At 32.1% G+C, this 71,301-nt stretch overlaps 1 protein-coding gene across 2 annotated transcripts; it reads right to left on the bottom strand.

The window, feature by feature from the left end:
- Positions 1 to 34,035: 34,035 nt before the first annotated feature.
- On the bottom strand, positions 34,036 to 58,682 carry LOC127724436 (uncharacterized). 2 transcript variants are annotated; one of them, XM_052231400.1, is made up of 3 exons: positions 58,597 to 58,682; positions 44,292 to 44,335; positions 34,036 to 35,344 (listed from the first exon to the last, which is right to left on the bottom strand). In XM_052231400.1, the coding sequence occupies exons 1-3, from the start codon at positions 58,641 to 58,643 to the stop codon at positions 34,194 to 34,196; spliced, it is 1,242 nt and encodes a 413-aa protein (XP_052087360.1). In that variant the 5' UTR covers positions 58,644 to 58,682; the 3' UTR covers positions 34,036 to 34,193. The 2 variants fall into 2 exon arrangements, with proteins under 2 accessions (XP_052087360.1, XP_052087361.1); XM_052231401.1 differs by lacking the exon at positions 58,597 to 58,682 and adding an exon at positions 58,195 to 58,435.
- Between the last annotated feature and the right edge of the window lie 12,619 nt (positions 58,683 to 71,301).

Here is a 71,301-nt window from a genome sequence, read left to right as displayed (position 1 = left end):
GTAACAAACCTTTCTAAAATTGTCCGTTTATAAATTTTGAAATTATAATCTAAGGTTTCTGCTTTTAAAACTCTGTTTGTGTATTTAATTGTTAATATATAATTCTGTTCACCGCTTAAAAAGAAACTTTTTTGTATATATATATATATTTGTATAAAAAAAATTAAAGTTAAAAATGCTCTTAAAGTCCTTTAATTCACTACATTTTTCTCCCACCGGTTTCACATCTTTGTGAAAATCATGGATGATAATGTAACTAATGAAGTCAATGGTAACGTAACGTCACGATTATTAGTCCGTAACAATGCATAAAAGGGACGTAACCCTTACATAAGTAGCGTCTTATCTATTTAAGCTTGGTTTGTACTTTTTGATGAACATATTTTCATTTTTTTCGCATTTTTACAGTAAATTGGTCGTCACATTGGTAGAATGGGAAAACATACTATTTCGGTACTTTATTGGTAGCGACTAAATCCAGGTGTTCACTAACGTTAATCATCCTAGTTTCTGGATGTCTGATGTGTTAACGGTGAACTGTAAATCTCTGCCGTGATGTGTTTCCTGTTTGGCACCCATTACATTTAATTGCATAAATTAAATTTCCCGATGCGCATGTAAAAGGGTTTTTAATAGTTAAAGTCTCTCCCGATTTTAATTCATATGTGTATATCTTTATATATAACCAAAAAAAAAGTAACTATGCAAATGCAATTTCAGGTTTAGCGACTTTAACGACGTTAAACGAACGGCTCAACATAGACAACTGATAATATATTTTCAACTGACTAAGCTTTTACAACCTATTCAACATAGCCATCTAACTTATCGTATTGACAGATTGCACAATAGACAATCGACCTTTCTTCAACAAACACAACATCGACAGCCGACGTACCAACCAAAAAACAGTTCCGACATTACACAGGCTAATAACTAAGTAACACGGTAAATACGTTTTTGAGTAATCATCGTCAAAATATTCAAGAATAATATGGCATCTCTGTTCTTTTTTAGTTTTAATTTTCTTAGATGAATATTAATTGATTGTAGTATCATATTGAAAATAGTCTGTTATATTATTTATCATGATTTCTCGATTTCAGAAATAATATTTAAATGAAAACAATAAGCACGAGACAGAGCTGCAAGTTAGATCATGTGTGATGAAATGGTGATTGTGTCATCGAAGCAGTCCTTGTTATATCCTTGTAATTTTTATTTGGTTTTATCAGGTTTCATGTCATTAATCTATCAAGTGGATATACGTTCAGAATAGAATAGTTGATGCTGATATAGAAGATGCTTACATTGTCGTTGCAAAAGACTTCGCTTTCGTTCTCAAGCTTGTTAAATTGTACCAGTACATACGACTTTTATGTTATCTTTTTCCTGCAATGTAATGCTTGACCATTTACTATTCACTTGATACGATTTTTCAAAACATGGTTTGCGATGACTTCATATGAAACCTGTACCATTTCTGTGCTCCCGATCGCAACTTTCCAGATTACCAGCTTTTCACTTACAAAAACAATTATGAAGGATAATCATAATTTGGTACCCCAGTCACCCATTTCGTCTATATAAGATTCATCAGTGGTGAAACAAAATAGTTAGAATGCCCAAAATCAAATACGATATTGAATACATTAAAAGTAAATAAATCCCAAAAGTTGTGCTAAATAAGGCCATGTTTACTTATAATCTCGGATAAAACAAACTTACTGTGATACCACCGAGGTGGTTGTAAAAACTCATTTGATATACCAGGTTTATAATTTGTTGCACCAGACGCACGTTTTTGTCTAAATTACTTCGAATCAAAACAGTTGGAAGTACAAAATCAAATAGAAAGTTGAAGAGCAAAAAAAAAACTATTGAAATCGCACTGCGGTATTTCATGGACAATTACAAAGAAACATTCGAATTGAATGTCACTAAAATTTAGTTGAGATATGTCTTAATTAATTATCGACAATCCATACATCTGATCAAACAGGTAGTATATGGTCAATGGCGTCATAATCAATAGGGTTCATATGTCACTCCTAGACGAAATATTTACCAACATCGCCAAAAAAACATTAAACATTATTTCTTTCTTTGTAGCATGATATTGTTACGGTTTATTGGGTAAGCTATAGGTGTGTACGACTATACCCGGCTACTCAGTAAACACACACCTTTTCTTTAACGTTCGTCATTTACTGTTACCCAAACGGGTATACAAAGACATTTGATTACCATTACTTGTATTGTTGTTGTATGTATATATTGTTAGTGAGGTCTCTGGGAATAATGAGATAGAGTTCTTCTTCATAGCAACAATCTTGTTATAATGACTTCTGTTTGACTTAATTTCCTTCTATGATCTATTTGTAGCATAGAAAACCACATAAAGCTTTTGTCAAAACACTATATCACTGAATTCAAGCTCAAATTGCACTGGTAGTAACATATGCGTTATACAAGGAAAACTCCATATGGATAATCATAGTGACAAATATGACACTTTCTCAATTTTTACCAGTTCTTATTTGTTAATATCTACTCAAATAACAATATTCTTACCATTATGTCTTATTTTTATCAGAAATTTTTCCTAGATATAAATACAGTGGTCCAAACATAAAATATAATTGATAATTTTGTCCCCCCTTTTTTCTACATGTTGAAGAAGGAGAGTGATTTGGTAAAAATCATACTTTTGTGTATAAACATGGATCAACAAGAGCAATTTATGTATCTCCCAGCTAGGCAACTTGCTAAATTGGTTATAGAATGCATTTTAAGAGAGATTTTGGAATTCCTATATAAGTATACAGCAATTTCCTTTGAAATAAATGATACACTATGAAACCCAATAAAACATTAACACTCACCAGATAATTTGACCAAAAGAAATATTTATACTATAAACCAGTCATAATATACATGTTTCATTGGTTTCAGGCTTAGATAATGTAAAAATTTAAACTTCAGGTAAAATGATAACTGTGTGCATGTTAAATGACCAAAAAAGGCTGAAATACCTTATTGTAGCAATTTGAGGGGTGTAATTTGACACCAACATAATTATTACATAAAAAAAAATAATGTAAAATGATTACTAACAACAAATGTGACTAATTTTCATTGTAATGGCTATGATTTCTACAATTGAATTTCACATGCCTTTCAGTAATTGGTATAAAACCACTAATTCATAGCCCCATTGCTTTCTATGTTAAATTATGCAACTTCAAGCATTAATGGCTACTTTGTCTTAAGTTCAAACAAAGTGGCAGTTATTTCATGTTAAACCTATACCTTATCCTGACTTGTGCTGAAAAATTCAACATACCTTTAATAACATATTACAGCGTACTGGTTACCGGAAGTTGGATAGTACAAAAGCAGGTACTTCTGATCTGAACAACAGGGCAAATGTACCCTCCTTTTAAAATTTTTATATACTTTTTTATTATTCAAAAGAAACTTTCAACAAGGGTTCTACAGTGATCCCAAGTCCCTAAGCGTTCATTTGATACCAAAACTACCCAAATATTTCACTTATTGACAAAGATACAGCTATGCGTAAGTACTAATTTGTTTTGAATATGTACTATTTTCGTGTATGTACTTTCCGACATGGCCTAATTAGTGGTTCTATACCTTCACTGTTTGACAAGGAAGGGTCCCAATACTGAACGACGGTTCTCAACTTCTGTTTACTCTTATTTATGTCCCATCTTTATTACCTTTCTTTTTTATTTGTGTAAGGCCATTGTAACAAAGGCCAATACATTCTTAGAGAAAGCTTAGTTTAGTCCAGGTAGTCCACTCGCACTCGCCGCCATTTGCATCACCGACTATATTGACGTCAATGATCTCATCACCTGAGATCAGCATCCAGTCGGCATTACGTAAATTGACCCCATTCACCGTAGTGACACGAAACTTTAGTGTGACGGTTGTATAAAAACCAGTGCATATTGGTTTTCAAGATGACTGCGACCCGCTATCAGGGCGTTCACCTCAGATACCAAGAAAACAAAATTTGAATCTGCAAGTTATATGCATGTTAAGCTAATCCAGAAATATTATTAGTATGATGAGACTGGATACACCATAAAAAACTGTCCTAAAGTATGTAATAACCAATTTATTTGACATTCAAGTACCATGATTTTTTTTATGTAAATATGTTTTATTTCTATGTTATACGATGAAAATCAAATTTAAAATTGTCATTTTCAATATCTTAAAATGGGAATATCAAATATTTTATTATTCTTAAAAAGACCTATACCCGCTTGTCAAAGCACATTTTGCTTGTTTGAAACTGCTGTGGTGCTTTCAAGTAATAGTATGATTCCATGTTACCAATGAATAACGTTTTTTATAGACCATTTTATGATAAGACCTTTTACTTATTACCATATTATTTATACAGAAATATTCCGGCTGACACATCGACGTGATGTCAATGGAACACGTCTATTAAGTATTGTCCTGGTGACACACCGACGTCTCTGAATATGTTAATTTGGTATTGTCAAGATGAATCCCCGACGTGTCTATCTGACGGGTGTAATGTCTGTGCAAAAAGTTAAATAACAACAAGCACCGAACTCCGAGGAAAATTCAAAACGGAAAGTTCCAAATCAAACGGCAAAATCAAAAGCTCAAACACATCAAACGAATGGATAACAACTGTAACATTATTCAAAATTTGTGTTACCTATATTCAGTTACTTATTGCAATGTTATCGGTAACTCATCTAATGTCTGTGTGACGGATGGATGGTCTGTGGAATATGTTCATTTGGTATTGTCCGTGTAATTTTCCAGCGAGTCTTTGTGACGTTTATTTTGTACATTTTGTGGACGAATATTTACTAGCGTTGTTACCATTTTCTTCCTTTAGTAAGTTTACAAGAGTAAGTTAGCACTTAATACTAACACCAGAAATAAATTGAGTTTCGTGATTATTGTAATACCAGGAAAACAATATTTTACAATGTTTTAGACAATATAATGATAATGATAATGATTAGAAATAACTAGGAGAATGTGCAATTGAAACCAATTCAGAGATACCATATAACTCTATAGTGTCAATGTTACAGGCGACAATAAATTCTTGATCAATTACTATAGTAAAGTATAGAAAGTTTTATTTCATTATAGTGATTACAATAAGTCTTCTGAAGAAGTATTATTTTATGGTTACATTTATATCTCATGCCTTTTGTCATAGATATTATTGTTCATGTAATTCCTTCATGCATTCTGTAAAATTGAAAATGATGATTTGATTTCCATCTGCGATCCACATTTGGTCATTCAAATGACCGATAGCTGCTGGTTTGTCAAGTCCATTTCTCGAATTAATCAATGTTTTCGTGTACTTTAATTCTTTGTCAAGCATAAAGACACTTTGATGACAGAAGTCTGAAATCACAACATTACCAATTTGGTCAACAAACATCCCTTGACTTTGAAAATGCCTGGAAACGTAAAATCCATAAATACCATGGAAACATTTTATCAAAGTACATTTATCTGATTTTTTCTCCCAAAGCTCTATACGTTGCAAGCTGGATTTTATGTCAACGCTATATAAGACGCAGAGATGTGATTCAAAAATTTGTATTATACATGGTTGCTGATAAGTACTTTTAGAAAATGACGCTTGGTCAGTGACAATACCATCAGTGTTCATCCATATGACATAGTTTGTATAACCATACTTTACACTCCCGGAAGTGGTTAAAAGATGTATGACTATCAAATCATCTTCGGAAACGCAAAAACAATACGGCGATCTATCAGTTCTTCCTATATTTGCAAATTTTACTAGTCGTCTATCTGTAAGTAGTTTCATTATAAATGTGTTATACTCATTGAGAATCAAGACACATGCATCTTTTAAAACGACAAAATCACTAACACTATGTGCGTACACATTTTCGTCCAAGACATGGTTAATAATTTTACGCAATTGCCGGTCTGCAAGTATCCAAGCATCTTTCTCAAATATAGGAACTATTTTTCTTACAAGCGTTATATCCTGCTTTAGTTGGAAATTAATCGGATAAATATCTATAACTTCATCGGATGAGCTTTCGATTAAATCATCTTCCTCATCGCCTTCAGCATCAAACCATTCAGTCTCGGAATCTTCATGAAAATCTGTTTGTGTTGATTTATTAGAACATGGTGACAATGATATTGCGTCAGCGTCACGTTTTCCACTTGACCTTTGAATTAAATTTCCAATTGAAAACTCCATAGTTGGTGTAAAACTAGGTATTGGTTGATTTGTGATTTTATTACACTTTGAGGAGCATAACTTCATTTCAGACAAAATATTCATAATATGGCTAAGATTACATTAATGAAGCTTATTAACATCCAAATTATCTATTTCACTTTGTAATTTATTAACATTCATTTCTTGTTCGTGTAGTGTTATTTGATAGCTTTCGAATGTATTTTGTAATTCTGACAATAGATGTTCTTCCGTCAAGTCAATTGTTTGCTTCATAATGTCTACACTAGTTGTTATTTCACATTTTAAATGTTCCTCATCATGTACAAGTTTTTTCTTATTCTCCGAAAGCTTACCTCTCAGTGTAGTAAGTTGTTCAGCATATTTTCCATTCAACAACGGAACCTCCACTTCTTTTCGAATATCCTTCTCGACATCTTGCAATTGACTTATGTCGTGTTTTTGATGTAATTGTCCGATGCATTTGAAACACATGAAGTCCTTACAATCTTTGCAATATATCGTGTATTCTTCTGTTTTATGGAATCTGCACCGAAGTGGTTTCGAAAATTTATCAATCTCTTCCTTTTCTTCACGTTCTAACGTATCATCCGCCATTACGGAATGTGTAGTTTAATATGCATACATGTCAATAGATGTACACTAGACTACTGTATGGAAATATGTCATTATTGATTTTAATTGATTTAAATGTTTGAAACGAACTACAATGAACTGTATGTAAGATATAAATAACTCCTATTTTGTAATCAAACTGAAAGTAAATTAATTGACAAACGGGAGATCAGAATGAATATTCAATGATACATAATCAATCATTAACTATTACATTATTAGTTACATAGTCATTTAGTGACCGGGTACGGAATTTACCCTGGTCAGTATCAAACCTACTGACCAGGGTAAATTCCGTACCCGGTCACTAAATGACTATGTAACGAATTTACCCTATCGATTCACATGTTTGAAACGACAAACACCAAATGTTTAAGAAAACAATCGCCAAATAATGCACATATTTGAGACGACAAATGCCAAGTAATGCACATGTTTGAGACGATAAACACCAAATAATGCACATTTTTGAGACGACAAATGCCTAGTGATGCACATGTTTAAGACGACAAAAAACCAATGATGCACATAGTTTGTGACGACAAATGCCAAGTGATGCACATGTTTGAGACGACAAACACCAAATGATGCACATGTAAGAGACGACCGGCTTTATCTTTGTTAAATACTACAAATATAAATGTAAACAAAAAAATAATTCATCAATAACAACAATAACAACAACATGAACAACTGATATCACAGTTAATTTTGCAAACTAATGTTACGAAATATCATAAATGTCATTTTGAAACATTAAAATTGAAGTTTATTGTTCCTATGGTACATCCTGAAAAAGCGGACAAGATTGGTTTATTCTTAACATTTGAGATATTTGTATCGGTTTGCAATGAACTTGAAGGAAAGTCAGCAAAGAGATCAGAAATATTCAAACTCTGCAATTCCGAAACCGCTACTGAACGACAAGGTCCATTCCGACATTCTTCCATAATCGTCACCATTCTAGTACATTCTTTTACTGTTTCTTGTGGCTGCAAAGCAAGTAAACTTTAATTTTGTGGCGGCAATGCTAGAACAGCAGAATTTTTGGGGGCTAGACTTTTCCCCATTTCAATGACCCATTGCAGTTTTCTCTTCAGTGTCAGTTTTCTGATAAACAGTTAGAGACTGAACCGATTTATGTCCTGTCACTGCTATTATTTGAGATGGATTAAACAAACTTTTTGTCAATATTGTTGCTCAAGTCGCACGAATGGAATGGTTTGTGTAAATTTGTGAAAGATTAGCCCCCTCACTCAACTTCGTCATGCATTTTGCCAATGTTTTTTCTCCTAGTCGAGAGTTACAATCTAACACTGTATCGTCATCACTGAACGATTCCTTCGGTCTCTGCCATAAACTAGTGCATAAAGGATGAAGTTTGCTGATGTTCTTTTCATAAGATTTGACGGGACAATAGGGTTATCCAGGGAACTCGGGCATAACACCTGATGTTGATTCTCTATCATTACCTCTACGATTTTTAGTTAGTTCGTGTTCACATTTTGAGACAGATTTAAGTCCAGTCTTTGGATCATTTAAAACTTCAAAAGTGGATTTTTGCATTCCGTGCATATTTTCCTGTGATCTTCTACAAAAAATATAGTCTAATATCAAACTGCACTTTGTTCAAAAAAGCTTCTGGCGCGTCAAGGATCATGATAATAGATTCATAAAGTTTCTTACGATCAGGTTCATTAATAGCTGGATGGTTGACCACACTGCCTTTCCCTATCCGTTTCAACTCGGCAAGCGCGATCTTAAAACACTTATTAGCATCAGAATTTCCGTGTCCTTTATGATATCCATCTTGCGGTTGTTTGGAACACCATGAAGATGTCTGTTTAGAGTCTGTCTGATTTTTTCGAACAATGTTGCTTTGTAGTGTTCACCGTCTTGTTTACGTCCGTTCATGTAAAAATGTCCCAACACTTCATTCAGTTTTACTGCGTCAAATTCCTCAACATTTTTGTCTTGATCAGTTGCTTTCAAATATGCTTTAAGTGTTCGTGCTGCTTTTTTATTACTTTTTATCGTTTCTTTTGCATTAATCAGCATTTTTTTTTCAATCTCGTCTTCTGTTAGGGAAGCGAACCGTTTTGTCGCCATTTTGAGATTTTCTTTTGTAGGCAAAGAACTATAATTGTACCGTTGACAGGGTATTGCTAAAACATTGACCGGGTATAACAAATACATGGTCTTCACGTGGTGCTAATTAGGGACAGGGATTGGTTGATTTATTCATAGGTGGGGTAATATGTGATACAGGTTGTTTTATTTTTAGTTTGCTTTTATATCTCATGTTCACAAATTAGAACTATTTTGATTAATTTAAAGAAGGAAAAAGGAAACTATGTACAATTAATAGGGAAAAGAGAAAAAATACGTAAACAATAGCATAAAGGTGTATTAGAACCAAAACAGTTTATTTGTATCTACAAATTGAAACATTATTGAAAAAGTTGCATATACTTTTGATAGTTTACTTGGATTCAGAGATAATTTATTAAAAATAAAGGTAGGAAATGAAGTAAAACTTTGATAAATGTATGGTAGAAGTAAATAAATATTTTTTTAGGGAACTTGACATCCTCGTTGTACAAATACGCATGTGACGGCAAATACGTACGGTTACTTGACACTAATCACTTTCAATACCATATATCCTCAGAAGGAAAACATAAATCCATGAATGTACCGATTTTAAAGAAAATCTTTGGTATATAAGTTAATGGATAGAATTGTGATTTAAAGTTCAAGCCTTCCATATTATAGTTATGTCTAACATTTAATATAATATATCACAAAATGTACAACATATGCAACTAGGACAACACAAAACCATGGGTAAAAATAAACACAAACGCCATAAACAAGAAAAACATGATTTAAATATCAAGATTTGTATATCTATATACATGATATAGTAATGTTAAATGGTAGAATAAAATTATTGTACAAATAAAATCTTCGATCAGTGTATGTGATTATGACGTTTATTTAAATTCCTGCCCCCGACCCATTTCCCCGCCCAAAATTTACCTCTATTTGGTAACTGACGTCATAAAGGCGCGCATAATTGACGATTTTTTCCGGTGAAGGACATAACTCGAATGTGGTCTTAAGACTAACGGTTGTTGTCCATTCGTTTGATGTGTTTGAACTTTTGGTTTTGCCATTTGACTACGGACTTTCCGTTTTGAATTTTCCTTGGAGTTTGGTATTTTTGTTATTTTACTTTCTATTGAAACATAGTGATGGTCTCTGGAGAAGTACTTATACTTCATTTTTAACTTCTAACATGTTAGAGAGACAAACATTGACTCGCCTTTTAACATTAACGTTTAAAATTAGATGCGTTGTTCACTTTAGTTGATTTTATCCCTCTTTACATTGTTTTAGGTGTGCTTTTTTTTAATTTCAAGCCTAGGTGCAGAGTGCAAAATACAAGTTGAAGATACCAATGGGAAATTAAAACTCATTATATGAAATTAAATATATAAAGCACTATGGTGTGTTCTACCATCAGGTATAGATTTTCATAGCCGTAAATGCTCTTAAACTCTGCAATTTGATTTGGATTGCCAACAATTTTAATTAATGACTCATTGATGAGACTTATGCGGACGAAATGTGAAATTATAGAATTTAAGAAAACAAAAAAAGATGTAAACAATAAGTTCTAAATCGAAATAGAAAGTGAAAGGAATATACATATAAAAGGAAATACAGTTCGCTGCAAAACTTTAAATAGACAATTCAAGATTATGCTACATGAAATCTTCGAAAAGGGATTAAGTTCAACTACTTGTACATAGCATATTATTTTCCTAACTTGATTTACTGAATAGTAAGCAAAAAGTGTTACTCATTGATACTGAAAATATAATATCTAAAATAGAGGGAAACAATACCAATTTGACAATGTAAATTCATAGGTAAAAACCAACCCCAGATAATACCATAGCCAAGAGGAACACGCCGAAAGACGAGAAAGTTCGACAAAACACTACGTAGATAACTAAGTTTCTCCAAAAATAATCGGGGTAAGTGCTCCAAAGGGTAAAAACGGTCCTGTTTCACTAGTGGCAACCGTCGTGTTGTCCCAAGCACGTACAAAATTTGAGATAGGTCACATCTAGTCTAGCAGCATCCTTTCAAGTATTCTTTAAATATCGCATCCAATCTGTTTGTTGAATCCTCATCTTCAATATTTATTTTATTTAAATTCGTTTTAAAAAAAAATATCATTGTTAACCGAAATGTATTGATATTAATTCTTTATTTCTCATAAAAGTATTATTATAAGGATATAGAGAACATATCTAAACATAACTATTAAGTTCAACTATTATAAAGATATAGACGACTTTAACATGTTTAACAACGGTCAGTTTTCTTCTGATAAAAAGATTGCGGGTAGTAGAAGAAACAATTAAAAAAAATCTAGGTATTTGCTTTAAGTTTTAAAAAGACACTCTAATTCATTTTTGAATACAAAAATTAAACTGCCGACATAATCTGATTTTTTCAAAACAAAAGTAATAACAATTACAATAAATGCTGTTCTTTGTGGATTGTCTTTGATTGTGCGTCAATTTTCTAGAAAAATCCGGTGGGTAGTGACATCTGTTTCAATGTCCAGTATGTATGTGAATTCCGTTCATCTTTTTTATGTATAACCTTCATATTCTAATATGGTTTGAGATAGACGATTTCGTGTACATACACATTTAAATCAATGTTGCTTAAGGTTCCAATAACGCACTCATTATGATGGTTGCAATCATTCTGTGAAAATGATATGCTATTTAGAATCATACTTTATGAATGTCTCGAATAGAATGTTTTTCACTAAATATACATATTTTTACATTTGAAAATCTCTCGTGGATTGAACTTTTTACAATGTCAAAATTACGTCCTCATCTATGTTATATGTAGTGTAAAAGAAGTCTTTCCCTTAACAACAAAGCATGAATTTTACGATGATGATCGATAGGCAAGTGAGCTATTCTATTATGTCTTTAAAAATTAAACGTCTCCATATATGTGATTGGTCAAATGATTTTATTTCTATTTTATAAAGTTTTAGTTATGAAACCTCCTTTGATTATTCTGAATCATAAAACGTGTTACTGTTTCCGTCGATGGGTATGGCAAATTTATTTTGCATCTTTGGACTTGGTACCGTCACTTTATTAATAAACCTTGTCTCAACTGCCACATCACAACTCCTTACATACAGTAGTACTCACTCAAGTTAAGAAAATAACCATTTTGAAGACAATAATGTATTCTTGTAGATCGCGGATCATAGTTTTAAGATACAGATTGATTTATGTGTGTATTATGTATTTCAAGATATTAACATCAGAAAGTTTCAGTTTAAAATGAGTTGTCATTTTTTCAAATGATATAAATCGTTCTCTTAAAACTACAATTTATTGATTTTCATAAACAACAATATTATACAAAATAGAACATTTCTCTTTGATTAAAGATGTACAAATGGTAAATAGGTTATGTGAATATAAAGATCAGTGTAACAGGGATTTACTTATGTGATTGCTGTAATAATTAATTTTGCAGCTGTATAATACCCTGTCCGCAAAAATGTTTTTGTCACGTGTCGCTAGATTTAAAATTTAATATTGTAAATTGCGCCAACCAAAACTTTACAGAATTTGTACAGCAGGTACCAAAAATAAGAAACACATTATACATTGAGGGAAGAACTTTGAATATTTCAATACATCAACTTTTAACAATCTTAAAATCTAGAATCGTTATATCTCAACGTTGATGATATTTTATACATTGATCCTCACATATTTGGCAACATCACTAACCTGAAGAAACTGCATTTAAGTGCAACTTGATTGCGAAGTATAGGCACTGTTGTACTTAAATAAAATGGAATCATTGCAAGTTTTTGATTTAGAGCACGATATCATTAACTATATACATGAACATACATTTAATTTTTGCAAATTGCAAATAACAAGCTTGCTTCTCTACCAATCTGTTTTGTCGATTCTCTATATGAAGTTAAGGAATAAAGTTTATCTAACAATCATGGGCTTGTGGTTGTTCTATTTTGCATACACTTAAAGTATCACATTTAAATTATCATATAGAATTAAAGACCGTTTAAATATGTATTGTTTTATTAACATTTCACGGAATATTAACTATATTGTCGGTTCTATAAGTGAGGCGAGAGATACCAAAGGGACATTCAAACTCAAGTCGAAAATAAACTGACAACGCCTTGGCTATTGAAGAAAAAGAACAACAGACAAACAACTGTACACCCAACACAAAATAGAAACTAAATAACGAGCATCACGAACCCAAACAAAACTTTGGTGATCTCAAGTGCTCCAGAAGGATTCTAAACTACATATAGTAAGATTAGATTATTTCTCAACATGCCCTAACCAATCTGTCATCTATCATAACAGAACAGTTCAAAAACATACTGAAGTTAAAAACAACACTCAAATACAGTTGCTTGTTCCATTGTTGAGTATTCTGTAGTAGAGAATTGATAAGAAGTAGTGGATTCGTAAACGATAATCAACGAGCGACTTTAGTCGCAAGTTGATTTTCGTTTCCGAATCCACTACTTCTAATCAATTCTCTAGCTTAACCCATTTCTAGTAAAACGACTGTCTGTTTTACGTTGTGACAATGAATCAACGATATTTCATAAAAATAGTTTAATATTTTGTCTTTTTTATTCTATAATAGCTGGAAATGATTATATCCACACGGTTCGCATCTATAGTTAGACATTTGACAAGTTAACATAAGTTTAAGATAACTTAAATGGGGTGTTAGTTCCCCTTTTTAACACCAGATTTTATTTTTGTATATATATTTCACTTAATGTTTAATCATTACAAATTATTTAAATTGAATAGATTTTGGTATAATTAATATATTAAAAAAGACATATATTAATATACAGAATTTATTTATCTTGTTTTGAAAAGTTAAAAAATTTTAACTACCAAAACTTAGAACCTTCAAAATTTATATATATAATATTTAGCAACATAATTTGGTATATTGAAGACAAAACACCGTTAAGACGTTCTTAGTCAAATAAATATTATTAGCGTAGATGCCATAAATCTGCCATTTCATAATGCTCAAATTCATGTTGCTTTCCTAAAGTATTAAAATTATGTGCTTACGATTTAAATTGAACAATTATATTTAAATTTTGTTTAAACTGTTTCCGTTTCATTAAGTTAAGATTATTTTAACGTTATTACATTTGGCATATATCGTTCACAGGTCAAAAAACTAGTTTTATCTGTGGTACGCATTCTGAAACCCCATCGGAATTGCTCTTGCTTGCTACGGATGTACAATGAATAATTATGTTGATTTCATAAACTTATCATCAAGCTGTTCATAGCCGTGATCGTCTAGTCGTTGGTAACGAATGTCATAACGGTGATATTAACAGTGCAAAGTTCGAACCTTGTACCCGGATTGAAATGTTTTCATTGTAATTTTTTTTCTGGACCAAAATATTGTTTTAATCCTAGAACATGTAGAAGTATTATATATTTCATTTGCATATAATGGCGATGATTTTGTTTCTGTTTTTACTGTCAAAGAAGTAGTTTTAACCCATTTCTTAAAAAAAAAATAACACCATAAATAAAACAAATTCAATAAACATGAACAAACCAAGATATATATATTTCATTAGATTACAAAAGCGAATTATCAATGAGACAGAAATAAAGTTAAATGACAATTAAGTGCTTTAAGGGTACTATTCATATAATGATTGATGTCAGCCATCGTGGTCTAGTGGTATCATGCATGTTGTCTGCTCTATGGTCGGGTTGTTGTCTCTTTGACACATTCCCCATTTCCATTCTCAATTTTAAAGACTGAAGACTCTATTGATTATGAAGAAAATACGCGCGGGTTCGAATCCTACACATGCCACTCGCTTTTGAGAGGATAAAAGATCGTAAGTTAAAAGTTTAAAGTTATAATATAAGTTCTCTTAAGTTAATACTGTGGTCAGTGGATTCTTGAAAAATAATCTACAGTAAGAACAATAGACTGACGTCAGAGAAATGGGTTAAATTAATATCAGTCACGACTGTGCTAATAGTTTCTATTAAGCGACTATTATTACAAGTTGTCGCGTACATGTTATTATGTTGTACAAGTTATTATTTTGTTAAACATTTTGTACAAGCAATTACTAAGTTATTACTTGTACAATTAATTACTAGTACATTTTTATAGAGGAAAAGATAATAACTTGAACAAATCATTATTCTATCTTGGCCTATTTGATGTTAACAACAAATCGTTTCCCTTTTAACAAATAATTCATTACAAAGCCTAAAGGTATAAACTTTTCACATGTGAGTACTTTTTTATTCTAAACATATGTGACCCCTTCCAAAAGAAATACTTGACACTATAGAAACGGAAGAAGATTTAATTTCATTGACAACAGCTACTAATGACAACTTGTCAGAACAAACATTGAGACCGAAACCGACGATGAAACTGGCACACACGCTGAAACGGAAACCGATCTGGAAACAAACACTGATACCGAAACCGATGTGGTGACAAACAATGATACCGAAACCAATATGGACTCAAACACGGAAAACAATGTTGCAAATGGTACAAGTATTGAAACTGGCACACACGCTGAAACGGAAATCGATCTGCACACAAACACTGATACCGACACCGATGTGGAGACACACACTGATACCGAAACCAATATGGACACAAACAGGGAAACCAATGTTGCAAATGGTACAAGTATTGAAACTGGCACACACGCTGAAACGGAAATCGATCTGCACACAAACACTGATACCGACACCGATGTGGAGACAAACACTGATACCGAAACCAATATGGACACAAACACGGAAACCAATGTTGCAAATGGTACAAGTATTGAAACTGGTTTTGTTACAGACACGAACTTAAAAATAATACTTTCAGGACAACGAGCGCTGTCAGGCCAACACATACAGGCCGATTAGATTTTGTCTTCTTTCAAAAGAAGATTAAAATAGTCAGAAATTGGAGACAATGTTACAATACCAATGCAAAGAGTAGACCGAGGTCCGATGGACTGTAGAAATATCCAAGGTGTTGTGCTGAATTTTTAAGAAAATGGATACAAAATAGGAGCAAAAGTTGAAATGATCATGATTGGTTTAATGAGTCGAAATCAAATCGAAAAGATTCAGAGAAAGAATTTGACAATATTGGACATACTTGAAAACACTGAGGTTAATGTAAAAAAAGCAGTACAATTGCTTTCTTTTAAGTGGTAATCAAGGCTATTTTCACTGCAGCTGTCGGGGTGGTGGCTGTAAGACAGGCAAATGTAAATGCAAAAGATTGAACTTATTGTGTCGTTCAAGATGTCATGATTCCAGGTCTTGTGCAAACAAATAGTTTATTTGATGACTTTTGCTTGAGTTTCCAATAAATGATAGCATATATGCAACTTTATGTCATGATTTATGTTCGTCTGTAACCTTCTGACATTTTAAAATCAATAATAAAAGAAATAAATAACCCGACAAATGACCAGAAAAACAAAACAAAATAAAATACACAAAGAAAGGAGTTTTTGAATAAAACATTAAAAAAAAAAAACAGAAGGAAAAAACAAATATAACTCAAAGATAATGAGTTGTACAAGTTATTACTATTTTCTTAACAAAATTGTATAAATTATTACATGTATAATCATTTTTGTACAAGTAATAACTTGTATGGTGGCATCGTACAAGTAATTACTGGTACATAAGTTTTGTACAAGTAATGATTTGTACAAAATAATAACATGTACACGACATATGCCAGAAATTGGAATACGGTTACATGGCGAACAACGTGATGAAAATAAATAGTACGATGCTTTTTTTTCATATAATCATAAAGATGAAGGAATCGTCGTGAATGAACTTATACCAAGATTAGAAACAAACGGAATTGTGTTCACATTTTCTGATTTACCAGTTGATCGATGTATGTATAACAGAAACAATGAGGAAATCGGTTGAAGAGAGCTCCAGAACAATCATGTTTATTTCAAACAATTTCTTAGACAGTAATGGTGTCGATACGAATTTCAAACAGTCCATCACAATATTTTCAGAGACATATTCGAAAATAATTCTTATACCTTAGGAAACTGTTGACCAATCAATACTTGACCCGGAGCCACATGTACCAGAGAGAGAGAGAGAGAGAGAGAGAGAGAGAGAGAGAGAGAGAGAGAATAATTAATACAGCACCAAACGCCTGAGCAAAGCGAATCTTGCACGTGCATGTTAAGTTGAATATTATTATTAACAATTATACTTATGCATGTACATCATTTTGTTACAAACTGTGATTCTCATCATGCAATATACCACTGCCTTCCACAGTGACTGCCAAAAAAACTAACATAACTATAGGGACATAGCCCCCCCCCCCTCCCCACACACACACACACACAACGAACGACCTCACAAAAAATAAAAAAAAATAAAAAATATTCTCATTATCTCCTTCGTTTTAATATTTGCCTCTTATTCTATGATATGCGTTAATTTATATATAAAATATATGGAAACAGGTTATCGGCAAGCAGTTTTTGTTCAGAATCTACCTCCGAAGTTTCAAAATATACGACACGGAAAACTGAGGAGGATTATTTGAGAAAACAACGAACTTGATCATCTGCTTCTGCAATAAATGATGGGTTGGTACTTTCTATGCCATACAGTATTTGGTGTTGACTATTCTAAAAATAAAGGAACATTCGATATTTTTACTTTTTACCAAGTTCTATCTTTTTTACTGCGTTTCTAAGCCGCTACTCCGTATTATACATAAGAATATATACCTTTGCATGTGGTGTCCTGCACATTTTCAGTGATGTTTGTGAAAATTGCTAGTAGAACACCTAAGTCTTTACTTTTAACTTGCAACTTGTATTGGTCTGAACGTTCAACTTGTATTAGACTGAACTTTCAACTTGTATTAGTCTGAACTTTCAACTTGTATTAGTCTGAACTTTCAACTTGTATTAGTCTGAACTCTTAACTTGTATTAGTCTGAACTTTCAACTTGTATTAGTCTGAACTTGTATTAGTCTGAACTTTCAACTTGTATTAGTCTGAACTTTCAACTTGTATTTATCAGAACTTTCAACTTGTATTAGTCTGAACTTTCAACTTGTATTTTTCTAAAATTTTAATTTAAACTTCACATTTCTTTATACAATGGATAAAAGGATGTGATTTATTCGGGTTCGTTGTTGCACGGTTGAATCGATCAGTGACAATTTTTTTTTTCAAATTCATTAAGGTTTGCTATCAATCAAACAAATAATAATTTTAAAGCTTAAATTGCACTTCAATAAAACTTTAAAAAAAGGGGGGGGGGGGGGGGGGGGGGGGGGGTCGGAAAATGAGCATTTAGTTTATAAAAAGAGTCAAAAATCAGAAAAATGTACTACAAACAAGAGTAAATATTCGACTGGAACCGGCAATAAAATGTTCATGTTAGATTATATTTATACAACTATAAAACATCTGATCTTTTTCTAAATCTTGTATTGTACACATTGGTACCACTTTTTACCTTTTCTACCACCAAAGACATATATTTGGGAAATGATTTCTTTCAAATAAATTATTAGGTACCGATCATGCATATTTGTTGGGGAGGGGGCATGTTTTTTTTTCTGGACAAACATTTTTTAATTAGAAATAAAATTTGTTTTAAACTCAAATTTGTTTTATTTTTTGTTTTATGCTTCAACGGAAACAAACTATAATTTATCACTTTCGTTCTTAAAAAAATATTTGTTACGAAATGAAGAATCGACAATTAAAAAAAAACATACCCTCAAAAAAACAAATTTGCCTTGCCTTAATTATGTTTAAAATTTAGGTATATTCCTTCGGTTCAAATAATCTGCAGTACTGTCTACCATCACTGGTTAGCATCGCAACTATTGACCCGTCGTTCATGTACTGGTTATGCATCATTAATGTCGGCCATTAAACAACAGTTACAAGAAAGATTTAAATAACCGCGTATTCCTACTATGTAATATACGTCAGCGAACTTAAAAATAGATTAACTACACAATATTTAAGAGTGCAGATATTTAATGGAACTTTAACGTTGATTAACGGTATACATATTTTAGGAGTAGAATAATTGTTACATTGGTACAGCGTAATATTAGTCTTTAAGGTGGCTCACCCCAATAAATTAAGGACCCCCGGTAGAATTTTTTTATTTTCACATATTTCGTAGATTTTTTTATGCTGAATCCAAAAATGCAAAGAAAAAAGGGGGTCACCAGGCTCGTTTTCCCCACAAATGGAAGCAAAATGTGCGATTTTGACCCTATTTCCAAACTTTTACACCCTTTCAACAATAACGACTACATCAAATTCAAAGACTTTTATAACCATGTCAGTATGATTATTATGTGAAAAAACAATTAAATTTGAAATGTAAACGTTCCCCTGGGTTGTTTTAGACTTAAAAATCCTTTTATTTTCAGATTTATGTCTAAATATGGCATTTTTTAATTTCAGTTTAAGGCTAAAAATATTGGTTAAATCGATTTTTCGTAAAATTTTCCAGGTAGATTTTTTTTAAAAACGGATATGTCAAAGCTATGAACTTTTCGATCACTTTAAGGTAAAATAAAATGGGGGTCACCAGGCTTTTAAAAAAAGTTAAGAGCTTTTATTTAACCCCTCTACCCCATCAGGTCTGATTTCAATGCACTCCATTAATTACTTTATTGTGATTTTTTTTATTGATGTCTTTAAATAAATAATGTTTGTAATTATATCAATGGACGAAAGCTGAATATAAATGTGATGAACATTTTACTGTTTGTTATAAAAAAGCGAAATTTTGATTATTTTGGTGAAATACGGTAATTTTGTCTGGCGCGAGTTGCTTCCCTCTAATCTGGCGCCATAATCGGACAACCGAAATTTCAGGGTCGCCATTGCTGAGCAGCATACTGCACTGATAAATACGACCATGTGCATGAATAACAGACATAGTGGCGAACAGTGGGGGGTTATCTCAAAATACTCGCTACTGTAGAAAATCACTGCGGCTGAAACCTTGCATGGGCTAAATTTCTGTTCTATGTATAATCGTTATGGCTGGTATCTTATTTATGTGTTTACTTGACCCTTAACCTGTTAACTGGCAAGTTGTGAACATGTATAGCCTGTTTTGAAAAATATCCGTGTCAAACAGTCAAAGAGGAGGGGATGGTCATTTTCAGCATCTCGTGGTAGGGGGGGCCCCGGGGGTTGGAACCCCCCTTTTTTTGACGATCAATGTATTTGAATGGGGACATATAGTTGGAACCCCCCCCCCCCCTTATCCTGGGTTAGGACCCCCCTTTTATAAATGGCTGGATCCGCCCCTCGACACCATATAGAGGGTTTGTTCCCAACCTGTAAAATGGGGTAACCCATAACTTCCCTCGGACAGGGGTTCATGATTACCACTCCCTATCCCCAACTCCCATTTCTCTTCCCTTTTACTCTAAAATTTTCTCCCCTAACTTCTACTTCCATCCCCCTTGCTCCCAGACAAAAAAATTGCAAAATATATTTCCCAGATTATTCATCCCCCCCCCATTTTCGAATTCTTGTCCTTTCACCCAAAATCATGTTCGCTCCAATTCACTTTCATCCCACCCTGAGTCTGTTTGTACCCTTCCTTTTATCTAAATCATGCTTTTGTTAGTATAGTTCTATAACAATAAAATAAAGATATATTAAGTTTGTTTTTATTGTTTAAAAATAAAGTAACTCACACGAGATCAAAGGGTTTTTTTCTATTTATAATCTTCATAATATTTACTTCTACCAAATTGGTTACTTTTATTTTCACTTCAGACCAGGCTAACTAACGGTAACAGACCTGCACATGATACCCCCTTTCTCGCTTCCTGATCCCTCATTCCTATGTTCCCTTACCCCTGTCCACCCGCTCAAGGGGTTCGATTGTTTCGTTTGTTTTCTTGAGAATATAAATGGCCTGATTTGTAAATTATAGCCACTACAGTACGAGGCAATACATTTTATTGATGGATTCGTCTTGATCACAATTTGTTTACAATTAAACACACACACCCCCCTGTCTCTCTTTTGTATAAAAAATTTCATAACGTCTATCAGGTTTAAACATACACGTAGGGCTTATCTTGTTTACCAAATAACACATACATTTGAGTTGAAAAATTCATAATTGTTTTGTGCTTAGTATTTTTAAACACAAAATTTGTATATCCCATATTCCAAACAGGTTACAAGACATATTAAATAATCATAATAAAGATATCTTTACTTTCAACGTAAACGATCCCGGGAGTTTTTATAGGTAACATGTTTCCATGTTTCGCGGGTTTTTCACAAAGACACAGAAATGTCAAAGTTCAAGCCATTTGTTTTTCTCGGAGATTTATCATCAGTCCAATCCAGAAGCATTGCACAGATACAAGTTGCTTTCTTTCAAAAAAAAAAAAAAAAAAAGAAGAAAAGCAATACGTGAACCCAAGACCGCGGACTGTTCACCAAAAAATTGTTGCTGAAAATTGTTTGCTTTTGAATTGAAATAATTGACTGTGAATAGAATAAGATAATGTTGATGTTAAAACACCTTTATTGAAAATATGTAATTGTGTGTAGATTTTTGCACAAGTCATTTGAAAGCAATGTTGGATAGTTGTACAGCTACTATTTGAATATACATTTTAAGGCTCGACTATTTTATTTATTACTTGGGAGTGTAGATCATTTTTTCATAACCCTTTTGCAAATGCCAGTTTCTACAAACCGGATGTCTAAAGCAAATTGCACAAACCAATCGCAATATAAATTTAAGCACTCAGTTTGCTTTATTAACTGGATGCATTTATTTTATCTATCATATCTTCATACTTTTTCATTCACGACTGTTTAAAATTTAAATATTTAGCTACCTTTGGGTACGCATCCCTGCTCATTGGTGCTCATACGTCGCATATAATTTTCATAAATGTAATGACTGTTCAAACCTGTGAGACATAATGCACGTATATATGACTATTTTAATCATATTCTATTAAGAATAAATTCAGTCTCAGTTTAAACTTAATAAGAATATTCTCTTAGTCTGCTAGTATCTATTAATGAAATATAGATATTTTATCAGAAAAATCCTTTTGTTTGATTATCTTTCTGCTTTCCGACCACTGTGTTTCCGACCTATTAAAGATAAATATTTTTAACAGAAATATCGTTTTCTTAATTTTCATCATGCCTTCCGACATTTTCCCATGCTATGATTGAAATGCAAAATATCAAATGATAAACGTTCAGATATGGAACGCCAAAACTGTCTTATTATGCCCATTTTCATTATATGATGTGTATTTACCTTTATATGATGTGCACTTGTCATTATATGATGTGCAAACACCTTTATATGATGTGCAAACATACTTGTATGATGTGCAAATATACTTATATGATGTACAAACATACTTATATGATGTGCAAATATACTTATATGATGTGCAAACATCCTTATATGATGTGCAGATATACTTATATGATGTGCAAACATACTTATATGATGTGCTAATATCCTTATATGATGCACAAATATACTTATATGATGTGCAAATGTACTTATATGATGTGCAAATGTACTTATATGATGTGCAAATATACGTATATGATGTGGAAATGTACTTATATGATGTGCAAAGATCCTTATATGATGTGCGAATATACTTATATGATGTGCAAAAGTACTTATATGATGTGCAAAGATCCTTATATGATGTGTAAATATACTTACATGATCAGCAAATATCCTTATATGATGTGCATTTTCCCTTATATTATGTGCAAACATCTTTATATTATGTGGTTGTGTCATTATATTATGTGCTTGTAACATTATATTATGTGGTTCCGTTCACTTCATTATATGATGTCAAAACGTCCTTATATGATGTGCTTCCATCGTTGTTATGGTCAATGAACATGATTACGATTATACCGATTACTGTGTACGTCATAACTGATTCCGATCTGCTTATCCGGAATAATTACAAACCCGGCTCAAATCTGAAGCTATCGTTTGGAAAATGGTTGAGATTTTAAAAGAGATAAGCCTTAGTTTCAACATGTTCTTCCAGCAGAGTATTTTTTATTGAGCTGAAATTGAACGAAGGTGTGGTAAATATCAATGAGACCATAACCGGAATATCCAAATTAAGTTCTCTGAAGTCGCAAACAACTTCCACACTTGAAGTTTTAGATCCACTACTGACGCAATATTTTATACTTATAATAGCAATAGAAATTTAATGCATTTTTTTTTTTTATTATAAATGTGCGTGTGTGCGTGTGTGTGTGTGTGTGTGTGTGTGTGTGTGTGGGTGGGTGGGGGGGGGGGGGGGGGGGGTGGTGGTAAATGTCTATGGAAAGGGGGTCTTGAATTTATTTTCCTACTTCAAAGTGGGGACTTGAAAAAATAATTGAGAAATTCCCATTTTTCCTCCCACGTCCCCCCAATGAAAGAAAATGTCAGTTATGTTTGATTATTTATTCGTAAATCTGTTCTTGCCTACCATTTTGCAAGGAAAGGTTTCTCTTCTATTAATAAGTTATCAAGATAATAGGCAATGAAACAACAAAACTCATAAGAGCCGAAATTGCCCAAATGGGACCTTTACAATAGTGCCTATTCAGACTGTTTTCATTGCACCTTTTTTTTCCTTTTTTTTTTTTTTTTTTATCTATTGTAGATTTCAAGATAAACGCAAAATATTAAAAACCGCCGCCGCAAACTGAATCTCCCTGAACTGACCCTTTATCGAAAACAAAATATTTCAAGGGTTCACAATTTTAGTATGCTTGGAGGGACAAATATTAACAAACCATTATTTTTTACTTGAACAAATGTGTTAAAATTTAGAATAAGATACTCTAGTCTTTATCAGAAGAAGGTGGAAATGTGAAAGTTTATGGACGACGTATGCTTAATGACGAGAATAGCTCACATGGCCTTACAGGCCTGTATGACAACTAGAGGCTCTGTCGCTCACCTAGGTCTATGTGCATATTAAACACTGGATGGACTCTCTCCAACAATTTAGACAAGAATAGAATTCATGACAAAAATCTATATTTTATTGATCTTGTATTGCTGATCATTTTGTCTGTTTAGTTTCTCCCTATCTTCTTTAGTTTTTGCTCAAAACACAAAAGAGGGTTATAAAAAAACTCATTTAAGGGCTTCTTCTTCCGAATACGGGAGTGGACCCCTAGGTAGAAATGTAAAACTTCCCGGAACTTGTGTGCTATGTACATATGGACTTAATTAAAATAATAATAATAAGAAAAGAGCAATCACTCCTATGAAGAGTGACAGTCTTCTAACTTTATCGGCAAAATTTGACTTGTTTGTGGATCTTGCCTTGCTGATCATTTTGTTATTTTTAAGAAGTTTCTATCATCTATTATTTATCTATTATATAATTTTATCATATAAGGCAAAATGCCAATGGTAAAAATCGTCATTAAAGGGCAATTACTTCAAAAGGAGTCGTCGGAAATTTCCTCCATATTATCTTTAATGTAGATCTTGTCTTGCTGATCATTTTTGATTATTTAAGTTTCTATCTTTCTATTATAATTTTGAAGATATTAGACAAAAACACAAAAAATCGGTAAAAATCGTCATCAAAGGGCAATAACTCTAATAAGGTGTCAACTGACGATTTCAACCATCAAACTTGTTCGTAGATCTTGTCTAGCTGATCATTTTTGCAACTTAAAGTTTCTTTCTATCTATTAAAGTTTTCAAGATAATAGGCAAAAATGAAAACAAAAATTGTAAAATTTGTCATTTAAGGGCAATAACGCCTACAAGAAGTCGCATGACAGCTTTGACGTCAATGAATAATTGGTAGAGCTCAACATTCAAAAAGTGTTTGCTCTGTCAGATATTCTCTATTTATAACGGTTTTCAAAATAATAGACAAAACCTGCATTTTACCCCTATTTTCTATTTTTAACCATGTCGGCCATCTTGGTTGGCAGACGGGGTCATTGGACACATTTTTAAACAAGATACCCCAATGATAGTTGTGGCCAAGTTTAGTTAAATTTGGTCCGGTAGTTTCAGAGGAGAATATTTTTGTAAAAGTTAACGGACGACAACGACGACGAAGACGGACGCCGAGTGATGTGAAAAGCTCACTTGGCCCTTTGGGCCAGGTGAGCTAATAACAGTTACTGTTGGAAAACTAGACTTTATTTGAAAAAAAAAAATTTTAACATCCTAAATCCTCAAGCTTTAATGATTACGAAGCCGTGTTGGTGTTGAGATGTAAAGTCCAGCGCTGGAGGAAATTTATATCTACTGAGCTGGACATTATATCTACAGCGCTTGACTTTAAATCTATGGCGCTTGATTTTACTTCTGCAGAGCTTCAATTTAAAAAAAAACACAACTCTCTATCTGTATTAGACAAACAGCCCTTAGTAAAAACTGATTTTTTTGTTATGTTCAGTTATACACCAATCGTCCAAGCTTTGCTTACAAGGATCCGAAAACGCTCCATTCTATTTTCTGTTTTAAAGACCATTTGTGATTCTCCGGTTTTGTCGGATTGATACACACCTTCAAAAATTGGCCCAAGTATAGTATACGTTTAAGTAGTTCCGGCTAAATTCTTTCGCTGGTATTTATAATATTCATACGCTGAGTCCTAGGGGAGGTTTAAACAATATACTAACAAGTCGACAAGTAACCCTTACCCTAACCCTAAAACTAACCCTAACCCTACAGGGCAGCAAGTCGGCAGGTCGACAAGTCAGCAGGTCGATAGGTCAGCATATAAATAATTGGTCTCCAACAATTGGATATTTGAGTCAGCAGGTCTACATGTCGACAGGTCAGCAGGTCGACAGGTAAGCAATTAGACAGATCAGCAGGTCGACAGGTCAGCAGGTCGACAGGTCAGCAGGTCGACAGGTCGACAAGTCAGCAGGTTGATAAAATATCCTCACTTAGAATTTTTTTAAAGCTGTCAACCTGCTGACAGGTCGACCTGCTGACCAGTTGACCTGCAAACCTGTCTACCAGCTGACTTGTCGAACTGCTGACCTGTCGACCTGCTGATTTGTCAACCTGCTGACCTGTCGACCTGCTGACTTGTCGACCTGCTGACCTGTCGACCTGCTGACCTGTCGATCATTTAATCTTTACAATATTTTAAATACATACAATTCACATAAAATTGAAAGGAACTACAATTGTTTTATAAAAATGAAAACCAAATAACTGAAAAAAAGCCTCCTTTATATATATAAGAACCAATTTACCTACTATGAAAAAATAATAATCCGATGGAACTACAATTACGTATTCTATACTTGATCCCAAAAATGTTAATGCTGAAATTTCATTGGCTGATGTAATAATTACCAGAACAGAAAGTAAAATGGGGTGGTGTCAGATCCTTGTAACCAAAGCTTAGACACAGGATCTGTATCTTAATCAGATTGGTTAGGCACCGACTATTACTCTTTTGTGGACGGGAGTATGTGTACTTTCTTGGGCTCAGGACAAACATATTTTTCGATTAAAAAAAAAAACAAAACTTTTTTTTCAATATTATTTTTTTTAATTTCATTATTGTTTTATTTTTTTCCCTTTATTTCAATGGAAACAAACTATTTTTTCGCTTCCCTCCTGAAATAGATATTCTTTTTCAAGAAATTTGAAACATTTAAAAAAAACATGCCCCCCTCCCCCCCCCCCCCCAAAAAAAAAAAAAAAAAAAAAAGGATGAATGGTTGGTACATTAGCCCTGTTTACAGTTCGATTCCTTGAGTCTGGAGGTGTATATATGAGCGGCTTCCATCGAAACCTTTTATATTGCGGGTTACTGTCTAGTTGAAGCTGTAAAATACATGCACGAAAAACATAATAAAAAGCTGCGTGCAAATGTAATGCACCAAGTTGAAGTTTCCCATATCTCGTTTTATCCATAACGGGGGTCATCGGTGGCCGAGTGGTCTAAGCAGTCGAACTACTTTATCACTAGCCTATCAACACTTTGGTTGTGAGTTCGAATCCCGCGCGTGGCAGGTAAGCTCGACTCCAATCTTAATTGACTAGAAATGTCAGTTTTCCTACCGAAAGTCGGTGGTTCTCTCCGGGCACTACGGCTTTCTCCATCAATATAAACTGACCGCAACGAAATAGCACGATTGAGTTGAAAGTGGCAAAAAACACCTATCAATCAACCAATTAATCATTCAATCATTCAATCATCCATACCGGTATAATCATGAGTAGATAATTTAATAGCTATTGTTATGAATACTTTTAAAAATGACTGTGATTTAATTGGTGTCTTTTGAAATAAAAGATGTTTTATCATATTTTCGCCGCAGCAGGGATATTCTTCAACTAGCTCCTGCATTAACTGATTTAAATCCTCCTCTGAAATGTTTGAAACGTTGATTTTTGTTAAATTGCACTGTCTCATTTTTTCTATAAAATGCACTTTCGGAGGCTGATACGAGGCTGGAGCTGCTAAATCAGAAACAGTAAACTGGCATTCAAAAAAAAAAATGCAGAATATCCTCTGGTTTATCAAATATTTGAACTCCAGAAGCTCAGTACACAGTCGAGGATCCATAATTTAATAACTTTAACTGTGTGTTCATTATTGTAGACCCATCGATTTAACCTAAACTTTGCAATTGATATTTTGACAATTTTCCAACAATATCAGATGTGATTTTTTCCTCTTAAAAAACAAGGTACCAGCGTGTCAAGATTTATCTCTTTTAAAATCTCAACCATGTTCCAAACGATAGCTTCAGATTTGAGCTGGGTTTATAGTAATTCCGGGGAAGCAGATCGTATAAGGACGTTTTGACATCATATGATGAAGTAAACCGAACCACATAATATAATGTTACAAGCACGTAATATAATGACACAACTACATCATATAAAGATGTTTGCACATAATATAAGGGAAAATGCACATCATATAAGGATATTTGCACATCATATAAGTATATTTGCACATCATATAAGGATCTTTGCACATCATATAAGTACATTTGCACATCATATAAGTATATTTGCACATCATATAAGTATGTTTGCACATCATATAAGTATATTTGCAAATCATATAAGTATATTTGCACTTCATATAAAGATATTTGCACATCAAATAAGTATGTTTGCACATTATATAAGTATATTTGCACATCATATAAGGATGTTTGCACATCATATAAGTATATTTGCACATCATATAAGTATGTTTGCACATCATATAAGTATATTTGCACATCATGTAAGTATGTTTGCACATCATATAAAGGTGTTTGCACATTATATAATGACAAGTGCATATCATATAAAGGTAAATGCACATCATATAATGAAAATGGGCATAATAAGACATTATCAGGGGGTTCACGCAAAAAGGATTTTTAACTTCAGTAACTGAAAGTGATTTTCAAGCCTCTCAAATATCCACTTGGTGTTTGTTAATACTTTGCAATTTTACTGCAACCCAACAGAAATGAAAACATTTTGTCAAGGATTTCTCAGCTGTTACGAAGAGAATAATTTGCTATATTGTCTGATGCTTTCTGATTTTTAGTTGTAGTATGTAAGCAGTTTTTTAGTCTGTCGTATACCCAATGAAAATATGAAGGGATATGGAGTAAATGTACATGTACATGAGACAATATTAATATCAATACATGGTAAAACCCAAAAATTGAACGTTATTATTGTTGTCATTCATCTTCAAGTCACCATGAGGCATTCAACAATGAGCAATATTCCTCATAACTGGTAATAAGTTCCAGTTGACCCCTCGCATCGGTTTGAGCAGAATTCATTGTTAAATATCATACAAAGCTACATCCATATTTTTATGTCTGTTTGTTGATACTTTAAAATTTCACCAAAACCGAATAGAAATGACAACATTTTGTCGAGGATTTCTTAATCTTTACTGAGAGGAATAATTTGACATTTGTTTGGTTTAAGATTTTTATATCTTTTGTCAAACGAAGTTGGGGGAAGGATATAGTGTTTCATCTGTCCGTCACAAAGTTAAAGTCCATCTATGTGTGGAAGTATAAGTCATAGTTCATGAGATTTTTTTCATAGATGCGTTTTGAATAACCAAGGGGTCCTGATAAAAATAAGATCATCTTGACCTACATTTCATATATGAGTGACTGATTAAAGTTTGCGTTAGAGTCCATATCTGAGATACAACTCGTGGAGAAATAATATTTTGTCAGCAGATGCATCTTTTATAGTCAGGAGGGTCCTAATAAGTAAGTCATCTTGACATAAAATGCATTGATGAGAAAATGAGGTGAAAGGCTGCGTTAAAGTCCATATCTGAGATGAGGAATACAAATATTTTGTCAGTAGATGCAACTTTGATAGTCACTAGTTTCAAAATAAACTTGAACATATATGCATGAATTAAATGATATTCCATTTCATCAACTTCACTTAAATGATATTCGATTTCATCAACTGCACAATTTAGTAATATTTTATAGCATTATCATACCTAACTGGATTGGAACAGTTCTAGCAATTGAGGATTCAAGTCAACTCAATATACAGATTGTTTATATAAGCATTTTGCACTTTTTTACAAAAACCTACTTACTTCCGGTCCAAACATTTGGTGCGTGCACCAAATTACTCTCTTGTTTTAATTTGTATTCTGTCTTTCGCCTCTCTACATACACACAATGTCGCAACAGCATTAAATCTCACGTGATAATCTAAGTTCCTTTTAACATATGTGATTCACTGTTTCAAGGTTGATAATAGAGTTCCTTCATTCAACCACAATCCAGTTTAGGGAAGACCCGGTTAATAACTTAACGTGTACGGTTGTCTCTGCTAGCTCCGTACATGCATGCAGGAGACGTTTTTCAATCGATACTTTCTATACTGTTAGGAAAGATTTTTCAATAAAAGCGGTATAGAGTTAAGCTCTTGTTTAGATATATTCAAACCTAGATTGGTAGGCGAAGACACAACTTTTTCAACTACATGTAAAATCTATACGATGAATTCTTATTATATATGATTGTGGTTATCTTCGTTTTCTGCATAAAGAAATTCCTGCACCAAGTTCGGAATATGTCAGTTGTTTTCCATTCGTTTGACGTGTTTGAGCTTTTGATTTTGCCATTTAATGAAAGACTTTCCGTTTTGAATTTTCCTTGCACTTCGGATTTTTTGTAATTTCCTTCTTTAAGTAAGGAGGTAAGATCCAACTAGAATTTTTAATTGTTAACTGGACCTTCTTCGTGTAACCAAACTGTACTCAGTCTGGTCGTTCACAATGAATATATGGTAAATTTTACATTAACATTACCTTTTCCCGTCATTAAATGCATGTAATATTCGCCACTGAACGTTGAAAACCAATCTGTATAACTATATATTTTTTAACTGATGGAAGCAGCTCATCGCAGCTACTGCATATTTGACCATGACATGGTACATAACATTTCATGAATACGTCTATACTTGGTTGGGTTGCCTATTCTTTTTTTTTTAAATGTAATGTCACTGCGGTTGAGGTTCATTTTTCACTGCATTTGTAGTATTCCTCATAGAACTGAAATGTTTGCTGTAGATCTTCAGCAGACTTATTGCAGGTTTGCTGCAAACAACCCTTGGAATAATGTTTGCAGATGTTTGCAGCTAGCTGCAAATCTCCTGAAAACAAAGCAGTTTTTACTGCAAGCTTGCGGCAAGTTTGCAGAAACAGTTAGGTTTGCAGTAAGATTGCACCAAAAACTAGAGTATAAGAGATGTTCGCAGCTAGATTGCAGAAATCTTTAATATATATGTGTGCAAGAGCATTGCAAGAATTACATAAATTAAAATGACTGAGCATGCCTACTGGTAACTTCCTGCAAGTTAATGATTTGAAATTCGGCGCGTTTTATGTTGATGATGTTTGAGTCATGTTACATATTAGTGTTCAGGGAGGCATTTTTGGTTGGAAATGAAATGTGTAGTATTTAAAGACATTATTTGTAAGTACAAATTCTTCATTGACGGTATGAAATTCGTCACCTCCACAATACCTGAAGGTTTGAAAAACATTTACAAATATGTTATAAATATACAGTACTCTCTAATATGTTTGGAGATTGAAACTTAAAAATATATTATGTTTCAATAAGTCAAGTAAAATTTTGTAATGAAATTGATTTAACTAGCGGTATGCAAAAAAATGCATTTCAAATAAACCCTTCTTTTGTATTTAAAAAAAATAATCAAATCATTTGAGCACTTAAACAAAAAAAAACTTTAGAATTATTTCTTAAAAGGTATTTACTTAAGCTAGTCCGATAATTTTGCAAATGATGGAGTATTTGAATTATTGTATGTATGTATGTAACTATGTAACCTAACTTTTTAAGAATTTGCTGTGTTATTTGAATAATGTGATGTGTAATTAAGACAACAGGACATCGATTGGTTAATTGTTATGTATGTAGTTTGCCGCAAACACGCAGAAGAAAGATTAATTTGCAAATAAATGTTTGCCGCAGGTCTACAGCAAACACTCAGGAGATATATTATCTAGCATAAAAGTGTTTGCCACGGGTCTGCAGCAAACACTCATTTGCATATAAATGTTTACTGCAGGTCTTTCAGTAAGGGATAGTTTATTTAAAGTAAAAATGGATAGTTCATATTAATAGGAAAATATAAGCTTACATGACGTGTTTTTTTTTATTTCTGTCTTTTCCCATAAATACATAATGTTAGTTTACCATTCATTCGTTAGATTTCTCGTTTGAATTGTTTTACATTTGTCATTTCGGGGTCTTTATAGCTAACTATTCGGTATGTATATTTGCTCATTGTTGAAGACGTACGGTTACCTCTAGTTGTTAATTTCTGTGTCATTTGGACTTTTTTGGAGAGTTGTCTCATCGGCAATCATACCACATCTTCTTATTTCTATATCATATTCCATTTCAGTTCAAACAGTTGAATATGGTAGAGTTATTCATTGAATTTTAATCGTCGTCAACATTGATCTCACATTTCAATGCATAGGTGCAATATAATCTAGATCCCAACAGTCAACATTTAAAAACACCCGGATAATGCATACGAGAAATTTAAACGTGTGCGTCTGTACGTATCAACTTGGCATTGATGCATACCTTTTATTATCTTTGAAAATTTATTGAGCCTCGGAGCAATTTAAAGCTTAGTATATCATGTATATGTTGTGTATATGTTATCAGTTTGTATACATTATAATTTGTACAAAAAAATTGTACAAATTATGATCTGTATGTTAACTTGGTGCAAATTATAAATTGTCCAAAACATGCTTGTACATAAACAATTTGTACAAAACTTGACTAAATTCACTTATAACTTGTAAAAAGGATATAAATGATAATTTAACATAATGGTAAAGATGGCCTTTTATATTCTTTTGATGCCCCACCTAGGTGCATTATGTTTTTCGGTCTATGCGTCCGTAATTTCTACTTTTAATATTTTTAAATTGGACATCAATTAAACTCAAGAGGTCTTATGCATATTTACCTGAAGTTAATTTGCTTTATGTTTTTACAACCTATTCTGATTTAATCCCTTGTTTATTCAAGTATTCCTCCTATTCCCACATGGATTTCTTACAAATAACATACCAGATTTTACAATATAGGAATAGGAGGAATAAACCGAGTGGGGCATCCATGTACTTACATGGACACATTCTTGTTTTTTTTATAGTAATACATTTTAATTGCCTTGCGAAAAACATTTTTGCATGCAACACTTCTTGAACACTTTTGAACTGTTAATTATTTTGGGGTTACTTCTCTTAATTAGTTGTCAAAATATATATTCCCGGTGTTTGTGAACACTCTTTTGGTCGTGTACTCATTTGATGATATAGTATAAACATTGCCAGCATTGTTGATCATTAAAATAAATTTGTCCAATAAATTCTGAACCTAGCAGAGAATTGCACAAGAAAGCACAATTATGTGTTCACCAAGGATTTTTGGTATCACATTGGAACAGCTGTAGGAATCTTAACAGGATATTTGTCTATAATTCAAATTAAAGCTGTTAAAGACACATGTTTATTCGCAGCAATGGTTCATGAGGTTATGTGAAGCAGTTACAAACTTTAAAAACTGTTAGTCAGGGGTTTCTGTCATGTAAATGTAAAAAAGGGGGTGCAGCAATTTTTAATGTAAAAACAATGGAATAATTTTGAAATCTAGAAAATTGATAAGTATATGATAAAAACTATTCCAAGTAAGGAGGGCTAGCCATGCATGCACGGCTATGCGGAGTTAGTTAGTTCATACCGAAATATCAGTGAAAGTAACTTGAACCTTAGCCATGCGCTAAATTTGGGTTCGTTTTCATCATACAGTTCTGATCAATTTTCAAGAATTCAAAACTATTCAAGATTAATTCAAATAATTCTTTGTTTAAATGTAAAAAGCATAAGATGTTGTGCAATTCCCGATCCCATAATTTTCTCACATGCTCAAACAAATGATATAGAATTATTTGTTTTGTATTTTGTAAATAAGGTTTACTGTGTGGTCATTAAATAGAAATGCTATAGTGGGTATCAATTTTTTTTTTAACCAAATTCATTTTATAAATTACTGTACAAGCTATAAGTGAATTATAGTCGACTTTTGTACAGATAGAAATTTGTACAAGCACTTTTTGGACGAATTACAATTTGTAAAAAGTTAAAACACAAATTATAATTTGTGCAATTTTGTTTGCATATATATATAATATATGACTTTGTGTTCTGTGAAAACATTTCGGTTTTAAGTGTTTTAAATGTTATTGGGTATTCGCCTAGGTGAAACATAGCCTTTATGTGTATTCATATACAAGAAGAAGTGACATTGCTTGTAGATTGAATTAATTGAGAAATCACAAGACTCAGTGCTATAAATGAAATTTATAGAATCATAACAAATTATATTTTTATTGATACTAACAAAACTAACTGAAAGCCGCTAAACGTATTCCACAAATACGATATTATAATATTATAAAAAAATGTTATCAAATTGCTAACAATACGATTGTACACACGGCATCAAATGTGATCCGGTTCTGTCAAAGTCGTTCACATATTTTCTGATGTAAGTCTTTCAAGTTTTTCTACGATGGTAATTAAACCTGGTAAATAGACATCTCTATACTGAACAGGTTTTGGTATATCAAAACCATCCATTTTGATCGTTTTAGGAAGCCTTGAAAGCGGGCATCCTAAGTGTAGAGATGTTACTGCCATCGAATGAAAATCTTTAAGTTCATAAATAGATACGTTTGACTGCATACTTGTATCAGAGGTATCCATAGGTTCAGCAGTATTATTCTTGGCAAATATGTCTGGCCTCTCACTTCTCACTCTATCTAAATACTTCTGTATTTCCTGTTGCTTAGCACTTACCGCTGTTGCACTTCTGTTAGCATACGGTATGATCTTGTTGTTAACTACAAGGTTTATCTCTGGAACTTTGAGATGTTCCGATTTTGCTCGGGACCAAAACTCGTAGACTTTCCATGTACTATATCTATCATCTCTTTTGTTATCAATTTGTACTCCGTACAACAGGTAAAATATGGATTTCACGGCGGATAAGGAAAAATCATCTGACATAATAGGAACGATAAGTCGTGTTCCTGCCGTAATGGCTAGTTCGGTGTATATTGCGAAACTTGGGTTTGTGTCTATGAAGAACACGTATTTATTGTTGGGATCGTTTTGAACAAGTTCATCTCTAAATTTCTGCATATAAGAAGTGATTTTTTTCCATTGCCCATCTGGATAATTTGGTCTTACAATATGCCTCTCGCTTTCTAAGCCTTTAGCTATAACCTCCAAATACTGGTCTCCACAAAGAAGGTATATGTTTTCAGTTATGAACTTATTTCGTTTCTCTCTAAGTGCAGGTTGGACAAGAAACTTTTCGTACTCAATCCTTGTCCTATCGATCTGTGCCATCAAGTATCCACTTACATTTCGGTCATACGTCTTTTCTTCTCCATCTATATCAGAACATTTGACTTTTTCAGCGGGAATCTCTCTCACAACATCATCTCCTCTGAATCCGCCGTCTTTTTCGTCTTTATTTGAAAGAAAGGCCGAAGAGATGTTCGCTTGGGGGCACATATCAAACACGACAACTTTTACTGTGGGATTCCTCATGGCATACTCTGTGCTGAGATGAAATGTAAGGGTGGTTTTGCCGGCTCCACCCTTATTATTCCAGACTACAATTATAAAACAAAATCAATTTATACAAAAGACCTTTAAAAAAGTTTGATTATTTAAGTTCATTTTATGAATGCATACACGTATCTTTCATTTGACTATTTAGAAGATATTCGTGCATTACTTAAAATATCCCAGAATATACAGTACAATGACATATAAGCAATATCATGAAAATAATAAATTTCAAAGTTGAAATCAAACGAACTTCCAATATATGTGTTGCCTTAATCAGGAATATTGATAACAGTTTTGCGTATGATAATCTAATGCAGGGCTATGTTAGTATCCAGCTTTCGTGGCTGAATGTTATTCTTCAAAACAGAGTAAAATCATATTTATGTCTTTGTGTTTAGTGTAGGAGCTTCCTGATTTTTTTTTACAAATCCTTAACAGCTTTGAAACGTTAAGAAAAACGAAAAGAGTAGAAAGTATTTTAAAAAATAAAACAAATATGAACAAATACGCATCTTCAACCATACCCCTACCCCTTTTCCATCTACATCCCGCTGATCATCAATAGCGATATTACATTTTAATTTTTGGAACCCCAGCACCTGCTCAATAATTTATGAATATCACGTTTATTTGTGGCTTTTTAGATGTTATCGTTGATAAAGAAACAAGGAAATCAGTTTGATATTAGTTGAAGGAGTGTTCTTTGATTGGAATTTAAAAAAAAAAAATAAAACTAATGAAAAACTATACATTTGTAAATGTATTACCAAATCAGTTGATTGATTTAAAACAAGAGGCACCTAAGTGTATGAATCGCTCACATGGAAAATATATACCACATGATATTAATGTTTAGCATTATTGCTTGCAGTTACTTTATTATCGTATATCTTGTATTTTCTGCAGTGCACAGTTTTTACCTGTCATTTATACAATAAAACGAACATTAATCTAAATTTGTTCTTAAAGGGCATTAAATCAGAACTATCAAACGGTTTCAACCGTTAATGTATTTTTGTAGCTCTTGTATTGCTGATCAGTTTTGCTATTTATAGTTTCTACATGTACGTATATATTTCTTTCAAGATCATTTGCATATTATAAACATTAGTCAAACTATTGCTTAAAGGGAAACAACTCATATAAGGACTCATCCGATGGTTTCGATCATTTGGCTTTTTTGTATATCCTGTATTGCTGATTTTTCTTTTCTATTAATGTTTCTAGCTATATTTTAACAATCTGGAGATGAGTGACAAAAACAGGAAGATGTTTTATAAAATTTTCATTTAAAGACCACAACTCCTTAATGAGTCATCTTATGGTTTTAGTCACATAGCGTTTTTGTAGATCCTAAAAATTACTGATACTATTTGCTGATACTGTTTTTATCTATCTGTTCTTGAGATAATTGGCAAAAACATAAAAAAATCCTCCAAAATCGTCATTTAAAAAATTTTAAAGGATTTTTTTAGCATTTTGAAAATAGATGTTAGTGCTGGTGATATGGCCACATGGCTAATCAATATTTAAATAATGAAACTGCAATAAATAGACAATTTTATATCATAATTCAACATGTATATTTACCTTATATCAAATGAAATGATCAGAAAGGATACAAGTTCCAGTTCAACGGAGGCAATTGAAAAATTATAAGGAAATTGGCATGGGGTAATGAACTGACTTAGCTACATGTATTACTTGACGTGTATATAAAAAAAATAACTCTCTTAATCTTTATATTTTTGAATAAATAAGCTGACTATTAATCATTGCTTAGTATCGCAATTATGCCTGATTGTTTGTTGGATATAGCCAGATCTAAATATCCAAAACCAAAAGGTTTCCCATTTGTTTTTTAACTTTTACTGTTATTGGATGAAATTCCAAAACATCACCACAGCTGTTAAAGCAACAAACATAGAACCTAAAACCATTACAAACTATATCATATCTGCAAGTGATCAACACAATTCATAACGGACTGAAGATCTCGTGGTTTATGGAGTTATCCAATGGTCGTTCATATTGCTGATCATTTCAATTAATAGTTTCTACCAATGTATTATAACGTTCGAAATAATTCACAAAAACAGGGACCATTATCAAAAATCGTCATATAATATCAATAGTCTTTTACGAATCATTTGCAATTGCTCAGGATCATTCACGCAAAGTTTGGTTAAAATTGGTTGATAATTTACAAAGGAATAGATCTTTGAATGGTATACACGAAAATAAGTTAAAAAAACTCGTAGTTTCAGGCATTTAGACGTCATCAAATTGTTTCGGTTATTTGTCATTTTTGTAAATCATGTATTGCTGATGATTTTTCCTTTAACAGTTTCAACCTATGTAATACAATGTTTGGGATAATAGACAAACACACGAAAATAAGCCAAATATCGTCATTTAAGGGCAAAACATGTAAAACTATTTGATTAAGAAATCATCTGAAAATTTTGTGCAAACAAAATGTAGGCAGATTTGACATTCTGAGCATTTTGTATGGCAACCTGTTTTACTATTTATTCTAACTTCAAGATACAATGTATCATATAAACTTTATAAGATACATGTATCTCATATAGTCTTTAAGATATCTAATATAGTTTATAAGATATCTTATATAGTTTATAAGATATCTTATATAGTTTATAAGATATCTTATATATAGTTTATACGATATTTTATATAGTTTATAAGATATTTTATATAGTTTATAAGATAGCTTATAAAGTTAATAAGATATTAAATAATATGTTTAAATTGGCCCTCATTTGCTAAAATCAGCATTGATTCTTGGTCAGCGGTATTTACACTCGGTCCTACGGCCCTCGGGACCAATACAGCAGACCTTGAATCTATACACGGACCAATACAAAATCAGCAAGTTAGTAACACTATATTATATAGTGTATAGATATATCATATTTTATCTTATAAATTATATGATATATCTTATAAATTGAGAATGGAATCGGGGAATGTGTCGAAGAGACAACAACCCGACCAAAAAAGCAGAAAACATCTCAAGGCCACATCGAGAAATCCCGCACCCGGAGGCGGGCTTATGATGGCTCCTTAACAATAATGTATACTAGTTCAGCGAAAATGGACGTCACACTAAACTGCGAAACATGAAAAAAGGAACCAAAATTTAAAAAACAAAGGACAGAGGTTCCGGACAGGAGAGGCGGGATTTAACATGTTTTGTGAGATCTCAACCCTCCCCTATACATCTAGCCAATGTGGAATAAACAAACACACAGCAATAAGCTCAGTAAAACTCAGTTCAAAAGAAGTCCGAGTCCGATGTTAGAATAGGTAACAGAAGAAACTAAGCAAAATAACAATGATCAAAATAAATTAACAAAAGACTACTAGCAGTTACTGACATGCAAGCTCCAGAACTCAATTAAACTGATTGAAAGATTATATCTTCATCATATGAAAATTAAGAACAATCCCTCCTGTCAGGGGTTTAGTATCATATCCTCATAAAATATACGAGAAGAACATATAACTATATAAGATATCTTATAAACTATATACGATATCTTATATAAAGTATGTAATATATCTTTATATAAAAAAAAGTATCTATAAGATATCTTCTAAACTTGATAAGATATCTTATATTCTTTAGAAAATATCATATAAAATTTATAGATTAAGTATATAAGATATCTTATTAAGTATATAAGATATCTTATAAAGTTTATAAGATATCTAATATAAACTAGATTATATAAGACATCTTATATATTATATGAGATATCCTACATATTATATGAAATATCTTATATATTTCATGAGATATCTTATATTTTCCATCAGATATCTCATTTAGTTTATAAGATATCTCATATAGTTTATAAGGTATCTTATATAGTTTATTAGATATCTAATATATTTTCTTTAAAGGATATCTTATATATTTTCTTTATAAGATATCTTATAAATTATATGAGATATCTCATAAATTATATGTGATATCTCATAAAGTATATAATATATCTTATAAAGTTTATAAGAGAATTATAAAGTTTATAAGATATCTTATAAAAACTAAATTATATAAGATATATAATCTATTATATGAGATTTCTTATATATTATATGAGATATCTTGAAGTTAGAATAAGTTGTAAAACGGCTTGCCATTGTTTCGCACTGTCAATTTTTTTCTATCTATTATAGTTTTCACGATATAAGACAAATATGAATTTTACCCTTATCTTTAATTTTTAGCCATTGTGGATATCTTTCGACGGACATGAATAAAAGAAAACACAAACTTTATACTTATTACCTCATGGGTCATTCAGCCAAAGTTGAGTTGAAACTGGTCTTGTTGTTTCAAAGGAGAAGATTTTTTAAAAAAGTTTATAAAATTAAGGGAAGAGTACTTATTTTCGTGCGACAAATGCATAGTCATGTATATCACATCATATAAAATGTAAACCATATAAAAGCAATCGTATTATTTTCGATATACAGATTTTTTTTCTTTTTGTTGCAGAAGGTAAAAAAAACCCAAGAGAAATTGTTTTGTGCATTTCCAAAAAATATGCCTCGTCAATTATGCTACAAAATGTACCTCAAAAATCCCGAACAAATATAGGTGTGAAGGCAATAAAACCAAAAGAAATAACACAACAGGAATGCGGCAATATGAATGACTATCCATTTATTTACGATATTATTTTATCATTGAAACTTGTAAATGCGATCATTTTAAAAAGTGATAATTTTAAATGAACACAGAATGATAAAATAAATCACATACAAACAACGTAAAATGCTACAGTACAGACTATTCAGTTGTTACCCAATGATAAAATCTTTGATCCACTTAACCTAGGTGCATCGCAAGAACTAAATAAAGAGCTATAGCCGATACGTCGAAATGATAGGCGTCTAACAGGCTTTATATACATCACGATTTCAGTTAGAAAGTCAAAATGAGAATAGGACATACTCGGTTAATCTACAAATCAGATGAATATTGTGGTATCTAAAGATCTGGGAACATGATTATATATATTGCATCCAAGTTGAGCCAAAGACACATAGTATCATTGAACAATTTATGATCATATTGATTGTTAAACTTATGTTGTGTCAATTGCACTCGTTCTTCCACATAACCATGCTGGAGCAGTTTTTGGTGTTTGGAGTACTAGTCTGTTAATGGGGTCCTTGTAATTTGATATGTTTACTTACTAGGATGGTAAAGAGTATATATTTTAATTTGAGAATGGTAAATTGACCATGGGGAGCTGACATCGTCACGTTTGTAAGAGATTCTAGTTTAAAGTCATCCATCTTTGTCAGCGTAAAAGCATTCCCAATAGCAGCCCTTTTAGTTGCTGCAGTATCCTGAATTTCAAGTTCATTTTGGATATTTGAAATTCAAACTTTTATTGAATGAAAATAACACTATATTATTAGTCGTGTTTCCGAAGCGCTTAGTTGAATATACCTTCATTAGCAACGCCCATACCCACACGATTGAAAGCCAAGAATAAATAAGACCTTACATGTTACGTGTAGGTTATTTAGTTACAGGACAATAAGTCATCGCCCTTCTTTCTGAAGTGAAGTAAAGAAGTTTGACAAGAAAACTTTTGTATGAATTTTGTTTTATATGAGAACAAGTCGGACAGTAGAGTGCAATTTTATACTCGAATGAAAAAAAATAATCGTTGAAATACCAATAAATCAAATTCAATAGATGTTGAACATTTTGTTGAATTATCTTCCTGTCCAAAACAACATTTTCGGACATTGAATCAAAACCTATGTTACAATGATATGACACTGCAATGAAAAGAAAATTGATAGTATAGGGGTATTTCTGTCAGGAATGGGGTAATCGTAATCGATTGTAATTGATTACATTTTTTCAAGTAAACGACAGTAAAGTGTAATAGACAACATTTTCGATTACATGTAATCGTAATTTAATCGATCACAGCAAAAAGTATGATGTAATCATTTACTTTAGTAAAATAGTTTGATGAAAAATAACCTAGCTTAAATGAAAATACAATTCGGGAACCATTTATGCAATAGATCTCTTACAAGTAGTAACATGGAAATAATAATGGAAAAGCAGAAGCCTTGGAATATTTTATCAACTGTAACAAATGTTTACTCCAGCTGGATTGGTGCTAAATAGTAATGGAAAGTTTACAGTTGGGATATAGAAACTATCTCTTTCTGTTGACAAGTGTTGTTCCTAACTGACACTTATTGTCAATTGGTAGGTGTTAGTTAAGACATGAAAAGCACTCATCTCTATGTTTTTTTTCAGGTTCATAAGGCAACGTTTAATCAATACAATCACCATTTTTTTTTTTTTTTGTGACAAAATTTTTATATATATAGAACGTGGTGAGATGTTGATAGAAGTTTCTTTCGATTTTTCGCGAGAAGCTCCGTAAAATCTGACGCATAAAAATGAAATAACAAGTCGATGATAATGTCAACTAAAGTGGACCTTTTCCTTTGATTCAGTTCAGAAAGGATTTTTTACAAAGTACGATTCATCGTTTCCTAAAACTCGATACTTGTATCTGCGTTGATTTTTCTGTTTTATTAGACCAACTTTGACTTATTCTTTCAATTTGTCTTTTAAGTTAAAAAAGAGAAATACTAGTAAATTCGGTAGAGAAGTCAAATGTTTTCATACTATTGAACGACGCACTTAGGTTGTACTTTCTATATAGTTAATTCTATTTTATTTAATTGGTAATCTAAAATTAACCAAGAAGCCCAGTTTAAGAGTGCTCATACTGTTTCTGTTAATAAAGAGGTTTGATTTGGCTGATCCATCGATATAACGTTACTTATAAGGACACGTTTGTAATGATCATGTAGACAAAACATGTATATAGACATGTTGAAATATGTTATTATGAAAAAAAAAATAGTTTGCGGAAATAAATATAGAGAACAACGTAACAATGGGTTAAGCAGAAGAAGCAACAATGAAATACAAAAATGAGACAAACATGTGTTGATATGTTCATTTATTTAACTTATAACCGAATTTATCCTTTTTCGTTATGAATGGAACTTTTTTTTTATTCAAACAAGTCTTATGCACATCTATAACATTTGTTTATAAGCTAGTCCAATAAGATTATATGTATTAACTGGTAGACATGTTGATCGATATAGAATAAAATGTATTCTCTTCAAATCTTAACTGTTGCCTTTTTGCATTTATACACATAACTCTACCAGGGGTGCGTAAAATTGACATGTTTAACAAGTTATATGATTCACAAGCTAAAATAATAATTATGAAAAGATACAATCGCCATTTTTTCTTCTTCGTTATACTGCGAAAAGAAAATACATAGAACAACGTAAAAGAACTAAAATGAAATAAAAACTAAATCAAAATTATAGTAAAAGGTTTTTCATTTACAGCGCACAAGTATTTCATGAAAGATATTTGATAAGCTTTTTATGAACATAATTATAGGAAGATGTGGTATGAATGACAATGAGACAGACTTCTACTAGAGACTACATAACGTAGAAGTTGGCAAATATAACTCACTGTACGGCTTTCAACAATGAACAAATCAATACCGAAGAGCAAGCTTTAAAATGCCCATCCATGAATTCAAATTAGAAAACTAACGGCCTGATTTATGTACAAAACAATAAACATAAAACAAATAAGATATACAGCAATAAACGACAATCACTAAATTACACACCCCTGTCTTATGACAGGCACATACAGAATGTGGCGGTGATACACATGTTTATGGGCGCTCAAACTTCCCCCTTACCTAAACAGTGATTTAACAACGGAATATAAGGACAAACTATAATAAACTGTTGAGCCAGAGATATGTCTCTCATGTCGGCATAAAATTCAGAAAAAGACAATCTGATGGACAGGAACATTGCTTATTAATCTAAAGTCGCTGGACCAACTAGTAGGTAGGGCCTCGAAAAGGTTGACAAACTTAGACGTTTAGACAGCAATGTAACTTTATAGAAAATATTGTTGTCTATTGTAAGTAATCCCTATCAAATCAACTTAAAACAAAAAAATCAATATAGAAAAATGCTAACTGATTCAAAGTCTCTGTACCATGCCCTCGGGGGCAGAGCCTTAAATTAGTAATCAAACTGATATGTAATGATAGTAATGCAGCTTTATTCAAAATATAATTGATCTATCACAAGTTGTTCCTATCAATCTAACTTAAGCAGAAAACTTAACATTGATTATTGCTTATTAATAAAAAGTCACTGAACCATAGCCTAGGAGTCAGGGCATCAAAATAGGCGTCACATTGATATGTACTGATAGCAATGCAACCTTATACAAAAAATCATTGATTTCTCACAAATAGACCTTAAGCGTAAAACTTAACATTTGAAACGGCTTCCTAGTTCAAAGTCACTGGACCATGGCTTAGGGGGAAGTGCCTCAAAAAAGTCGTCAAACTAATATGTACTAATAGCAATGCAATTTCATACAAAATATCATTGATCTATCACAAGTTGTTCCTATCAATCTCACTTTAGCAGAAAACTTAACATTGAAAATTGCTAATTAATTCAAAGTCACTGGACTAATAGCAATGCAACTTCATACAAATATCATTGATCTATCACAACTAAGTAGTTCCTATCTAACTAACTTAAACTTAAGCAGAAAACTTAACAATTGTTGACGCCGTCGTCATCATCACCTTCGACGTCGCCGGAAAGCAATCCCCATGTCTCGCTTTTCCGCGACTTTCGTCGCAAACGAGATAAAATCACTTAAAAAAAGCTGGACTCACCAGATTGACACAAAACACACAAAAACGACTAACAAAAAACCTGAAGACACAATACCGATCTTAGAGTACTTACAATTACTAAAAGCTAGTTCAATGCAAACAAACAAATACTAATAAAAAGAATTGTATCCAAGATAAGAATAATAAAATGTTATCTTACCGACAAAACTCGACATCAGGTTTTTTGTAGTCATATTGATAATCCTAAAATAGAAAAATATATTTTGTATGTACATTGATGAAAAATAATAGGAATTATATATTATAATGGAACCAAATATATGACTAATTCGTAATAGGTGAACCATGGCATATCGCTTTATTATATACTCAAGTAACGTCGACAGTTTTACATTCATGATCCTGTTAGTTTTGTTGGATTGTTGACTTTTCAATTTGAAAATGGGCTACTCAACATTTCTTATACATTTTTATAACAAAATTGAGATTATCAATAATTTTAACATCTTCCGTGGAAATAGAGAGGAAATTCTATACCAAACGTACGATGGACGACACAACAAAGTAAGATGACTATTGAGGCTACATACCCATTTAATCGTTTTTAAATTATTTTTTTTCCTGTATAACTGGCCTGTATAAATTTCAAGTATTCTAAAAACAACCCTGATATGTTGTTTAATCGAACGGCAAATCAAGGTCAATATGTCATCTATGTAATGGGTTTTATTTTCTGTAACCGGTTTATTCCCGAATGCTTAAAGAGTACTACAGCTGTATATACATCATGTAATTTTCTACTCAAGGTCAGTGCATATCTCAGATACCTGATAAAATGTCACTCATCACAAAAATCGACTCCAATTTTTGTCTGGAAAATTGCATATTCTTTATATGGATAACATTGTTTATAATTAGTTTCATTGTCACATTAATATACCATTGAGGTTGTAAGAGGCAAATAAATTGACATTCTATTCTGAACCCCAAGATAAATAGCTGAAATAATAAGTACATATAAAATGGAAAAAATAACAGCCTATTTTATTCATAAATGCTTGTAAATAGAAGTATCAGTACTCCTTTTTATACATAAAATGACATGCAAAATGAAAACATCGACTGTATACAATCCTTCCAGATTTTATCTACAAAATAATTTCCAATTACATTTTTTTGTAAATAAAGTAGATCGATTGATGATTGATGGTTTCTAACGCCACTTACATCACGCTTGGCTATATCTTGGTGCCCAGTTGTTATTGGTGGAGGAAGACAGAGTACCTGGATAGAACCATCACCTTGAGCAGTCACAAGATAGGAATCGAACAAACCTGCCATGAGTGAGGATCGAACTCACAACCTAATTGTTGACAGGCTAGTGATCGATGTAAATGAACTTTAAGACCCCTAAATCCTTACATAAAAGCAAAATATACAAAAAGGATATTCAAAACCAAACTGACAATGCAATGTAAAAAAAAAATGAAAAACGACGAAAAGACAAACAACAGTACACAAAACACAAACTAAAAAACTTATGACTGAGCAAGACAAACCCCACCATAGTTGGTAATACATTCAGGTGGTCCGAAAGGGTAAAATATCCTGTTCTACATCTGGCACCCGTCGTGTAGCTCATGTAAGAACAAACCCGGTAATAAGTCTAATTCGGTAGGTCACATTCGGGGAAAAAAAACCGGGAATTGGAACATATCCGTCGTCATCTATGAAAAAGATATTCCATAACAGTCAATCAACTCGTGATGGCATCCGTAAAATTGTCCAAGGAATGATTTCAACTTCACCACTTGGAACTCTTGGTTCAATAGGTTCCTTTTAAACAGAAACCCTCTATCAAGGAATGGACCTCGGTGGTCGAGTGGTCTGAGTAGTCGAACTACTGTAATACTATCCTGTAAACATTGAGGTTGTGAGTTCAAATCCCGCACGTAGCAGATGCCCTAGACTCCAATCTTAATTGACTAGGATTGTCATTTTTCCTACCAAAGGTCAGTGGTTCTCTCCTGTCAATCCGGCTTCCTCCTTCAATAAAAACTCACCATAACGAAATAGCACAATAGTATTGAAGGTGGCATTAAACACCATCAATCAATCAATCTATCAAGGAAATCATGATAGGAACTGCTGGATCTGGAATATCGTTTCAACTGGGAGATATATACTCCATATGCAAGCGCTGCTGGAATATTGCTACATAGAAATGGATAGTTCACAATTGAGTAGCTAAAATCATCTTTATTTCAATTTCGATGGAATAGATGCGTTCAACATAGCCGCCATACTTTAAATAATTAAGTGAGATGACATCATCTTTATAGCGGAACGTGAAAATTAAGGGCATACGATACAGTTACAGGGGAGGTAATGACGTTGCTAACGTCAAATGTTATTTTTCGCGACGTCAAACTACGACATATAGGGAAAAGATGCATTTTTTGAGTGATTTTAATCATTAGCTTTAAAACGAGTACATGGACCTCTTTTTTTAAAATGACATTTGACTTGATACTGTTTGAAGATTATTTATTCCAATTTTTATGAAAAAATAACCGATGCAATTTTTTTGAATTAGATAAATATACAGCAAAAAATGCCGTTATTTCAAAAATCATGAAAATTCAATAAATGTGAATTATTTCCAAATAATTAATACAAAATTAAAAGGATACTTTTGTAAATAAGATATTCCAAATTGTTTTACAAAAATCTGCATGTGTTTATCTTTTAGGTAAATGTCTAAAATTTCGACCCCATTTATTTCTAAATTTAGCACATAAAGGTATATTAATATTGTTTTTAAATATTTAAATTGACCAGGTGAAAAATAGCTTGTATGTAAATTTTCGTAAAAAAATCACCGTGGGATCGAAACTGTTTCTACATATAAATGTCTGTTTCGAATGCTCTTTCATTTTTGTATCGCATGCGACAAAAGATGGTATCTATGGTGTTTACAGGTAAGAATTAGATACAGTCGGTGGTTAAAGTTTTTTTTACACTTCAATAACTTTTTTCAAGCATTCAAAGAATTTTAAAATACTTTGACATCAAAGCTTTGTTATCATTAAGTAAAGAAGTATCAATTGTAATAAAATTGTGAACATATAGTTGATTTCTTTATTTGTAGTTTACTGATAGATTGGCTTAGTTGAGTTGCAATGCACATAACATATGCATTCTAGGGTTAAATGATTTAGATCTTGTTCACATGTACACCAAAACGTCGCGTACTGTACAATTAGTTTCGTCGAATGACCACTTTTTCACATTAAATTTGTACTCATCTCTTCACCGGTTTACCGATTACCTGTACATGAGAATCGTTCACGCCAGTAAACTGCAGGTAGAAGTAATTTAAATGTACCTTACTTAGAATTGAAATACAAATTTATCTATCAACAACTGTAGCAGAAGGCACCGACTAGTTTTCTTTTATTTTGGATTGGGAGATGTTTATAACAATTGTTGAATAAACTGTCAGGATTCCGACAACCCCTGTATTTGAATCATTTATCTCCAAGTTGATATGATATACAAGGTTATGTTTTTCTATCATAAATTTCTTGATAAAGAAGGTTCAAAAGCTTCTTGTTTATATATGTCATTTGATGATAGTCTTACGGGGACTTAATTATTATATGACCACAGGCATATTCATTTTACTATAGCCCAATGCAATCAAGTCCTTTTTCGAAGTATAATTTTATATTTTCAGACAACTGTTGTTATCCTGTAATTAAACATTCATGCTTAACTTTCATGTTATTTTTATTCCTAACCGTTTTTTTTTAATAGACATCACATTTAAATGGGTACCATGAAGGGTGTTTTTTGTTGTTGTAACCTTTGTAATCTTATTTAGAAAAACGCACAGTCGCATTAAATGTGCAACAGGAGTACACAAATATATAATACAGATACAGAAGAACTCAGAAATGAAATGTAAGGAAAACAGTAGTTTTAACATTGCGTTTCGGGATGAAACCCATGATATCAGAAGACTTGATTGTATACTCTATACATAAAGCAAAACATTATTTGTATACCTGTTATTTGTTTTACTATTATTATATTTAGCTGAATGCCTGATAAATTGATTTATTTCTAAACTGTCGACTTTATTTTCAAATGAAATATAATGCTATAATTCCTATTACAATATACATGTATAATTATCGGGGGTGTAAGTTTTGTGTTTAATGGTTCGAAACTATTTCAATAAATGTCCCATAGAAATTCAATGAATATCAACAATTTGTATAGTAAACTGACACACACGCACTTTTTAATGTATACATAAACGCTTTCTTTAGTCAAAGTTTCTGATTACGTATGATACCCTTTTAATAAGAAAAAGTTTCTCACCAGAGGAAATAAGAAACTACATATATATAGATTTCATGACAAAAGATATTGAAACGGAAATAAAAAAAAAAGCATTTGAATTTTTAAAACAGTATTAATGCATAAATGAATGCATTAAATGTAAAATAATGAACTATAGGTCCAGTTTACCGCGTATTTTGTTGTTACCTGCCTTATATTCATTTATATCGTAAATGTTTTATGTTAACTTTTCTTCTTTGTACTCCCATTGTTCATGTTGTTATCAGGACAAACGTCACTAACTGTTACGATCGACAGCTGTGTCGTTCGATAATTTGTATGAACGCCAAAATGTGTTGTATGAAACATTTTAAATCATAATTTGTTCGGAGAAGATAACTATTTTTAAAAAGTCACGAATGAATAATTATAATTAATTTCATCAATTCATAATTAATAAAATTGATTAGTCCAATTTCAGAGTCGGTTGTTTTATTTCATTTGCTTATTAGGTGACATTATTTGTAAAGTGACCTTTCTACACCAAACTTTATTAATACACTTTTTAAAAATTTGTAAAGCTATTTTATACCATTAGACAAATAAAGTTTTCGCCGCATGTTTTTATAAATTTCTCAGGTTAAACTAACGTGTAATTATACGTTCTGTTGTGTATGAATGAAGATTTGAGCCCTGTTAGTTACATAACTTGACAACATCACGTTCAAAATTATCAAATGGAAAAACTATGCAACATTCTAAGCCAGTTAACAGTATATTGATGAAATTCCTGGGCCGGATTCGATCGCCGATTGACCATTTAATGTTTACCTTATATCCTCTTTACTGTTACAGTTATATTTATTTCAACATTGATATGGCTGAATCTGTTATATTTTCAACAGAAATTAAATATTAGTATGTGCATCCTTGATTTTTTAACTGATAATTCTGTAAAAAAGGGAGTGAGTGTCAAATTGTTTTAACAGAACCGAACACATTTCTTTAAAAGGTTGGAATGTTACAAAATCCATATTACTGATCTATGTATTGTGCATGTTAAGAAACTTCCAGACAAACATTCCGCCTTCCTCCCTTTTGTTTAAATATGTTGACATGCTATCTCCTTCTAATAAAAACGTCATATACGCGAAAAAATACCCTTTGAAGATAAGGTTCCATTCTCAGCCATTATAAATATTTACTCAACAAACAAAAAACGGCTACTAATTTTACTTTTTTTCCATTACAAAAGTATATAAATTCTTGTTTAAAAAATAAATTGTGTTAACAATGGACGTAAGAGTGGCAAAATTTTTTGTCTGATTATTTACAACTGGTATTCAATTCAACCAGGTCATAAAGGTTGTGAAGTAAAAGTGCTAAGGTCAAAATTCTTATCTGGACATTTTTTTCTTGATATTTACAAAAGAGAGGCGAAAGATACCATAGGGACATTCAAACATCATAAGTAAAAAATAAACTGAAAATACCATGGCTGAAAAAGAAAAAGACAAACAACAGTACAAAAAACACAACATAGAAAACTAAAGACTGAGCAACATGAACCCCACCAAAACTGGGGATGATCTCAGGATCTCAGGAAGGGTAAGAATATCCTGCTCCACATGTGGCACCCGTCGTGTTGCTCATGTTAGTAAATCCCCGGTGATAAGTCTAATTCGGTAGGTCACATTTACCCTTTAACCTACTGATTCAATTTTCAACCCTTCCCCCTTACCAAAAAACTGTACAAAAACTCTGAAAAGTTATGGCATATTGGATAGGAACAGAAGTTTTGACATGCCACAGGCGCCATCTACGGACCCCTGAAATAGTTGTTACAAGACTTCTTAACGTGCAGAGAACTTGACACTCTCTTTACACAAGGCACCGAATTTAACATCCCCATTCTGATCAGACGTGGGTGCGATCCGCAGGCAGGTTAATGCACTTTCAAAAAATTAGGCACTCATTTTTGATGATTGCATCGCAATCTAAATCTGACGTCATTTTCTAAACTATTCGACACATGATAGGCTAGAACGTATCGTCGACGTCAAGTTTGAGCTTGTCACGAACAGCTGATCGGGCACCTTGTTATGATAGAAGTCAGTGTCAACAGTCCAACAAAAACACGTTAATATTGAAGTATGTAGCTTATATTTTGAGGTAAGTTTGTTTTAAATTATTTAAGCCTTCTACTGTCGAGGATCGTCTATATTTATTTCATTGATGATTAAGTCTCGATTGAGTATGAATTAATGTAGAGAAAGCCGCATTGTTTACTTAAAAACGGGGTTATTTGTTACATGTTTAGCTGTCAACATGACGAGTGCATGCAGTCTGTATAGAGAAACTTCCTATGAATAATTTATGCAAGTAAACACTATTGTCCTCGCTTATAAACAATCATATCTTCATTGACTATTGACTAAGGAACTTTATGTCGACATTTTGCAGACTGACCTGCAATGCACAGATGCGGGTCCAATATTTTTAAATAGGGGTCCTTAATGGCCATCAACAATGTTACATAAGGAGTGGAATTTGTTAAAAGTCCGGGAACCATGCCCGCCAGCACCCCCACCACATCCCCCCTTTTCCCCCTCTCCCCTTAATTTTTATGTTGGAGGCAAACACTTAAACATTTTTTCAAAGATCTATTAGGTATATTTGAGCATGAATCTTCAGATTTCCCTGGTTGCACATGCAAAATCATTTCTTTACTAGGTGTTTATTCCAATGTATAATATATTACAAAACCAAAAACTGTGCATGCAATCATACTAATGGCTTGCCAGCATTTAATCAAATTGCTGAGGCAGGCACATGCGATGTTAAGATATGTTAGAACTATTATTTATTATCATGGCCATAAGTGAAAACAACTTTTCATTTATGGTTTTAAATCTGATAGTCATCATACTATCATTTTAAATCATCCCTTTTCGTGTACATTTAAATTTTGTCTTTATTCATTTGTTCTTTTTTTATGTTTATAGTCATTAGATTATATAAAATGTTTATTTGTAATATTGATTCACTTTAAAAATTTGTATCTGAAGTCTATGTTTCTTTGTGTAGATCTTTTCACATTTTGACAAGCATCTTTTAAAACAATTTACATCAATCTTATTCATGTTTAATTACAATATGGTGTATAAAATTTAGTTTGAAACCTTTCAGTAATTATTGTAACTTCTTTTGCAGATTTATTTACACCATGCACTTATTAAATTGACATGTTAATGCCTAAAGACATGTAGTTTCTATAATATCAAACAAAAGGTCTACACAATGCAAGTATTAATATTATAATGTATGAGTCTTGCTGGGGGTCCTTCAGTTCTTTATTTTTTTTTTTTATACCATTTTCTCTATTCTTCATCTATTTTGCCTATTATTCTCTATTCTCTGTATTTTAACACCACATTATTCTTTTTTATTATTGGATCTTTTTTTATTCTTTAATTTTTTAACCCTTTATTCTGCACTTTTTGCTCATAAGGATTATTATCTATTCTGTAAACACCATCCAGACCCTCATATGTTAGGTGTATATATAACTTTTCTGATGTATTGAGTTACATCCACTCAATATTGATAAAGTCATATTAATTAATAACAAAATGGTAAAGCATTGTGATGGGTAAATATCAGTTAAAGTGAGCTGTAGTTAAAAAAATTAATTGTACTTTTACAGAAAACTCATAAATTAAAAGTTCATTTTAAATCAATGTAGAACTTTTTCAAGTTTACTTTTAATTCCATAATGATTTAGGAACACACAATTTTAACTGAAGTTTTCTAATTGTATCATAACATGAATACCAATAACTTTAAAATGCCACTAAATGTTTACATAATTTTTTTCAGTACATGTATTAAGATGACTTGGAGGCAATGGTGTCATAAAAGTTTTTATAAACTCACACTGGAAAAAAGTAATCAGAGAAAAAGAGTAACCACTTGTATCCTTTGAAGATCAACACACACAAGGAAATTGTCAGACAATTTATTACAATATATTGAGATAGTTTTAGATCTATGCATGAAAAGAAAGTGAAATGAATGTTTTAAAGATGAAAGCTTCAGGACATATATAACAAAACTATAACAGTGCTGAATATGAAATAACCCATGCCTTGTCTTATGTGACTTTTAGAATGAAGCAATTTTCAGTATGACAACAAAAGGACGAATTTCATGACTGTTCAAGCTAACTCTGGAACATTGAAGACAAAGAAATGAATGTATTAAATCAGAGGAAATGACTGTACATTTCTATCTTGTAAGATCAACACATAAAAGGGAATGTTCACATCATTATTGATCATATGCCAGTTATTAAGATAATTTTGGATCTATACATACACAGTGAAATGAGTGAGAAATATAATTCAAACATCATATTTGGCAGGCTGGTAACTGTATGTGCTTATTGGTATATATTGTTATTCACGATATATTACATGTATATAGGAATATTCTTTGAATGTTACATGTGAATTAAAAGACAAATTAAGGAATAAAGAATTTAGCTGTACAACATTAACATATGAAAATCAGCAGGATGATATATGTCTACATTTATTATGGATCATGGAAAACCACAAAAAAGTATTGTATGTATTGTGAGAATGATTATCAGTTTAATGTGACATATACAATGCTTTTGATATTAAGTTTGAGAAAACTATTTGAAATGAATGAAAAATTATCATAAGTTTTTATGAAACTTTTGAAATAGACATAATGAGACATTCTGTATTTAATAGTCAAATGATACAAGAAGTAAAGGCTTTCCCATGCATACAACTTTATTGAATAAAATAAATAGTTTCATCTCTATTAAGAAATCTCTTATTTTAATTTTTTTTTCTATAACAATAGAAAATAAGTTCTTATTTACCTACATGACCTTGTATTATATAAATTTTTCTGGTTTTAATCCTGGACCAATGCATGGACATGTTTTCAAATTTATTGATTTACTATGTTTTATACTGAAGAGACTGTAATGACTGAATGATGCATGTTCAACAAATGAACATAGCTCTAGAAATTCTAGCTTAAAGCCGATATTGTTTCTAAAAAGATCCATTTACGCATTTGACAATTTTCTGATCCATACTAATTTCAGTGAACTATATAAAAATGTTTTTCTTTTTAAAAAACATTGAAAAAAAAAACTTTATCAGGGCTGAGCAGATTAATATTTCTCATGAAACATGAGTTTGATAGAAGGGGCTTCATACTTCCATGAACTAGTGCTGGTTAAATGTGTTCTTTTTTATCAGAAGAATCATTTGTTTTAGAAAGACTTATTGCCGTTCGTTATCTCAATGATAGTTATCTTACTATACCACAAGAAATTAAAAGTTTGGATGATATAAGGGATGATCAAAATTAGTTCTGGGTATGAAAGTTTCTTGACTAAAATTCAAAATAATTTCAAATTTTAATGATTTTTTTATGAATAAATAGCCGATTTACTGTTGAACAGCATTAACCTACCTGCAAAATTTAAATATCCTGCACAGCCAAACAGACGCCAAAATTTGGCTAGGTGTTTTACTGACGGTTGGAAGGAAACGACGTGACAGTATTTCTAAATCCCATTTTTCACTTGGGGATTTGTAACATGAAGAAGTCTTAAAAACTTTAAAAAGTATATAGCAATAGCGTAGCAACAAATATATATTTTTCCTTCATCACCCGCAAGTGCAGTCAATGCATAACAAAAGAATTGAAATCATAAATAAGACTAAATCATTTTTTACTAAACTTATTTCATTTGCCTGAGCAAATAGTTCGCATAATTTGAAAAAAGTAGTTAATTCAAACATTTGATTTGTGTGAACTTCAGACAGAATTTGTTATGATATAGTTGTTTTTTGTAAGGAACTGTAGTTATGTGAAAGATTTTGACTATATATCTAGCAACAAAATGAGAATCGTATTTAAAGATTCAGCTGTTTAATCAAAAACTTCAAGGTGATTTGTTAGCTTCCAATTCAAATAAAAACCAGTTTGAAATATATTTCAAGTAACCTTGTATATACTGTATGGTTATTCTGTTAAGATAATCCATTTTATTTTGTCTTTCTACAACTTATCAATTTACAATAATAAGTATTCTTTTAATCAATGTATTTTTTTTTATATCGATATAACGATGTTGTCTAATTTTTGTATGTATAACAACATGATGGATTATAAACTCATCAAAGATACCAGGCTTTAAATTTGAAACGCCTTAGTATTTCGAAAAAATCCAAGTTTTATCATGTTTATAAACAGTTGATTTATAATTATTACCATATCAATGTTAATTCATGTCAACACAGAAGTGCTGACTACTGGGCTTAAAATTTTGTACGCTAGGCGCGCGTTTCGTCTACAAAAAACTCATCAATGACGCTCGGATAAAAAGTTTATAGGCCAATTAAAGTAAAAATTTGAAGATAATTGAGAACCAAAAAATAATAATAAATACAGGTTATCTATGGGGTAGAAGATCCTATATTTTTCATAGAAATTCAAAGTTTTGTAAACAGTTAATTTACAATTATGACCATATCAATTACAATTCATGTCAACACAAAAGTGCTGACCTAGTGGGCTGATAATACCGTTGGGGAGGATATATTATCTAGTATGGCATCGACCAAATGGACGTAAATAAACTCATTATAGATACCAGGCTTAACATTTTATACGCCAGACGCGCGTTTCCTCTACAAAAAAACTCATCAGTGTTGTTGGATGAAAAAGTAAAAAAGGCCAAATAGAATACGAAGTTGAAGAGCATTGAGGACTTATAATTACAAAAGGTTTTGCTGAATACAACTAAAGTATTAGTAATCAGTTCATTGGGTACAAAATTCTTAGTACTTCGTAAAATTTAAAGTTGTATTTACAGTTAATTTATAACAATGATTATATCAATGATAGTTCATGTCATAATTCATGTCATGTGCTGATATTTGGCTGTTGATACACTCATAATTGTATAAATATAAAACAAAACTTATTTGAAGTTTTACCAATTGTTGACCAAAGCTTTGCTTGTTCTTATACATAAATCACTTTGACAGAATAGAGAATTGAAAAGGTGATGTGTCAAAGAGACAACTACTCGACCAAAGAGCAGAAAACAGCCTACGCAGCTTGAAAATCACTCCCCCGGAGTCAGGCTTAAGCTGGCCCCCTAAGCAATAATGCATACTAGTTCAGTCAAACGGACGCCACACTAAACTCCGAAACATTCAAATGAACCAATATTTAAAACAAACACAAAACTAACGAAGGATAGAGGGGTTAAACATGTGTTGTGATATCTCAATCTCCCTCTGTAACTCTTGCTTATATGGAAAAAACAAACACACATCAAAACGCATAGTAAAACTCAGTTCAAAGAAGTTCATGTCCGATGTTAGAATAGATAATAGATAAAACTAAACAAAACTACAATCATGATATACACAAATCAACAAAGGACTACATGACATAATTGTTTAATATTTCTTTGAATATTAATAAAAAAAAATATTTTCTTATTGAGTGTATGAGTATATTAACAACCAACACAGCCAAACGTCTAAAATACCATAAATACTACATGTCTCACAGAGTCAGGGGGTAGAGATTGCATACTTGGCAGTTAATAATCAGAAACATGTACTTATGAAACGTTAGGGATAATGATGAGGTTAAGTGTTAGGTAGGTTTGTATCATTACTCAATCCCCTTTTACTTGTTGTTTTTTACACGTTCGTTGCCATTGTGATATCAATATCGCGTGTGTGTCGAGTGAATGAACTATACGAACACTATTTCTATTGCAGGTACCGCGTTCCGTTTTACTTTATATTGTATTCATTGGTTGTTATTGTATATTTTGGGAATGATAGGCATATGTTCGTCTAATTGTTTTCCCGATGTCAGACAAACCGATGCCCCAAGACATACTTTAGTTCATCACCCCTTGCTTGTCACTTGTTCTCACAATCTGTAATCTGGACTTAAACATTGTAGCATTTCATTAAGCCCTTGTCCCTCCTTTTCCAACGTACAAGGTCAAAATACAAGAAACCGCCATAATCGTAATTGGTTTCCTGCCACAGTATACATATGAGTATGGCGTGATAATCCCGTTATCATGGATGGGGACCGTTAACCAATGAAACGTCCCGTATTTAAACCCTCGGATCGTCTGCAAAAGAAAGATTGTGACCCGCTACCACGGATTTTGATCTTACTAGTCCTGTTGTAAAACATACCAGAGTGTTACCAGCGCAATCTTTACAAACCACTACCAGGATTAATACAATTACCTGTGTACGTTTACCCCTGTATTTATTTATATTTCTGATCTTTGACTTTGACCCAAATATTTAATTACGTCCGCACGTTGATTTTACGCTAATGTTTACATTTAACCAAATAGTACAAAAGGGGTTCATAGTTATTCTTAATGCTCTGGTGGGTTTTTATGTTGTTAATGTATATTAAAACATGTTGCTAATTGCAAGATTTAAACAATTCTTGTCTCTTATTAAATATCATAAAATCAGTGCCTTTAGGCCATGCTACCAATGGTTATACTGTGTTACCGACAATTGTAGCTTTTGATCACGCTACCAGGGAAAAATATTAAACTAAATTTGTAACTTGACCCTCTGTACGCTACATTTAAATACTTATTTTTGGCCATATAAAGTGTATGTGCTTACACACTAGCTTCCGCTCCTGTGCCTTAAATGATTAATAAACAAATGTCTGAAAAAGGAGAAACTTTGTTTAACAATTGTATCAATATTAAACATTATACTTAATTGTCGAAATGTGCATCTGGTGCAGAAAAATCGGTACCATTACTGTTACTAAATATTTCCATCATTTCCTTTACAGAAAAAAATGGACTTACATTATCTTTGAAAAGTATTCGTTATCGACAATCTTGATCGTCGAATGTGTAGACTAAATATATTTTAGATTGTGACACATACACATATTTAAATTCAATTATATTATAAATTAATGTTGAAACAAAAACTTAATTTTTAGAATTTAATTAAAACATTTAGTTATCTACAAGGTTTGTTCTGTTCTGTTTGTACAAGAATAGCAAAAAATGTATCAAACATACACTGTGATGGTTCATGCTGATGAAAGTTACAGGTGGGTGAAGTACTTACCTGTACAAAAGTTAACTTAGAGTAGTCCTTATGGCTGCTCTCTAAAATAATTCTAAAAAGATTTGGCAGACATGAAAGTTAACTTCATCTTTATCAGACCCGACCTTAGTCTATTCATTTTGGACTGCTGCATACCAGACCCAAGGACAGGTCTGAAGAAGCAGACCTGATCTGATGGACAGGTCAACTTGACCAGACCAAAACTGAGAACATGTCAACTTGACCAGACCAGACCTGTGGACAGATCAGCTTAACCAGACCAGATCTGTGGACAGGTCATCTAGACCAGATCAGACCAGCGATCAGGTTACCTTGACCATACCAGACTTGTCAATAGGTCTAATATGTGACAGACCAAACAACAATAACAGCAAAAAAAAAATGTGGACATATTAGATTGCGTCTGTCTCCCATAGGAATATGTACATACAGGCCAAAATGCAGGGCGTAAAGATAGCCACGAAGTAAACAAATAATTAATATGTGTTGGCAAACATTAACTTCTACAAGTGATAGACGTTAAATTTGGTAAATTGCAAGTCTTACCTTGAAAAAAGTAACGATCCGTTTAATCAAGTATCGTAGGAGTATGTATTTTGCCTTGTGTTATATACTGTTCAACTTATACCAATGCTGACGTGTTACACTGTGATTGTTTCGTGTCCTTTCTTATATATCAATAAAAACTTCCGTAGAGATCCGAACGAATAGAACATTCTAGCATCTGCCCACCTTCTTTTCGTTTCAGTGAGTCCAGACGCAATATAATCCACGTAACCATTTTTCAGAGCAGATATGACTGAATTACTGCGCATGTGTATGTTTTATAAACAAAATATATATATATATTGGATAGTACATTAACTATCGAATGCAATGGAAATTATAGTAACTTAAAAAAAGGTTTGGATGCATTTTGAACTAATTCGTGTCTATTTAAATATTTACCGCCATTTGTCAGGAATCGATGCTATCCCAATGCATCGTTCAAACATCCAATAAACAAACACACATGTAGTTGTATTCCACCTGGTTCTACTGTCGAGCAGTGAGTCAGGATCCCAGGATAAATGTTTTAGAAGTTCATGTATATAAATAGATATGGAAAGAAATATAACAAAAATACTAAATTGCACGGAAAATTCAAATGGGAAAGTCCATAAAATTTGACAAAATCAAATGTAAAACTTTTTTAATCCATCCGGATCGGAAAGATGCTCTGGAATGACAAATTGGAAAAGTTTCAAATTAAATGATTATTTTTACCAATTTCAATAATTAATACTCATGCATGTTAAGGTGAAATAACTACTCTAAAATAAATCTGAAGTTAAAGAGAGACAAATTAGAACATTACGATATAAAGTGGAGCTTCATTTTATCAATCTCAACAATAAAATTTAGTTTTATGAATATAAATTCAGGGACATTATAGTTAGTGTGTGATTAATTTAAATTGCCTTAAATCTGACGGGTAAATTACTGTAACTCCTGAAGGACAACCCAGAAAATTTATGAAATAAAAAGGGAGCTTCTTTTATATCAATTCCTTAAATCTGACAGTAAAAGTCCGGTAACTCTTGCAAGACACAGACACAAGTAATGTCAAAACGGAGTTTGGTTTTATCAATCTTTATGTTTTATTAAATCTTCATGATAATTTATTTGAATAAATTTGATTATCGTACCAAGTGTTGATATACCGACAAGCAGATCTACTACGGTAAACAATATAGGCATTTATGTTGAGAATAAATGAATTTATGAACCCTCAATATTGCCAGGATGGCTGGTGTTGTTTTATTAGATTCCTTTGGTTTAGAAAGATAAACGATCGTCCAATGAGAGTTCTTCTTTTAGATAACAATCTAATTTAGGAAATAGACAAAAGTGAAAAACTTTATTGTACGAAAAATTAAGTAATCGATTATATATGGTTTTGAGAAGTGGTTTGCGCACAAAATTCCAAGTACTAGTCTATTAATAGTTATTTCATTTAAGCTAAAGCTGTTTATAAATATACTTTATAGTTCGTTGTTTACAAATGTTAATTACTTTACTTTGTTCTGTTGTGCTGACCTAGATCCACGGCGTGTTTTTGAAACAGTATATTTAGCAGTTTTCATCTACTGGACTGAATGGTCGTCAAAACTCTTATATTGGGTCAATTATTAATATCTACTTTTAAATCTTTTATTTAAGTTTGTAAACATCCCTCTGTTAGGTTAAAAGAAATAATTAATGATGACTGGCGCCACCTAGTTTCTACATCCAAGATAATAGGTATAAGTAAATTTATTTTCTGCTGCCCTGTTAAATAGAACGGAATGTTGAAATAGTGAGCAATGAGTGTTGCACGCAGCGACATTAAGGTGGTTTTCCCGCAAAACCGAATTAAAAAATAGTGCAGGAGTAATTTCCCCTTTCTGGATCAAATTTCATAATGGCGGGCGATTTCTGACGTTACAGACACAGTAATAAATGTAGCAATAGGTAAGCTACGTGCATCGCATAAATGTTAAAATATATCTCATATATATGGTGTCTTTTTTCATACTATAATGTATTTTCACATCAAGTAATGATAATAATTGGAGTGAAAGCTGTATTTATCAAAAGAAGATCGCAAGCGGAATTTAAGCTCCGCCCACTTTTTACCTTATTTGGAAATTCAATGTAGTCGCGAAGCTTGCAGTTTTCAAGTCGGTTAATTGGAGTTAATTGAAGCAGTCGTACACTTGTTAGTTTAACTCGAATAATTACAGCTCCCCCTTACGGTCATTGTCCTCCAGAGGGCTTGAAATCAAAGTGATCATTGGATGCGTCAGTCCAATATAAATTGTATTGACCAATCGCGGAGAACGAACTTAAGATTATGCGCATTCGCGATTTCTGGCCATCTTACGTGTGTTTACAAACATGGAGATCGATAGCTATCTAAGTGAAATAGAGGATAAATATATGTTTGAATTCAAAGATAAACAAAGAGAATCTATTGAAAATATACTACAGATGAATGATACAGTTGTTATTTTACCAACAGGCTATGGTAAATCACGAATTTACTTCCATTACCGGAGCTATTTGAAAAACTGTCAGGTGAAAAATCAACAGTGCTAGTTATCTCACCACTTCAAGCTTTAATGAAGGATCAGATATCTAAATTAGAAAAATTAAACATAAGTGCAACTGTAGTAGGTGAATGTCAACCAGATAAAGGCGTTGTTGAGAACATTAATTTCTGCAGGGAAATATTCCATAGTCTTTTCCTCGCCGGAGGCAGCCCTTACACCAGGGTTGTGGCGCACTAGTTTGACCAAAGGATAATTTCATAGTCATATCAAAGCAGTTGCAATAGATGAAGCACATTGCATCACACAGTGGTAAGATATTATTTTTTATAACATTGATACTGTCTTTTATGATAATGAGGAGATGTTCTCTGATGATGTGCAGTGGTATGATTGCCAAATGTTTAAAAAAAAAAGCCAATGTATGAAGTATCCACTATAGTTCAAATGGTGTGAATGTAAGCAATAATGGTCTGTCTTATGACTTGAAACAATGAGAAAAAAACATATTATATTGTCGGCTATTAAAGAAAAATTTCTTACAGCCTAGATTATACATTTGTAACAATGAAACCTATGAAAAAACAATATAACAGACATGAACCAACAACAGCTACTGAAATGCTGGGTCCATTAATTTTATATGCTATGTACCACTATTAACAGATTAAGTTAAAAAAAAAACAATTGCATTGTATATATTTCTTTTGCCATTATTCACTAAATTCAAGCAGCGATATAGCCTTTTTGTGTTAATGCTGTGTTAACGACTAACAATCAATCAATCATTATTGACTAAACTTTTAATGCTTATATGGTATCTATTATTATTTTTTCTTTGGCAGGGGTGGATAATTTAGAAGACACCATGACAGGCTTGCAGAATTACGATCAGTTGTGCCAGAAAAAAACTCCTTTTGTTGCCCTTACAGCTACTTCAACAAAATCCATCCATGCATTCAGAAATTTTGAAAAAATTGCAGATGAATCCAAATGGGACTAAAACTATTTCAAAATTACCGGAACGCACCAACATAACATATTCTTTGAAAAAGTCGAGCAAAAGTGTCCATGAATTAGAGTGGCTATTAAAAGACTTGAAAACTAACTCTGTAAAAACAAAGAAGACGGTCATATACTGTAGGAGTATTCTTTCATGTGCAGATTTGTTTGAGTACTTTGTAAGTGGTATTGAACACAATAGAGATATTTTGGACAATAGACTTGTAGCAATGTATCATAGGTCTACAGAAGAAACAAATAAGAATCATGTGTTGAATGAGTTCCCAAATGAAGATAGTTCTATTCGAATTGTGTTTGCAACAGTTGCATTTGGCATGGGAGTTGATATACCTGACATTGAAAGAGTAATTCATTGGGGAGCACCTCGAGGACTTGAACAATTTTCACAAGAAAGTGGTCGAGCAGGCAGGAATGGCAAGCCTTCACAATCTTGTATATATTTCTTAAGCTTTGATACCGCTAAAGGACGTTGCAATGAAGGGGTGAGAAATTTGTGCCAAACAAAGGAATGTATTAGACTTGAATTAAACAGATATTTTGTGTGAGACAATGATGAGTTTTTTTTTTTTGTTTTGCTAATAAATAATAACAGAATAAAAAGAAACTACCATGATATATTATAAATCTTAGTTAAGAAGATAAATTAATTTTTTCTGCAACCAAATTGTAGAAGTTTTTATATTTGCCTTGTTTATTTGTCAATATTTCGTAATGTTGGAGAAGTTCACTTTTAAACATTTCAAACACATTAATTTGTTTTGTTTTCTGCTCAGATATGTAATACACTTTATATATAGTAAAAAGTATGATTGTTAGAAAATCGTTGATATTGTAATAATTTGTATTGTTTATCTTATATCCATACAAAAGTGACGCCAGTGATATTATATGATGTCCTATTTTAAGTTTGTCTAGTATTAGTTTTTTTGATCCCAAAATGATTTTAGATATTTGCATGTCAGAAAATAATGATCATAATCTTCAATGACATTACATATATTACATAGAGGAGTTTTAGTTATTTTCCAAGAGAAAACTAATTGTTTGGTTGGTAAAATGTAATGTAGAAATTTCCATCTTAACATTCTCAATTTATTAAGTCTCCCAAACGAAGTTTGGGAAGACTTATTGTTTTTGCTCAGTTCTTATTATTATTATTATTCTTCTTCCTCTTCCTCTTCCTCTTCCGCCGCTTTTAAATTTGAACTTGTCCGCACCCGTTCTCCAAAACCGCTTGTCAGATTAACTTAGGGTTTCACAATATGTTAGACTAACATGTCTAGTGGTGCAATCAGGGTTTTGTTTGTGCTATGGGGTTTATAAAGGGGTACTTTGAGGGGCAAAAAGAAAAGAGGGTTTTACTATAGAACCCTATGGGATTTTATTTTTTTAAATTTTCAAATGATTATAAATTGAAAACCGTTTGTGATAGACACAATCTTTTTAATTGAAAATGTTCTAAATGATAAAACCCATTAAATGAAATACAGGGTTAGTCCCCAGGGGTCATCCCCACCCCCTGCCATTAAAGAAAGTTCTAATACCTTGTAAGTGGTCAAGATCCCCACCCCTAAACCATATATATTCTGGTTTGTCATGCTAAGATGGTCTGAATGATATACAGGGTTAGTCCCCAGGGGTCATCCCGACCCCCTGCCATTTGAGAAAGTTCTAATATCTTGAAAATGGTCGAGAACCCCACCCCTAAACCATATATATTCTGGTTTGTCATGCTAAGATGGTTTGAATGATATACAGGGTTAGTCCCCAGGGGTCATCCCGACCCCCTGCCATTTGAGAAAGTTCTAATATCTTGTAAATGGTCGAGATCCCCACCCCTAAACCATATATATTCTGGTTTGTCATGATAAAGCACATGAAATGAAAGACAGGGTTAGTCCCCAGGGGTCACCCCCACCCCAAGCCATTTAAGAAAGTTCTAATATCTTGTAAGTGGTCAAGATCCCCACCCCTAAACCATATATATTCTGGTTTGTCATGCTAAGATGGTTTGAATGATATACAGGGTTAGTCCCCAGGGGTCATCCCGACCCCCTGCCATTTGAGAAAGTTCTAATATCTTGTAAATGGTCGAGATCCCCACCCCTAAACCATATATATTATGGTTTTTCATGCTAAGATGGTTTGAATGATATACAGGGTTAGTCCCCAGGGGTCATCCCGACCCCCTGCCATTTGAGAAAGTTCTAATATCTTGTAAATGGTCGAGATCCCCACCCCTAAACCATATATATTCTGGTTTGTCATGATAAAGCACATCAAATGAAATACAGGGTTAGTCCCCAGGGGTCACCCCCACCCCCTGCCATTTAAGAAAGTTTTAATATCTTGTAAGTGGTCAAGATCCCCACCCCTAAACCATATATATTCTGGTTTGTCATGCGAAGATGGTTTGAATGATATACAGGGTTAGTCCTCAGGGGTCACCCTCAGCCCCTTCTATTTAAGAAAGTTCTAATATCTTGTAAGTGGTCAAGATCCCCACCCCTAAACCATATATATTCTGGTTTGTCATACCAAGATGGTTTGAATGATATACAGGGTTAGTCCCCAGGGGTCACCCCCACCCCCTGCTATTTAAGAAAGTTCTAATATCTTGTAAGTGGTCAAGATCCCCACCCCTAAACCATATATATTCTGGTTTGTCATACCAAGATGGTTTGAATGATATACAGGGTTAGTCCCCAGGGGTCATCCCGACCTCCTGCCATTTGAGAAAGTTCTAATATCTTGTAAATGGTTGAGATCCCCACCCCTAGACCATATATATTCCTGTTCGTAGTTTCTCGAACATTTGAATGATGTATAGGGTCAGTCCCCAGGGGTTCCCCCCACCCCCAATGTTCTAGTATCTTGTAAATGGTCGAGATCCCCACCCCTAAACCATATATATTCTGGTTTGTCATGCCAAGATGATTTGAATGATATACAGGGTTAGTCCCCAGGCATCACTAATGCATTAACTTTACTGGACCAAACCAATTTTCACTGGACTTTGTCCAATGTCAGGCGACACTGGGAATTACGAATTATGGGAGCTTCGTTTGGGAGACTTCGTAACAGCATCCTGTTACAATCATTTCTTGTTATCTTGGATATAGTTAAAGATGAAGTACAGCATTTGTTCACTTTTCCTTGTATTGTTATCTAAATTTAGAATTGTGTCCAATTTTTGAAATCCTATTGCTTTCTCATAATATCTATTTAAAAGCGAGATGTAGATATCTTTCGAGGAAAATATTTTTATTGGTACCATTTTTCCTTCTCTATCTTTGAATTTAAATTCGGAGTCGGTAGCAACTTTTGTTTTGATTGACTCTTCTTTTATGAGCTCTTGTAACCACTGTTTTGGTATTGCTTTCATCAATTTAGAATATTCCGAAAACCAATTAGCATGGCAAGATAGTTTATCTCAAATCTTATTTCGATTAATTTTTCCTTTATCATCAATTATGTCATTTACAAATAAAATTTTGCTGTTTATCCAATTTTTGAAAATAAGACATTTACCATTTAACTTGATGTGCTTATTGCCCCATATTAGTTGCTGTCTGATATGCTTATATGTTAGTCGCTTTGACTCTTTTTCAGATTTTTTAGTTTATCCATGATATAATTATTTTTAAGTAAAATGCTGGAACAATTTCTTTTAGCTTATTGATTAGATGAATATTGTTAAAGTCCATTTTTAAATATAAGGAATTCTTGTCCAAACTTGTCTAAGTAAAATTTTGGTTAGACTTTCCAATTGGGTGATGAGTCTTCATTATCAATGAGTCTTTTTACCCAATTAATATTTATGGATTCTATATAGTTATCTATGTCTATCATTTTAAGCCCGCCGGCAAGATAATTTTTACTTATTATAGCTCTTTTAACTTTTTCTGGTTTATTATTCCATATAAAACTATATATTATTTTTTTAAATTTTGCGAGATATTCTTTATCAATTTCTGTTACTGATGCAACATAGGTTATATTTGGTAGGATTAGTGATTTAACAAGAGTTATTTTACCTAACATAGTTAATTTTCTTTTATTCCAATCTTCAATTATTTTTTCCGATTTTTCGTATTGTCTTTGCAAGTTTAATTTTTTACACTCATTCTTATTAAGTCCAAAATATATTCCTAATACTTTTATCGGTTCTTGTGTCCACTTAATGTTTTCAACTTTATCTTAGGTTTACAGGATTTTAAATTTCCGAGCCATATCCCCTCTGTTTTATTTCGATTAAGCTTTAGGCCTGAAAGTGATCCGAAAATTTCGATAATGTTCAAAGTTAATGAAACTTCTTGTTTTGAATTCAAAAATAAAGTGGTGTCATCTGCAAGCTGGCTTAACTTTAGAGTATGGGTTTTATTATCTAGTTTGATTTGAAAACCTTTAAATTTTTTATCTTGTCTTAATCTACAGGCTAAAATTTCAACAGCAATAACGAAATTATAGAACACGCCCCTTGACGGATCCCGCACTCAATGCTGAAGGGTCTTGAAATCCACCCATTATTGAATATACAACCCTTTATATCTGTATATAAAGTATTTATCCACTTCAATAAAGATTTCTGAAAGCCAAATTTCTTTAATGAACAATACATAAATTCCCATTCTAACGAGTCAAATGCCTTTGAAAAATCTAAAAAAAAGAATTGCCCCGTCTACGTTGAATTTTTCTGAATAGTCTATAATATCTTGGATTTGTCTGATATTAAACCCAATATATCTGTTTTTTACATACCCGTTTTGATCACTGTGAATGATTTTATGCAATACTGGTTTAAGTCTTTGTGCAAGAGAATATGCTATAATGTTGGTATCTACATTTAATAAAGTAATTGGTCTATAATTGTCTAAATTTAACGGGTCATTTTTCTTGTAAATAAGGGTAATTAATCCTAGTTTCTGTGAATTTGTCAATTCGTTTTTGTCATAACAATGGTTAAAGACATCTACAGCAAAATATTGTAAGTTGGACCAGAAAGATCTATAAAATTCAATTGGAAGACCATCAATACCCGGTGTTTTGTTAAGTTTCATTTTAAAAACAGAATTTGTACATTCCTCTATTGTCAGCTTTCCTTCAATTTCATTACTTTCGTGTGTAATTAGTTTGCTGTTTATTTTTGTATTTTCAATATAATTCTCAATTTCTCCCAAATCTGGCTTAGTTGACGTATATAAATTTACATAATAATTCCTCCCCGTTTCTAATATTTTACCTTGATCCTCAGTTATTTCCCCTTCACTGTCCCTAATAGCAGTAATATTTTTTCTTGTCTGTCTCGATTTCTCTAATCCCAAAAAATATTTTGTATTTTTTTCGCCTTCTTCTACCCATTTAACTCTTGATCTTATGTGTGCCCCTTTTATTTTATCAGAATATAGAGTTTGTAACATTTCTTCTGTTTTCTTTATTGAATCTATTATGTTATTATTTTTCTTTTCATCAAGGACATTATCCTGAATTTCATTCAAAAGTTTTAGTTCTTGTTTTAATTCTTTAATTTCATCTCTTTTATTTTTAGCTTTAATTTTACAATGTTCAATAGTCATCTCCTTCACCTTTATTTTAAACAGATCCCACACGATTGCTAAACCTTTTCGGTCTCTTAATTTTTCATTTTTATCTATTAAAGTGTTTATTTTCATTTTGTATGATTCGTCTTTTAGAATACTATTGTTTAATTTGAAATAACCCTTTCCTTTCTCCCCCTGACAATGATTTATCTTAGGTGAAATCGCTAGATGGTCTGTATATTGAATTGTAGCGGGTCTTATATCAGTGTGGAGTACTCTAGGTCTCACGTCTTGACTAACAAGATAATAATCAATTCTACTAGCTACTTCGTTATTTTTTCTTCTCCAGGTATATTGTGTTTTATTTGGATTTATTACTCTCCAGATGTCTATAACTTTTAGTTTTTTTATTAAACTTTTCAACGCATTTGTCTTATTTTTTATTTTTTGTTTATCTTTTCTAATACTTTTTCTATCTTTTATATTAAGCGTTTCATTCATATCTCCCCCTATAATAAGTATACCAAGGCTATATATATTTTTCAATGACACTTAAAGCTTTTTTAAAGAATATATTTATATCTTTACATGTGTTTGGGGCGTAAAGGTTAAAAAAAGTAAATATATTTTTATCAATTTCTATGTTAATTAAAACAATTCTTCCCTGTTGATCTACATACTGCTTGTCAATAATTTCATGTTTAACTATTTTGTTAATGTAAATCGAAACACCCTTTGCTTGTGTACTTCCAAAACTATGATATAATTCTCCCGTGAATTCTTTGTCTATAGAATTATCCGAAAAATGAGTTTCTTGTAAAAATATAATATTGCATTTCTGTTGTCTCATCCATTCTTTTAGTCTAATTCTTTTTTCATGTTTTCTCAACCCCTGACAATTTAAAGAACATATGTGTAATAGATTAAGTGACATCTTGGTTGTTTATAAAAGTATTCATGATAAATAAATAAACAAAAATAAAACATACAGGTATTTACAACTATAGAAATTAGAGACACAATAAATGACACACATATATCATCAATGACAGATTTAACCTTCACCCTGTGAGTTGCAATATATATACATGTACGCACATACATTTACTTCCATATTGACCGACTTTGATAGGTTTCCACCTGTTTCTATATTTAGAATCATTGACTGGTAAAATAAATCGACCTTCACATGTTTAGCACATACTCACAACTTCTCGTCCAATCAAATTGCTTATATTTGCCTTCTAATTTTCATAGTACATACTTTTCCTGTGTACTAAGTAACTACGCATGAATGACCACAAGGGTAAGATTTCATTGTATCGTAATCAAGATATTTAAAACAAAAATTGCCACTGGCTATTTTGAAATAAAATGCTGTGTTCCAAATTAAATTAATTAGTTTGTAATTAGTTTTCACGTTGATTTTTAAATATCCTGCTATTAAAATCTTTGGATCTAAAAAATGTTTTTAACAATTGCAAATTTTATCATTTAAATAAAGGGTAATACATATGGTTCTTTATACCTTGATTAGAGTACAACGATATCTTAAAATTATGATAATGTATCATCCATGCAATTACTTTGTACACAAAAAAGTGTGTACTATGAAACCTTGTGAAGCAAAATTAAAGCAACTTGGTGATAATTTTTTAAACTTTCTCAAGGAAGGTGATCTATTTCGTCATGAATTGATTGATTAACCATCATTTATTGATTATTGGTTGCTTAATGTCCAGTGGCAAATATTTCATGCATGTTTAGGACGATGTCATGAATTGAAAAACTGTGATTATGTCTGAAGATAATGTGCCACCTATATATATATAAACATATTCTGATAAATCTTTTAGTTTTAACTTTGAAATAATAAAAAAAAAAACACAAAACACAAAACCTATAATCTCTGATCTATTGGTAGTTTCTTTTTAATGCCTTTCTGCCAGACTATATCTATGGGGACAAACTATCTATATGTTTCAAATTTATTATAGCTTTAGTTTTACTGTCAAATTAAAAAATGTTTTCAAAACATGTAAAGCTTCCACTGCAATTTAATTATTGCCTGCTTTTGGTCAATTTATTTTGTCATCTTACCATGTAAGAAGAACATGTATAGTAAAACACCACTTTATATCAGTATACATACTTACACCAGCAGCTACCATCTTTTCATTCTGGAGTGAAGGGCCTTTTGAAATCACATATTTTACAATGATACTAGTGAGTAGATTTACAAAACTTCGTTAATGAGTTCCGTTTTACAAACAGTTGTCAGCCAAAATAAACTATCAATAGACCAATTAAAAGATTACTCGAGTTGTAAATATGTGCTAAATTGGATAGTCTATGAAAAGGTATATACTATGAAATTAAGAGCTCGGGGCAAGCCCCTCGCTCTAAATTTCATAGTATGTACCTTTCCATAGACTAACCTAGACATAACAATTGATTTCCACGAGCATCGACACTATACTAACCGGCATACCTTACATTGAAATATATAATTATGTTGGATGTATAACAAATGTTTCTAAATGGGTAAGTATTTTGTTAATAAATAATTATGATGAGCTTCTTGAACAAGGTGATCATGTGAACAGCACAAAACCTTTGTGTCAGTGTTGCAGTAATTGCCGGTTAAATTGCACTTGTGGTTGTTGTGTAGACTTTGAATTCTTTAATATACACATATCAGCTGAAAACAATTTTGAATCAGATCAAATTGCCAGACAATTCGATAACCAGAAATTAAAAATTATGAAGGACAATTTCATTGACTTTAAATATTACTTATGTGAAGAAGGCCGCAACCGTCAGTTGTCGTTTGACAGCAAATTCATTGACTGTTTAGTAGAGAATGTTTCTTTCATATTCTGTGAAGATGATATCATTTCACTTGGACTTTTAGACCATGACCTTGCATCAGAAATTCTAGAATTAATTGAGGAAGTTGATATGGAGTTTTGATAAATGGTAAATTGTGCATTATTATGATTTTTTAACATGTTTAAGTACATGTACTTGTATATTTTGTATTAAATATTTGACAACATGCTGTATCTTCCTTTTTAAAGAAAATCAAAATATTAAAATTAGATAAAAATGTATGTCGTATATCACTGACCTTGCCAATGAGCATATGATCTAATATGTAATTAGTATCTTAAAGCCACTGTATGACCTTTAACAATGAGGAAATTCCATAACTTCAGTAGATGTGTCGTCAGTTACACTATAAAACCCAACGTAACAAAATGCAGAACAAACCAATCCACTAATCTAATACATCTCAGACAAAAACTACCAAAGAAATCTCTCAACCCTTTATATTTGACATATGCATGGAAACAGTCTAATCAGTTGACAAAAAAATAAGGAGATGTGATATGATTGCCAATGAGAACGTATCCAACCAAGTTCAAATGAAGTGGATATAAATGTTTGTTCTTACAAGGGACTGTAACAACACTGTCCAAGGTTACAGTGAGAGTTGGGATCCAGCAAAGTAATTTTAGGTTCTATATCATGTATATAGCTTACTTTGATGTGTGAGTCAAGGTTCCATGTTGAAGGCCAAATTGTGACCGATAAATACTCAAAGTTCATGTATTTACTACTATAAGATTTGGATGAAAAGTTGTTTCATTGGCAATCATACCACATCTTCTTATGTTTAAATTGTCATTAAGTGTCACTGTTAACTTACTTCTTGTTGACAAAACTCTATATAACCATGATAACATGCCTCAGTTATGAGTATCCAACTACATAACTTTAGTACAAAAACAAAAAATTGGTGTTGAAAGACATTTTTTTAACACAATCAACTTCATTTTAAAATAGCATCAAATATATACAATCATATGCGAATTATACATGGTAATGCCAGAATGATACAAATAAACATTGCCGACTAAGAAACCAGCAGTAAAAGTATAAGTATCACTTTAAAAAATCAGATAGGTTCTTCAAATAGAAAAATACATGCATTCAATGCAAAGGTAAAAAAATAA

The sequence above is a fragment of the Mytilus californianus genome, unplaced genomic scaffold (assembly GCF_021869535.1).
Source record: "Mytilus californianus isolate M0D057914Y unplaced genomic scaffold, xbMytCali1.0.p SCAF_14, whole genome shotgun sequence".
NCBI lineage: Eukaryota > Metazoa > Mollusca > Bivalvia > Mytilida > Mytilidae > Mytilus > Mytilus californianus.
The sequence above is the reverse complement of the archived record's forward strand: the minus strand, read 5'-3'. Positions and strand labels throughout refer to the sequence as shown.

Bases quoted from the DNA above. Each gene is read 5' to 3' on its own strand.
- LOC127724436 (XM_052231400.1), bottom strand. From the start codon at position 58,643: ATGTTTGAACGATGCATTGGGATAGCATCGATTCCTGACAAATGGCG. The intron at 44,336-58,596 runs GTAAATATTTAA...TTTCTATTTTAG, and splicing joins TCGATTCCTGACAAATGGCG to GATTATCAATATGACTACAA. The intron at 35,345-44,291 runs GTAAGATAACAT...TTATAATTGTAG, and splicing joins CCTGATGTCGAGTTTTGTCG to TCTGGAATAATAAGGGTGGA.